We start from the raw sequence: 72089 nt of genomic DNA on the forward strand, positions 1-72089 counted from the left end.
TAAAGAAAGGGGAGACAAAGATCTTACTGTCTTGAATTTGCCAGCTTATCCTTTGCCCTGCTAGGGTTCCCAGCAGCAATTTTTTATTCAGAATGGAGGTAATTCAAGGAAATTCCATGGTTGACCAGTAATTAAGGCTGCAACCAAAGATGGCAGAACATATGCCATTTGCAGAAGTGAGCCACCCAGGTATTAATTATCCATGCAAGGGGAATCTTTATGAAACTGCTGACAATTTGAATCTCACTGTCATTATAAATGAAATCTCAGCTTGTTGTGGATGATTCCTTGGGCTTGTTCCACTTCAAAGAGCTCCTTTAGAGTCACCTTTATGGTGTATTTGGTAGTTTCTATGCTTTTTTCTGGCATTGTGCCAGGAAAACAAGAGTTAGGAGCGGAAAAAACCTTTTCACTAGCACCTCAAGAAACCTAGAGCAGCCTTTAGGTGGCCATCTCTAGCTGGCTTAAGGAGAATGGATTAATTCTGACCTGTGCAACTACGAAGGTAGTTCACAAGGCAGATTTATGCCTTGTTTTTTAACATTGCTTTGTATTCTCACTAGCTTCACCCTGAGAGTAAGAGGAGGAGTAGAGTAGTACAGCAATGTGATCCTTCATGACCCTGGTTCATAATCCTAACATAGGGACTCACAGCTTCTCTCTATGAGAGTTTTGTAAAACAAAACAGGTTCCTGTCTTGAGGCTGACAGTAACATATACCAGCATGTTATATGGGGTGTGTAACAGCTTGCTCACTCTGATCCCCATGATGCTATATATCAGTTCTTTCATTACAAACAGCTAAACCACTAAGAATATTTAGGGTATGTGTATATGGAAGTGTTAGCTCAAACTCGTACTTGGGACTTTGTCCACCCGCTCCCTCTATTAGCTCATTAGGAAAGCTATGTTCTCAAGATGAGTCCTAAATCTTGCCTGGCAACTGAAGGAGACTGGGGCCCCCTGTGGGCCGGGAGCTTTGGGGAGTCCCTAGGTCTGTCAGGGCAGGGCCTGACAGCCAGCGCCCATCCCACTGCCCCAGTCAGGAGCAGGGTAGTCATGGGGCACCAAGGCAGCACCAGCCCCGGGCATCAGGGGCAGGGATGGACTGAGGCTGGGCTGGAACTTGGGCCCACATGTCCTGCTCAGCAAGGACCATGGCTGGACACTGCAATGTGGTGACAGTGGTAGCTCTGGTAGGGGCCAATTGGCAAAAGCTTATGTGGAAGGAACTCTTATGGGCCCTGGTTGTGGTCCCCCTGCAGCACCTCAGGAAGCCTGTTCTCACATCACCAGTGGGACAGGGCTGCCCTCATCCCCATGACCACTAAGGTGGCCCCAAATCCCAGCAACCAGCCCTCTGAGATGAGATGGGTGAGATGCTCTCTGGGCTCCTGGAGTGTTTTGGAGGGTCTTTGCAATGAAAAACATTCAGAGCAGAAGGTCTGGCTTCTCAGGAGAGATGTGGGGGTAACTGTTGATCTCGGACAGGAAGTGTGATGGAGAGAGACCAGCAAGCATTTGCTGGAAACTGTACAAAGGACAAAGACCATTTCTACAGCTGCACAAGCCAACCCAGCCAACTGCCTGAATCATGGCAGGGAGGACTTAGACCACCACAACCTTGGGCAACATGTGGAGTGCACAGAGGCAGGACAGGGAGGCAACTGAGGTCCTCAGCTGCCACAGCTGCTTGCAGCATGAACATCTGCCTGCCACTGCGTTTACTATGCACAATATACTTCAAGCTCTAGAGGAAAAAAGACATTTCCCTATATCCAAGCCAAATGAGCTAACCCTGAAGCAGATCAGTGCATTTCACCAACAGCATAGTGACGTCCAGTGCATTCAGACTACCACTTGATTTTTTACACCAGGTCACTCATTTGGGTTGCTTTATTTCTTTCTGAGTAGAAAACCTGCAGCAGACTAAAGAATACATATGGGTTTCTCAACTCTTTGCATAACTCAATCTTTACAAATTGAAAAAGACCATTTCACTGACTCCTCCTTGAAAATATATCAGCAAGCAGTCATCCACACAGCTCCACTGATTTCATTCTCGAAGATCTGGTCCCTTTTATTTCATTTATGAAATAAAAATCATCATGAGGCTCCAGGTGTCTTGCAAATTTGCCAAGTGCTTGTGAAGCTCACAGAACTTCAAATTTCTCTGGATTTCCTAACTTATTAATGTTTGTTTCAGATGTGAAGAAAAATCATTGCTATTTTGTTTGGCTTATGCAAGGCTAGCTTTGTTCAATATTAAAAAAAAAAATTGGAAAATATCCAGAGAGTGAATTGTTGTTTGAGATTTTAATATAAACTGGATTAGTTATGGGACTAATAAATATAAGTATTTTGTGGCTGTATTGAATTTTAAGTAGGTAATTCTAAGTCCTCTGAGAATTATTCTGAAAATAGAGAATTATTTGTTAAGACTTATGTTGAAGTTGGAGAGGTTTGGGGCTAAAATGAATTTAGAGATTGATTATGCAAGCCATGGCTGCTACAAAACTTTAATCTTGATGGCAGTACCAGTGAGTCTCATTAAACTGTCTTCCACCATTTCCAATGCTCTCTGCTTTTGTTGAATTCCACTCTTACTCAGTATCACAGAATTTCAGCAGGAGCTGGCATAGTGTTTTAGAAATGGTAAATTTTAGAATCCCAGAGGTATTCAGAAATTCACCAGAAATGCATGAACTAAAGAGACCCAAGCCTTCATCTGTAATCAGAAAACAAGGTTAAACATAGAATATAATGAGCTATAAAGCATGGTGGTGTGTGAATATGTTGATAATTGCTCATGCTTTAAGGAAAATCTTCACCCTGAACTTGGTTTGGGGAAATAGTCTGGTATCTGTGAGAGAAGCAGGGTGAAGAAAACTTCAGCTTCTTCTCTTTACTTCAGCAGTAAACGTCCTTCACAGAAGACACAAGGCTGACCTACTCTTTCAAACCCATGGCTTTGTATCTTTTGGGCTGCATTGCTTCTACCTGCACCTGCTTTCAAGGTGATACTTACCCTGTGCTATATCCTGAGCCTATCCCTGGAGATCCAGTACCTTTCTTTGTGTAACAGATCACCATAGCTCTGTCCCATTTAAAACTGCTGCTGCTGTGGAGATGGGGTTTGAAAATGTCCCTTGGTATGTATAGGAAAAGTCACCATATAGTAACTGCTGGGAATATGAAGAGCAAGGACCTCCTTTCTAGTCAAAATTGCTGTTTGCCCTTCTAAAATTCATTAGAAATTCTGACCATATATGCAAATTTTTCTCACTGTTTGTGCATGGTTAAACAAAAAAGAGGCCTGAAATTAAAGCAACACCTCCACCACCACCTGAGAACAGCTGCTACCACTCTTATGGACCAGCCCTGCTCATCGCTTCCATCCCTTGCAAATGGTGAATGGATATTTCTTTGGGTTCTCTTGGCTTCCATCACACCACTTTCCACTCAAGCTTGAGATGAGATGGTTATTTGCAGTGCTGCACAGAGAAAGAAGCAGGATTATGGCCAATTTACTTACCCCTGGATACTCAGACCTGCTGTCGGTTCAGAGAATAAAACCCCTAAAATCTTACATAGGTAACCTAGTTTTGCAGTAGCAGGTCTGACTTTTTAATCTCCATTTGCTAGTCTGTAGTCTCACATGAGCTGCTAATATAAAAATAATTAAATTTATGGAGCACAGGCAGAGAAGGCCAGATTTCTGTCCAATATTCAAGGGTACTTTGCATGCAGTTCCCACTCCCAAAGCATCATAGACCTCTTCCTTGTATAATAGTTTTAAAACTTTCTGGTAAAGTAAATGCAGCTTGTCCTTAACTGTCATGTGAAGCTCCCTTCTCAAGGTAAAATGACAAGTAGTATTCTGTATATTTTCCTCTGATGAGAAGCACACATGTGTGGAGAATCTATTTGAAATAAATGGTCCTACTCCTGTAAGAGCTACTCAGCATGAGCAAGACTGGTGAAACCTGCTACGTTCAGAGTCCAAATGAACAAGCCTGTACACAATATATTCCTATGAGAAGCCCTGAAGACTTGTTTATTTTTTTCCATAAGGTTTATAATTTTTCCCAGCTTCACATGGAAGTGGACAGAATGTTCAAGTGCTCTACAGTTTGCATTCTGTATTGTAATGCTATTTGGTTCTGCCACCTGCAGGATGATCCCTGAGGTCCCTTCCAACCTGTGATTCTGTGATTCTGTGACTTCACATTTAACCAGAAAATCTATGCCTTAATGGAGAAAAAAAGGGGTAGAGGGACATGTCTCCTCTCTTTCAGCAACAATCTAAGCTAATATCCTCAACTGCCTCCATTGAGCAATGTACTGGATCATTGTATGCATGCATTCAGTTCCCTGTGGAGTTAATATGTCCACATGCATAGAGGACTCAAGGTTAATGTAAAATAAAAATGAAATGTGTGACATAAAGTCGTCTTGTAACAAAAACAAAAAGAAAGGCCAGAATTGTGTTGGTGACATTTTACAGTCATAAAAGAAGCACACTGCTCAGACCATGAAGATCACAGATGAGAGTTCAGAATACTCACAAGCCCCTGGTGTTTTTCCATGGTTCAGATATGAGCATTATCAGTTATAAAATAGTAATGAGTTGGAAGAGGATCATAATTCAGAGGATTTCAGTAAGAGCGCACCTTGAAATACCAGATACAGTTTATTTCTTTAAGCCAAGTAGCAGAGTGAAGTGAATTAAAGTAACTACCTTTTAAATCTTTAATTATGACATCAACAATGAAAGTGCTAAAGCAAAAGCAAGGCTCAAGATAAGCTTGAGCCCACAACAAAGAGTGGTTGAAGTTGATTTAAACCTGATAAGGAAAGTGAAAGTCCATCTGGATCAAAATCCAGTGAAGAATGTAAAGGGCAACAAGAAAGGCTGCTCTAGGTGCATCACCAGCAAAAGGAAAACTACAGAAAATGTGGGTTTGCTGCTGAATGGGGCAGACCCCTGGAAAAAGTGGACCAAGGCCAAGTTATTCAATGCCTTTTCACCTTGGTCTTCATTAGTAAGGCCAGCCTTCAGGAACCTCAGGCTCCTGAGGCTAGTGGGAAAGTCCAAAGCAAGCTAGACTTACTGTCAGTGGAAGATGATTAGCTTAGGGAACACTTAAGCAAACTGGATACATGCAAGTACATTGGATCTACTGAGATGCAGCACAAGTGCTGAGAGAGCTGACTGATGTTGTGAGGCCATTCTCTACTATATCTGAAAGGTCATGGAGATGAAGGTAGGCTCCTGATGACTAGAAGAAAGCAATGTCTGTCCCTTTTTCAAGGACAAGGAGGAAGATCAAAGGATCTACAAGCTGGTTGGCTTTACCTCAAGCCTTGAGAAAGTGGTGGACCAAATAATCCTGAAACTCATTTTCAAACCTATGAAGGACAAGGTTATTGGGAGCAATCAGCACGGATTTACAAAGGGGAGATCATACCTGACCAATCTTATACCCTTCTGTGAGGAGGTGATTGACTACGTAGATTAGAGGGGAACAGTGGATGTTGTTTATCTTGACTTTAGGTAGGGCTTTCTACATTGTCTCCCATAACATGCTCATAGGGAAACTGATGAAGTATGGGTTAGACAGGTAGAGAGTGAGGTGGACTGAAAACTGGCTGAACTGCTGGGCTCAGAGGGTTGTGATCAGCAGCATGAAAGCTAGCTGGAGGCCAGTCACTAGTGGTGTATCCCAGGGATCAATACTGGAGCCACTACTGTTCAACTACTTCATTAATGACCTAATGCATCAGAGGTGCACCCTCAGCAAACTTGCAGACAATATAAAACTGGGAGGAGTTGCTGATACACCAGATGATGTGATGCCATTCAGAAGGACCTGAACAGGATGAAAAAAAAAAATGGACAAGCAGGAATCTTGTGAAGTTTGACAAAGGGAAATGTCAAGTTCTTCCCTTGGGAAGAAATAAGCCCAGGCACCAGTATAGGCTGGGGGTCAACAAGCTGGAAAGGAGCTGAGCAAAAAAGGACCTGGGATCTTAGTAGGCAACAAGGTGGACAACATAAGCCAAAACATGGTTTTGTGGCATGGAAAACTAATGTCATTCTGGGCTGCATTAGGGGGAGTGTTGCCAGCAAGTCAAGGGAGGTGGTCCTTCCTCTCTATTCAGCACTGGTGATTCACATCTAGAGAGCTGGGTCCTGTTCTGGGCTCGCCAGTACAGAATAGACATGGACTTACTGTTGTGGGTCCAATGAAGGTCTGTGAAGATGATTAAGGACTGTATCATTTTAGATACAAGGAAAGGCTGAGAGAGCTGGGACTGTTCAGCCTGAAGAAGAGAAGGCTCAAGGGGATCTTATCAATGTGTATAAGTACCTGATGGGGAGGTAAAGAAGACAGAACCAGGTTCTTCTCAACAGTACCCAGCAACAGGACAAGAGACAATGGGCATGAATTGAAATACAGGAAATTCCATTTAAACATAAGAAAAAAAATCTTTTATTGTAAGAGTGACTGAGCACTGGCATAGGTTGTTGAGAGTTTGTGGAGTCTCCATCCTTGGAGATATTCAAAACCCAGCTGGACACAGTCCTGAGCAACCTGTTCTAAATAACCCTGCTTTGAGCAGAGAAGTCAGTCTCCAGACGTACCTTCCAACCTCAATCATTCGGTGATTCCATGGTATGTGGACAGAAAAAAATAATGCTTCAGGAATTAAGCAGGTTCCAAAGGTGTGAAACCAAGTAAGGACGTTAAAAAAGTACAGAAAAAAAAAGAAGTTCACTATGAGGCAATATTCTGCTTAACATTCAGACAAGAGTTATAAGTTGACAATCTTCAGTGGAGCCAAAGTTGCACATTTCTCATATTATAGGCAAGTGGGAAAATAGGCATTGGCATGTATGGGTGCAAGCCTTCTGGAAGTAAAATTTGGTCTAGTAAAAGATCAAGACCAAAATGCCTCTGAGGGTGAAGGGAGAAGAGAATAAGATTCAAGGTAAGAAAAGTCCAGTAAGAGGAGTTTAAGACCATATAATTTAGCTTGCAACTGCCTAATTTTCTGCTGCTGAATACTTATACTCACATATTACCTGTTTAAAATTCCTTTGGTACTTCAGCACAGTGTTATGTTCATTTCATTTACATTATTTCTATCTTGCTAATTTTCACATATTCATCTTTTTTTCTGCTTCCCTCAACAAAGATTATGTCTATCTACTGCCAGTGGAGATGCCTCAGGGAAGTAAACTCACTATAGGTTCAATGTTCCATGTTTGTGGCAGACTACTTCAGGATTTAAGATATTCACTTCCGGTAGAATAAGGATTTTCAGTTTCTAAGAGTACTGTAATCCTAAAGGAATTCAGGTACAACAAAACCCCTAAACATTAAGCATCTTTGCCATATTCATTGTATTTATTTCTATCTTTCACTCATCTACTAAACTAAAATCAGCCTTCACTCAGGGGGCGGGGTCCCAAGTGGCAATGCTAATGCCATCACATCCAACAGGCCAATAAAACAGGCCAACCAGAGCTGTGACAAAGGTGCCTTAGTTGCCTCACAAGATGACAATCAGAAGAACAACCACCTCAAGCATGCGCATAGCTACAGCGGGTCCTCATGCATCCCTCCAGGGAAACCTGCGTGCTTAATTACCTCTCTGAAATGCCTGTACTCCAACACATGCAGCATGAGGAATAAACAGGAGGAAGTAGACATGTGTGTGCGGTCGCAGGGCCATGATCTCATTGCAATCACAGAGACATGGTAGGATAGCTCGCGTGACTGGAGCACTGTCATGGACGGCTACAGGCTTTTTAGGAAAGACAGGCCAGCAAGGCGAGGTGGGGGAGGTGCTCTTTATGTGATGGAGCAACTGGAATGCATCGAGCTCTGCCCTGGAGTGGAGGAAGAACAACTCTAGCACTTACGGGTAAAAATTATGGGGCAGGCAAATATGGGTGACACTGCTGTGGGCACTTGCTACAGGCCATCTGGTCAGGAGAGGAAGTCAATGAGGCCTTCTACAGACACCTGGAAGTAGCCTCGCAAGCACAGTCCCTGGTTCTCATGGGGGACTTCAACCACCCTGATATTTGTTGAAAAAGCAACACGGCAAGCCATGCACAATCCAGGAGGTTCCTGCAGAGCATCAAGGACAACTTTTTGACACAGGTGGTGGAGGAGCCAATGAGTCAAGATGTGCTGCTGGACCTTAAGGTCTGGTTGAGTATGTGAGAGTTGGGGGTAGCCTTGGCTGCAGCGACCATGAGACTGTGGAGTTCAGGATCCTGCATGGTAGAAGCAAGGTGACAAGTCGTATTACAACTCTGTACTTAAGAAGAGCTAACTTTGGCCTCTTCAAACAGCTGCTTGGAGGTATCCCATGAGTTAGGGCTCTAGAAGGTAGGGGGTGTCCAAGACAGCTCATCAATATTCAAGTACGACTTCCTCCAAGCTCAAGATTGGTGCATCCCTTTGAGGAAGAAGTCAAGCAAAGGAGCCAGGAGACCCACACCGGTGAGCAAAGAGCTTCTAGAAAAACTCAGATGGAAGAAGGAGGTTTGCAGTATGTGGGAAAAGGAACTGGCCACTTGGGAGGAACATAGGAATGTTGTCAGGGTATGCAGAGATGCAACAAGGAAGACCAAGGCCCACTTGGAACTAAATATGGCAAGGCATGTCGAGGATAACAAGAAGGGCTTCTTCAAATATATCAGTGGTAAAAGAAAGACTGGGGAAAATGTGAGCCCCCTCCTGAATGGGCTTTGTGCGCTTGGCAGTTGATTAGATGTGCACTGATACATAACCAGGCTCATTATCCATCCAAGTAACCGCATATATATATAACCACATACTTATAGCAGTGTAAGAAATCGTCATGAGGCTTTACACATTGCACAGCTCAACTTTGCTCAGGATCTCCCAGGAAAAGGAGCCACCCTGAATGTTGACAGACTCCAGCCAAACAAGGAAACTACTCCCAAGAGGATGTTAGTATGAATTTGCTGTAGTGTTAAGCCATTGACTAATCAGCTAGAAAGTAAATGAAGATGAAGCAGAATAATTATTTCTGCTAAAGATGATACATTATTTAAATTACTTATCAGCCTCTTAAGATTGAAATCACTAAAGTGCTTAAAATTTAAAAAGAACCCTTCTGAATCCTTAACCAACACTGAAGGAAAACAGTACTTGAATTCTGCCAAGTCACTGACCCAAGTTTTTATCTAAGAAAACATTGATTCGGGTTTTTTTTGTACCTAACAGCCTCTGATATGTACAAAATTTTAAAGCTAAGAACATTTCAAAAGGTGGCTGCAGGGGACAAATCCTACATTTCCTTGTAGAACAGAGTCTTTCCCCATCCAACCCCCCCCTTGCAGCTGTGTCATTTCCTTTACTGTTAATGAAAGCAGCTGCACACACCAGAGAATACAGTCATGAAAGCCTACCAAAGCCTCATGGAAATGTTTCTTTTTTGCCAACATCATTATTGCTGAGAGGAAGAAATGCTTTCCCCTCTTTTTTTAATATCTGTTATCAACAGAGACACTTGCATGTAAACAGGATCTTTGTTTCATGAGAGATTATCTGCTCCTACTGCTTGTACTTGATACTCACGATCCTTTCTCTGTGGCCTCCAACTCATAGCTACAGTCAGTTATTTTAATGTCAACAGCAAATAGCTACTTCACTGAAGGAAGAAGCAGCAGGAGGGAGACTACCCTTAGAAACAAGATGGTTTTTTTATTGATGGTCTTCAATTCCTGGTATAATGTACCTAACTTCATTGAAAAGTTGACCTCATTGAGTCTGAAATGTCCAGCATCTAAGTTTCATCAGTGCTTTATATGGTCACATTTTAAAAGCAATTTCTGTTAACACCTCAACCCCCTGCACCCTGTTCAATCCTGTGAGTCCTCCCACACATTGCCATCCTCTTGTACCTTCCTGTCTGCCCCTCCACAGTGGGGCTCAGGCTTTGACCCAGAGATGAGAATGTGGCACTGCCCCGACTGGTGCCACACCAGCATCTGAAATGAGTCATTTCAGTTTTGAAGAGCCACACTATGTGGAACAACAGTGGAGCCATAAGGCTGTTTTAGAGGAGCTTTTCAAGACGCACATGTTGTTGTCACAGCAAGTGAACTGAAAAATTAATATTTTTACATTTTTAGTGCAGCTTGGTGATTTTGATTAATTTATATGTTATGCAGTTGCCAATGGCTAATTTTTCAGTATTTATTGTAATTTTTTAAAGTATTAGTGTATTTATAAAGGTGCTTCTTGCTTTACACTTCTAGAGAAATAAGTGCACTCAAGATTTATGTTACACGTCATCTTATATTATAAAACCACAGATTCTTCAAGAAAGTGATCCTGTCACCAACATCCCTTTCACCATTACATTATCATCTGGCTGTCAACACATTTGCATCCTCTTCTTCCACTTTCATGATGCTCCACACTGTTTTGCCACATGAACTGCAGCAATAACCTCTTTCTTTTGCATCTTAATAGAGGAATAAATCCAAAGCATAAAAAGGCAGTTTGAGGTCTGGCCTAGCCCAGACAATTTAATCAAAGTCATGAATTAGCATTTTCTAGTTGCTAGGAAATGGCACCTCAGAACATCTGACAGGCGGATGCACTTAGGTTTGCTCTCCACGACAGGAGAGGTTAATTTAATTCCAACCACTTTCCAATAAAAGGTGAATCTATTTGTACTCCTATGGCCAGCAACAGCAACACAGACTTTTCTTATGGCATTTCTTCTCAGACGCAGGGCTTTATTTTCATGAATTGTCTGTTGAATGTATGTTATGTTTAGTATCTGAAATGCACGTATTACTATCCAAAATGCACAGCCACTGTCTTTAAAATGAAGGGGCATCCTCAAATTAGATTACCATTAATCTTTGTCAAAGGGAATAGCTGTACTACACCTACAAGTACTGATCAGCTTTCCTTGGTATTTACTTCAAATGAAATTTTTGGAATGCCTTAAAAATAGTTACAAGACCAATCAGGGTGAATTTTTCCCGTTAAATTGTATTTAATAATTGTTAGACTGTTATGAAACTGCTTTGGAATATATATTTCCTTTTATCAGAATATTAAAGTAAATAAAGTTTGAGGCTTTTGAGAAACGAAAGCCTGTCTAGGAGTATCTAATGAATTTACCTGAGGCAGTACAACTTCCCAAGGAATTATTAGTCTTATTTTTAAAAAATGAGTCTAGGTGTTATTAAATCAAGAATTGATGTAATAAAGTCACCTGCTATATTTCCTCTAGGGGAAAACTGTATATAACCTGTGTGAAAAACATTCTAAGAGATGGCTAGATGCGTGCTGAATATGTTTGCTGAAATCCAAAAAATTCCAATACTTTCCTATACAAAATGATCTAGTCATAGAGGGATAGCACTAAAAACATCTCAGAAAAAATAATTAAAATTCATGAAGTAAATTGTTCAGAGCTCAAGCTAACAGGATGACTATGGAAAAAATGGTGTATTTCAGACCTAAAGGATGAAATGCAGATTCACAAATATCAGATGGAATGCTTTTAAGGCAAAGATGTATTGGTAGTATGATTGGATTTTGTCTTTCTACATGTCTGCTTGAAAATAACCTTTTTTATAAATGAGGGGTGACCTATAAATAATGTCCTTTGGCTGCATTTTAATGTCCTTTTCATAGTTTAGTTATACTGGCTGCCCTTCACCAATTACACATCAGTACCAAAACACTACTTCCTCATAAAAACAAAGTTTTTACAAGTGTGACTTCAGATGAAAAAAACCAACTCAAAATTCAGCTAGCTTTTGCCAGTGAATTAGTTTATTATCTGAAACTCAGGAGCAGGTGGGGTCCAGTCCTGCTTTAGTTACTCAACATCTTTAACTGTTTAATAAATGTCAGTTTTGCCCATTAATTAATTTTTCAGCTTCTGGGGGAAAAATGCCAGGTTTTGTTTCCTTTGACGAGAAAGAAACAGAGGAAAAGATAGGGAGCAAGATAACAGGAGAGAGGAAGGGATAGGGGGAGGGAAAAGAGCTGGAATGGACTTCTGGTGGCATCTAAAGTAGCCTCCTGCTGAGAGCAGGGCCAACTGCTAGTCCAGACAGGGTTGCTCATGGCCTTGTCCCACTGAGTTTTGACTATCTGCCTCCAGCAATGTGAATCCCACAGCTTGATACCTGCCACAGTGCTTGACTACTCTTAACCATCCCCAGGGAGAAGCACCCCATGGCTCCTCAGATGGGGAGACCGTATGCAGGGTGAATGTGAGTTTCTCCATGTGTTCCCTCCCATGCAGGCTCTACTGGTGTCAGAGCATGCACCAGTGCCCCATGCATTCATAGCAACCTGTACCCCTGGTAAAAGCAGATGCAAGTGCAAGGAACTGCTTTGGCAAAAGGTTAAGAGATTACTTTAGAGGTAATAAAGAATACAGAAGAGAATAACAAAACTTAGATTTAAGGGGGAAATTGCAATATATCTAGAGGAAAACAATGTGGCAGGGTTTATGCCAGTGCCTAAGAAGCAGAGCGCAGCCTCATCCAGCTGATTCACCAGTAGAGGAAAAAGGAGCTCATTCAGCTGCAGTGGTCACACCATCCCAGGTCCTGGGATCTCTTTTAAGTTAGAGCTTAATTTTAAAGCATCACTTGGCCAGAATTCATGACCAAAATCCTGTCAAACTACAGGGGCGTGATCTCAACCAATATAACCTGGTGTAATTCCACTGAGGCCAGTGAACAGGGGAGGAACCAAAATCATGGTTAAAAATGACCTGGTGGAGATCATTCAAACCCAGTGTAAATGAGCCTTTGCATATTTCACTAACATAAAATGACACAAAAAGCCCTAGAAGAAGAAAATGCTTTGAACTAGCTGGTCTGCCCCATTCAGAAAAACATATCATATAGGACACTGTAAAGATCTTTATTAGTTTTAAATGTCATTTTTTTCTGTCCAGGATAGTTGCTCAATAGGGACAAAGAGTGTCTAGTATGAATTGGCTTTGCCATCCAGGGAAAATTTCATTTTATCTTTTAGCATGACAATCTGATTATACCCAAGAGGTTTTGGAGAAAGATATGTTTTGCACATTTTCCTAAGGAATGGCTGGTTTATGGTCCTGTGAAATAGTTCCCTGCTGTCTGTCAGCCTAGTGAAGACTTTCTGAGCCTATTAAGGCAGGTGGTGAATGGGCATCCTGAATGTCTATTACAAATAATTGAAGCAATTTTTTAAATACCTGCAGGTTCTCTAGCATTAATCATTTTCAGTGCCAATCTATTTCTCTGAAAAATTATTCCTAAAGTAATCATCTGCCATAAATCAGCAGTCTCTTCAGCAGATGTCACAAAAGCCTAATGGTCATATTACACAAGCAGAGGCATGCTAACACAAGAGGGAGCAGGGCAAATATGAACAGAGAAAGTAATGTCTGCAAGTCCTGTAGACTCTTGGAAACCCCAAATTTAATGTTAAAAGCAATGGACATTTGCTGATCTGCAAAGCATAACTGGACCAAATTTAAAATTCTGATGGGAAGAAATATCAAATGCATTATCTAATGCTGCAGTAAACAGAGGTGGTGAAACAAAGACAAAATGTAAAACAAGTGTTACATCCAAAATGAAATCTGCAAAAGACAAGAGGAGTGCCTTTGCCCCATGCATATGGCCTGGAAATAAACTGGGAAGTGAGCAGCATTTAGCCTTTGTTTCCTCCTCCATTTTCAGGAAATAGAATGGTTTTATGAGAACAGACAGATGAAAGTTAATAAACTTGTTTAAAGGAGTAAAGTTTTTATACTCTTCTCTAGATAACACTGCAGCAGCAAGGAAGAGAATTTTAGCAACCCACCTGTCAGGAAAAAATTCAAATTCTATCCAGAGACTGGAACGGCAGGCTGAACACTGAGGCACTTACTAATTATCAGCTAGACATGGGCCGTGTAACTGTGATACTCAAAGTTACAGTGCGAAAGAGAAAAGCTGAATTGAGAAAAGCTCAAAGAGAAAAGCTGAATGCAATGAGCTAAACTTTAAATGAGGCACTGAAAAAACATTATGCGGTGTATACGTGGATGAGAGACAGCGGTCAAGAAAAATATTAAAAGGTACAGTTTGCCATTTTTACAAGGAACTGAGTATCTACCAATGGAATGAAAATATGCCATACAAAACTGAGCAAAAGGAAGCTATAGAAAGAGCAGGGGGGAAAAAGTACGAATTCTGGCAATTAAAAATTAGTAGCAATGTCTAAACTTATTTGCAAAGACAAACCACACGATAAAGTAATGCTTACTAAAACAAGAACCAAGACCACAACCTGATATTGTTGATGCAAATAGTCTTGAGAAAACTTAAGATAACTAATGAAAATTTATCAGTTGTTTTATTTTCTGGGAAAAAAAGTATATTGGTTCTAACTGTTACAGAAACAACATTGTTAGAGAGTATAACTGCATTCATATTTATAATTTTTATATATATAGCCATAAGTTCCAGCACAGAACCTAGAAATAAGCATTTACAAGTAATACAATATTTGTGACATTCTCCATGTGTAGAACAGTATAACACGCCAACTCTAAACTTCATTTTTGATAGAACAGGCAAATTTTCTACAATTGCTGGTTGATGAAAACAATAAAAATGGTAGTTTAGCTCATGTGGTCACCACTCAACCTATTGGTGTGTTTCAGTTAGCTGCTGGCAGCTCCCTATTCGCTGGTGTGGGAGTGGTGTGGCTGCAATCACCAGGGCAGTACTTCGCTTGCAGATCAGACCTCTTCACGGAACTGCTGAGGGCTGTGCTGGCACTGCTTATGACACACTGTTACTTTATTAATTAGATCAAGTGATTTAGTTACACAACAAATCACACCACAAATGAGCTCATTTCAAGCAGAAATCTTTACAACAGGAAGATTAAATTTTTTCTGACATACAGTCCTTGAAGGTACCTTGGTTTAATTTTTTTGAGCTACACCCCTAATTGGCCACCACCTAGATTCAGCTTTTTGGACACTCAGAGATGCCAGCAGGAGTTTTGTAGTTAAAAGGACTCTGATAATTTATTGACACCTGGAAACCAGCAGATTCATGTGCTGGGCTCAGCACACTGCCTCAGCACACTTTCCCAGATCCAGACAGAAAGCACTGACATCTTGGAAGGACTTTTATCATTGTTTCTTGTCATGGTTTTAGCTGGGATAGAGTTAATTTTCTTCACTGTAGCTGGCATAGCGCTGTGCTTTGGATTTAGTATGAAAACAATGTTGGTAACACACAGATGTTTTGGTTGTTGCTGGGCAGTGCTTGCACTAGACAAGGACTTTTCCAGCCTCCCATGCTCTGCTGGGGGCACAAGAAGCCGGGAGGGGAGGGGGCACAGCTAAGAGACTGAATTCAAACTGACCAAAGGGATATTCCATATCATGTAACGTCATGCCCAGTATGTTTACTGGGAGGAGCTGGCCGGGGGAGGGAAGCAGCAATCGTGGCTCAGGGATAGGCAGCGTCAGTTGGCGAGTGGTGAGCGGTTGTATCGTTTGTGTTTCTGGTTTTTTTCCTTTTTCCCTTTTCCTTTTTATTATATTATCATTATTGTTATTACTATAGTAATTATCATTATTATAATTATTAATTTATTTTAATTATTAAACTGTTCTTATCTCAGTCCACAAGTTGGTTTTTTTTGCTTTTGCTCTTCCAATTCTCTCCCCCCCATCCCACAGGGGTGGGGGGAGTGAGTGAGCAGCTGTGTGGTGTTTAGTTGCTGACTGGGGCTGAACCACGACATTTCTACTAACCTGCTAAAGACCCTGTATAGGGTCTCTGCAGAAGGTTGTGTTGGAGCATCCTAAAATAAAATTCAAGAAACAGCACTTTTTTTCATTCATTACTCTGAAACACCATGAACTGTCAGATCTGTACGCCTGTTCTTCCCTCTCTTATGAAACAGAAAAATTTTAATTTCTTACAAAAACACCTTTTGTAACTTCTCCTTTTTCTGCTGAGGAAATTGAAGCTTTTTCTTTTATTTTTACCTAACTTTTGGAGTTCATATTCCATGATCCCATTCAATCTCCCTCACTGACTTCTTTTCAAATTACTTTACCTTGCTATGTAGAGTATATATTACTAGCTTGTTTCTATCTAATAGATTACTATTTCTATGGGTTACTATGTCTATAGATTATTAACTTCAGTACTACCAAACTAAATGGATCAAATTAAGTATTGTTGGCAGGTGTTTTTTTGTTCTCACAAGCAAGTTATTTTCTCATTTGTTGCTAGTAAAGCTCTGTAATTCAAAACTGTAACTGCTTTTAGGATGTTCCTCAGTCACAAAAGGAAAGTGCAGATTCCTTCACATTTCAGTCCCTGCCACAAGCCACACTGGCACAGTCGCCTCTGGGAGCTGGGGCACTGCCTTTCCGCAGAGGGTGAAGTTGTATTCCCAGCTTGCCACCCATAAGTGTGGGATTTCTTCCCGTATAAATAACATGGGATTCCTCCAAACTCCATGAACTTCCCCCTCTGTCCATCTCTCTGCCATCCCTCTGCCATTCCTCTGGAGGCTAATAAGACAATGACATCGCTAGATTTTCACAACAGCTGTCACCCACAGTGGCATCCCTCCCAAATAAAGCCAATAGAAAATGTCTATCACAGTGGTGTCTTAAAAATAATTGAGAGATTAACTTATATATGCAACCAAAACTGTGTGCAGCCCCGTGTCCACCTGTTACAAAGGAGACACGAGCTTAGGAAACATGTTTCTGTTTTTTAGTGCAGTTTGCTCAAGTGAGCATTGACATTCAGGAAGCCCAAATGCCAATGTCGTCACCTCAGCTTCTGATGCCTTTCCTCATTTCCCGCACAGACTCCCTCCAAGTTTATCAGTCCAGCCTGAGACAGAATGAGGACCTGTAGTGAGGCCAACTCAAATCTAACTTAATTAGCTGCACTAAAGCCACCTCAAATCTCCTGCCTTGCAGCCTTTGGCCTGGGCTCTGGAAAGCAGATAAGCAAAGAAAACAGGAAAAGAAGTGAAAACATTTATCCTTAAAAATCGAACCCAGGAGGTTTGCCCCCACGAGAGTGTCTTCCTCTAAGCTGTGCTCCTTCTTCTGCCATTCCTCATTAGCACAGTTACTAGGGGACAGACTCACGCTGGTAAAAGCAAGGGCTTCTGCTCAGTGGTCTAGAGGAGCCCACCAGGAGGTAAGGCATCAAAATCAATGTTCACTCAGACATATACAGCAGCGGAAAGTCCTGTTCTGTCAATATATGCTGGGGGAGACAAGGTTCCCAGAGTTTAACTCCTGGCTTTTCTTATTCGTGTCTGCTCCTGAACATCTGGGATTTAAGAGATATATGTGGAAGCACAGCACTGACATATAGAAGAAGAAAACAATCAATATTGTGCTTAACCCGATCTGAAGAAGATATGGTTTATTCCCTTTTAGCCTCTTGGTTTAGCTCACACTGTAAGAAAAAGTAGTATTTCATGCTAATCTAACACCAGATCAACATTGCTGAGAACCAAAACAGTTCCAATCAGAGCTTTTGAGGTAGAGTAGGTGGGGTAGTACCTCTGTTACAGATGAAAAACATATGCTTTCCCCTGTTCCAATAGGAAGCACAATGCCAGAAATCTAGCAATGTGTTTGTAACATACATCTTGCTAAGTTAATAAAAAACAAATGTTAAATCTTTAGTTTAGAGAGAAATCGAATTAAGTGGAACTCTGTATTTGCACATGGGACCATGGGGAATTGGGCCTCTTTATGTGTATCTGTGTTCTTTACAGTCTAACAACAAGACAGTCTATGGTATTAATAATACTTCCAAAAAATGGAAATATTTAGATCAACAGCAAACTTCTCTCTTACATCTGGAATACTCATCGTTATCAGTGAGGAAATGAGAAGGATTAAAGGAAGCGTCCCAAGTCAGTAACAATCCAGTTACATTAAACAGCACATTTCTCCTGATTGTAAGCAAATCCTGAAAGTTTCTATTGCATATGATCGCAAATTCTCAGTGCAACAGCCATACCTTTTGGACTACGAAATGACCTGCATGTATTCAAAAGAAATGTAGGATTTAAAGTCAGATAAAAAGCCTTGAACGAAGGGTAAAATGCAGCTGTGCCACCAACCAATAGCATGGTCCAAAATTATGGAGTGAAATGGTTTTCCTCATAAAATAAATTTTAATTTTTAAACTAGGGGGAAAAGGTGGTTTCTCCCTTTCTTTTGCCCATTGATGTGGAATGGGATAAAGGAGGAGTAAGCTGAAAATAAGGAATTCTTCTAACTGGAGTGGAATTAAAATTTTCAAACAGAAACAAGTTTAAATTTATTCAAAACATTTAAAAAATTGGAAAATCAGGTTGACAATATATGAAACATTTTTCCTCCCAGTTCCCTGAAAGAAAGAATTTTATTTGGGTGGTTCGCATAAGATTGTTTCACATAATAAAAAATTAGCCATAACTGAAATCCCAAATTTTCAATAAAGCAGTGGTGTACCGGTAATTTTCACTCAGCACCACTTGTATGTTAAACAAGGGTTGCTTTAATCTTAAAGTCAGCAGAGCTAACTTCAAGTATTTTAACTGCATGTATACTGGTGCAAATAATGCATTTAACTTCTATAGGAACATAATGACTGACTGACTGATGAAAGACTCAGTGTCTTATTAATGACTCCAGTCCCACGAGTATGTCCAATCAATTTTCTAAGTATTTCAAAGCTAGATATTTTGTTGGTTTCTTCATTACTTTTCAAGGTCCCTGACTGCTATTGATCATGCCAGGTACTTCCTAAGATTTCAACCAGACAATTTCCACAAAGCCAAAGCAATGAAAAGTCAGGAATGACAGAGATTTTTTAAATTATTTAAATTCTTCCCCACTCCATCATGTCAGCAGGCAAATCTTATTTACATAACATCCTTTGAAGAAATTCAATTATGTCATTAATCACAAGCAAACCTTGAAGGCAAAACAGCTCAGTAAAATATCCTTTTTTATCCTTCATATTTATAGCTCTCAAGAGAGAGCATGTTGCCTAGGAATATAGTGGACTGATTAAAAAAAAAGTCAAAGAGCAAGTTATCATATTGCCATGGGACTGTGGTTCATTTTACTGTATAGGACATTCCCTTTACAATATATACTCCTGCAATGAATCTGTTTTCTAGGATATTCTCTTCTCCTCCATTTCTTTGTGCAGTGACTGTGCCTGACACACAGTGAGTAATTTGAGGTCTGTTCCACTTCTGGGTTGTAGGGTACGCCTCTGTTATTAATGTTGCAATTAAGGAGGCCATACGATAATTTAGTAACTATGTGATATAATTCTGCTTCTGTCATATTTGGGTTTAACTGCTGCTAGAAAAAAAAATACTGTGGAGATTGTTTTTTGTACCATTCACATAGTAAAATCTCCCCAAATCTTCACATATCACCTTATTTTGATTATTTAGAAACAAGTCTATCACAAAGGCTCCAGGTGTATAAACTGTTCCTGCAGAAAGACAAGCAACAAAAGATAACAAAAGATTCCTCATTGAGGCTGTACAGCAAATAAAAGCACTTGGATTGTTTTTTAGGAGCCGAAGGATGTGAAAGATACACTTATATTCATTGCTATGGTAACTAATTTTAGTAAAGCTGCTTTACTTTTGCTTTCTTCATCAAGCCATCAACAGTAAAATATTGCACCAAAGTTAACAGTCTTCAGCAACATTATTTTTATTGAATACTACAGGAGCAGCAAGAACAGTTTTAGCGAAGTTTGCCTAGAATGGATATATATAGTCTACAGAAATTCCAGTTTTCCACACAAATGTTCCCCACAGTCCTCCTCTTTTCCTGCTTTTTAATGGGTTCATAACAATGAAGTCATATGAAATACAATATGAGAATCATTAATTCAACCAACTTTTTTTCTTATTAAAACAGTATTTTTCAATAATTTTTACAGCCTAAACGCGAGCTGGCTGAAAGCAGGCATGAAGAAAGCGTTTACTAAAATGGACATTGACTCTTCCAGTGCAAGTTAATTTGTTTCCAGCAAACCTTTGGAAAAAATGTAGGACAAGAGATGCATTGGTTTTGGCTCAGCTTTGCACTGTGCTTGTAACAAGTTTCAGTTCTTTAGATAGGAATCTGCTTTAGTCTGGTGCTTTTAATAGCAAACAGCACAACACCATACTGCTCTACAAAATGAGGCTCATAAACAGGATGTTAATAATAATGTGCCCCATCTGCAGAGGTCTAGCACAGAGCTGATGCAACACTTCTGAACTCCATTCCCTGGTAGTGCTTCCAGGGGAAAGGGAATTTCGAGGTTACCCCAGATTAAATTTTTGTGATCCTAATGTTTGCTGGATGCCATTTCTTGGAGATTTCAAGAAGCAGCTGCAAGGAAAAGCAATTCTCCACTCTGCTTCTTGAGACCCTGAGGGTAATACACAAGTACAAAGCTGATATGAGCAGATAGTTATTGAAATTTTCCAGGTTTTAAACACCTTGATGATCAAAAAACCAACTTTGCACCATTTCCACAAGAATGTCAATCCCTCTTTACCTGCTACACACTACAAGGTGGGTGGCAAGAAAGGTCGATAAAGTTCTTCTCCATATCTGCCTATGAAAGTTATTTGGGCTAAGCACACAACTCCTCCTCCCCCCACAGCTGCAAATGCAGGGGAATTTGTGTATGCATGTACGTGTGTGATGATGATGATGATGAAGATGATGATGAAGACCATAGTTCCCCAACACAGACTGCCCCCATGGAAAAGCTCACTTGCGTTGAGGGTCCCTATTGAGCACGCAGCAGTAATCTGCAGAGTGCTTCAGGACCTCTGCATTGTGGGTAATTCAATTTCTCATCGTATAGCTCTGCCGGCTCAATGTGTCCCCTGTAGAGTGATAATGAGACCTGACAGTGTCCAAGAGGGCACGCGACTTTCAGCTGTATCATCAGAGCTGAATGCAGGCGTTTCGACAAGAACAGCTAGTCCTGGCCTTTCACACAGTTGCCGCTCCCTGCTGTGCTGGCTTTAAGAAGGGCACAACAAAAAGAGGCAACTGAGGGCTATTAGCCTTCTCAATCTTTTTTTTTTAATATCAGGCTGCATTTACAGATAGCTGCTGGGTCTTTTTGAGTAGATATTATGTTCTTCACCAGCATACCCAGTATTTGACAGAGCTATTGAAATTGAAACCACAGGATTTTTGTTGTTTTTCAGATCTGAAGCATGTTTGTAATACACAGTCCACCTCTGTCAAGGTAAGAGCTTGGAAAGGCAATAAAAATGCGTGATTCTTCCAGACTGCCTTTCTGTGGATTTCTGTCTCTCATGGATGTTCACAAGAGGCATCTCAATAGACTGTAGGTGACAAGAGTGTGGTGTCTCTCACAAAATCAAAATGACAAGTATGCACTTTGAACTCAGCCACTGAGAGACAGCTGTTGCTAAAGAAAGACACTGTGCTTAGGCTTGGCTATCATGAGTGCATCTTCACCACCCAGTTTCTTCTTCCAGTGATATTTCATTTCCTCATTTTCATGCCATTCAAAGTAGTGTGTAGCTGCACAGCACCGTCATGTCCTTCAGGCATCCTACACTCCCACCTCACTCTGTGCCAGGAAGGCAAATCACTGTGAGAAACCAAAAGGGAAATCAGAAGACCAGGTTTATAATGTGCTGAGACTGCTTTGACGATGAACAATGTTCAGATGCTCTTCTAGCAATACTTACCTCTGACAGCAATGCTTTGCTTTGAACTGAGGCTGAACAGCCTTAACTGTGCACTCAGTTTCTCAGATAGTGCTGTCAATGAAGGTACCCAACATTCACATCCTAAGTTAACACTGGAAGTTCCTATAAGATAACTTTTAGATTGCAGGGAATTTTTAAATCTGTTTTTACCAGATCCTCATCCCTATTATAAAACCTATTCATCACCTTTAGATATGTAACAGAATCCTGTTGTTTTCACCAAATCCACATTTTGGTTTTGACTCTTTGCTCCTACAACTTTTTTTCTCTTTGATGCTCATCTGTTTTTGACAGTGATGTTGCCAGTTGCTTAGCAAAAAAATCCTTGTGCACCATTCGAGGCTATACTAAGTGATACAGGTAGCAGTGATGATCCCCTCTCTCTCAGGAGGAACCTTTGCGGCTTGGATAAGGCTGCCTGTACGCCGTATACATCTTCCTTGGTTAAGTTCAGACACTGTTCTTTTAATGTTAATCTCTACTGACTTCATTTGACCTTTTTTTGGTGCTGCACGAACTCAAAACTATGGTCTCTGTTCCTCAGACGTTCCATTTTTCATTTTCTCGGTAGCTGTGACGTCCACACCCAGCACAGGCCACCAGGCAGAACAGACCAATACCTCCAGCTTGGGAATTCTTTAGTCTGCCACAAGGGAAGAAAACAAATCGGGAGAGTTCTGATAAGTACATTCACAGCACCTTCAAAGGACTCTTACTGGCAAGCAGTGCCGTGTCTAAGAGAAGGGAAGTGGGATGTGGGAAGACATTGGTTGCCTTCATTAAAATGTAGAGGGAGAAAGTCCTTTTTGCTGGCAGATTGCCAGTGTTTGCAAGGCTGAGCTGCATGGAAGATATTTCACCTACAGGTCTTATGTATAAAGAAACAGAGCATATGTAGTGCAAGACAGTTATGTTCAGCTTTAGTGCTTTGGAAGCACATTTATCAGGAACACTTGTCTGTTTGACAAGAGAAGTGCTCCAGTGAACAAAGCACCAGCCAAAACAAACAAAAAACCCCAGGTTAGAAACCTAAAGTAAAAAATATCATTAGTGAAGTGTTTAAGGGATGAACAATGACTATGAAACTGGAGTAACTGCTAATGCCCCTCTGGTCCAATGAGAAATACAGACAAAATATGAGAATATTTTTGTATGAATGAGTACTACTGGATTAGAAAATGTCTTCTAAAAGGCAAAGTATGGTGTGAATAAACATATAATTATATTGGCAAGGGAAGCAAAGACTAAATAGCTCTATGTAGAAGGAGAAATAGAGTAAAATAAGCACCATTGACCTATTGTCTTGTTACACATTCATATATCTTCTTACCTTTCCTTCTGAAAATAATTTTGAATCGTATTGCATGCCTTCCAAGAATCTGTTATGAAACCACTCTCATTCTGTGAACTGAACTTGCAGTTTTATCCAAAAACTAACAGCAGCAACAGGTTTGTCAAAGAAGGCTACTTTCCTGAAAAGCACATTGACCTGCTTTCATCAAACTGCTGTCCTTTAGTTAGCTGCTACTGGGCTGGCCACACCTGTACCCCCTCCTTTATGCTTTTGCATGAGATCTGTGTGAGCCTGCCCTGTATATCCTACCTACTAGTTTTGACTATGCTGGCTGGGGGAGACCTTCTGTTAAAAGCTAGCTCATCCCGCAAAATTCAGGGACCTGAGTAGAGAGAGGGCAGCCAAGGAAGCTGCTGTAGGTTCAGATGCTACGTTCAGAAGAGCAATAAGGTGTTAGCTCCCAGGACTCTTTCTCCATGCTAGTGCAATGAATCATTAGTGCAAAAGGTATCAAGACTGATGGGAAAAGGTTATCAGTGCACCAGCAAGGTCATCTTGTTAAGTACATTACAGAATTTCTTGGTGTCTAGAGCTCTGTTTGGACCTAGGTGTGCACCTGAATTTGTTCTTTCCAGGGAGCAGCATTTACGGCAGAAGCAAATGGTGTGGCAGGAGGAAAAAAGTAACTAGGTCACTAGGATGTTTCTTAATCTGCTTTAGAAAACAACCCAAGAAAGCGGGTGCTGATCATACTACACAGTTTCAGCTGTGATTTGTGCTGTGAAAGGACTCCTTTTCAGAATAAACTGTGCTTGGGTAATAATGTATAAAATTTGCAACAGCAGACAGCACTAAATAGTATGGATAAAATTCTGAATTTGCTGCAGGCCAGTAAAAAAAAAGCTCTTGACTTTAATGAATCCGGATTTCTGTGCCAATTTCAGAATATTGGGGGTGAAAAAAGTATTCCAGTGAATGGTGTTGGTCTTTCTTGAAAATTTCTCTAATTATTATGTCCCACCAAGAACTGTGAAGCTTGGAATTCAATCAGCTGCTTTAAAAGGGAATAAAATGGAGCATGAAACAACCATGTAGAGTTAGCTGGTGATTTCAGCTTGGAAGAAAATGACAGGGGCAGTAATTTGTATAAAGAAAGCTTCTGCTACAGCTGGAATTTAGCAGTCAGGAGCCACAGGCGACCCAAGCAGCCTGAGGGCACGGAGCTTTAGGGAACACATTCTTTGGAGCAAAAATTATCACTTTGTAATTATTTTCTGGAGCTCTGTTCTCAGATAGCCATGTTCTCAGATATGTTGTAAAATAAGCAATATTCACATCCATGCTTGTCTTTGTACCTGTTTATAGGTACATATGGGCTGCAGCAGCTAAAAGTCTTTCTTTTTGAATATTACATTAGCTTTTTGCCTGAGAATGTAAAATGGTCTTGTTTTCCTTAAATTCAACCTGTCTTTCATTGAATTTGTGTATTACATTTAAAGTTAGTTTTATGGTGTTGTGTAATTTATTGTGGTACCAAGTAAAATGAAATATCAAAGATACGTGACTGTGTATTTATTGATCTGTCTACTGTTCAGGTCTCAAATAGGATTAAGTCCCATGGCATTTCTAAATATTAGGCAAACCATCACATTTAGATTTTTAGAACATTCTTAAAATACTGTAATATGTTTACCAGCTCAAAGACCTCAATTCTTCCAGTAAGGCCACACAAACATAATAATAAATTCTGAAGAAAAAAGGCAAGAATATATTCTTCATGCTAATGAAATATAAAAGTGATAAATGTAACCTTTTTGAGGCACTGAAAATTTTTCAGTGAAAGAAAAATGATCTATAGATTTTAAATATCCACATTTTTGAACTATCTGCTTTCTTACAAAAATAGTGCTTATACCATAATAGGGAGAGGCCATTATTGGTCAACATTATAATAAGCTGTTAGGTTAACATTGTCACTGCGTAGTGACATCACTAATTCATCTTCACACTTTTTAGTCTTGCCACAGGTTCAGTTTTTACTAAATAAAAATATGGAGAAATACAGTGTTGTATGAAGACAGAAACAGGAATAACCAAGCCAAAACAAAGGAAGTCCAAAATCAATGCCCAAGAGGGAAATGAATGAAATCCATTCATTTCAGGACCAGGAACATTCATCCTGGTCATTACGTGACCAGGAACAGGTCTGTAACATAGCAATATACAAATTCTCTTTAGGGTGGGGAAAGGGAAAGAGATATAAAGAAAATATTCATGAGCTCAATCACCCAGAGACAGCTTAAAAAATATAGACTTCTCCTGAAAAATTTAATTAACAAGGCACTGACATTTTACCTTCAAATTAACAAGCTTCAGTTTTCATACTGGAGCCTGACAACCCCTTTATATTTTCTCCCTGCTATGCTCATAAAAGAATCTACCCTTTCTTCAAATAGTTCATGGAGGTGGGGAAAAGGACTATAATGTAAAGGGGGGAAAACACCTTATTAAACTTCCTACTTTGCAAACTAAGCTAATAAATATCCCACGGAATGAGAAGTCTCTTCTGGATTTTGGGTTAGGCAGGTTTGCAGTGTCAGATTTTTGAAATGGAGACCCCCAGTGTAGGAGCCACAACAGGTCACTACACTAGCACATTCACGGCTAGAGGATGCTTCAGTCAAGCGCAAGCCCAAATGACTAAAGGGAAAAATCTAAATTGATAGTCCTAAAGGTCATGAGAAATAAATTCAGGTTGGGAAGGAAATTAATCAAAAAGGCTCAGTACAGAAACATTGTCATTCCTCAGCTTAATGAGTCCTCTACAAGAGTAAATAAGGGGAGAAGGTTGAAAGTAATTGCTAGTTATGTGTTGAGCTAGCTGTGGTTTTGGTGCCTCCTAGGCTGGCAGTTGGTAGAATGGCTAGCTGTGATTTGGAGGAAGTTGTTATTGATTTTCATTTTGAGTCATCCTTCCCTGGCTTCAGCTACAGAACATGGCTTCTTTGCGGATGTATAATATCAGTATAAATAGTTTTGCACAAGTCAAAAAGAGGAACAGTAACCTTTTTTCCTCCCCCCCCAACTTTTCTTTTTTCTTGGATATCTGTATGCCTTAAAAAGGGTAGAAAATACAAAAGAGATTGGAAATAACCTCATTCAGATGAATAGCAGTGACTTGCTATATTTCTTGGGTTTAGCCCTGTTCTCTTTAGAAAAAAGAGATTACTTGTCCCTACATATAAATAAATACCTTCTGGCCCTTCTCATTTGGTTTGATATTACGCTGTTCTTACTCTGTCAGACATCCTGTTCAAGACTGGGAATAAAATGAGCCAAAAAAAACACAAAATATTTTAGCTTCCTGAGAAAAGTGGAGATATCAAACACTGAGGTGCATGGGTATTTCTTTCTCTCATGCTTCCATTGACAGAAAATATTTATTTTGTTTAGCTATTTTGGTTTATTCAGAGGAATGCCTAATGTGGAAAGCAACTACTGAGAAATGCTTGACAGCATTGAAGTGCTTGGTTAGAGGTAAATCTTCAGCTGGTATAAGCTGGCAATGCATTAACAAGATTATTGAGCAAGACCAGCTTTTGCCAGTGGAAAGGCCACAATTTCTACAGATAGGAAAGCTTTAAAGTCAGGTGATTCAGGTTTTCCTGCCTGAAGGTGGTACCAACTCTCTAGGCTCTGTAGTATATTGTAGTGTATGGTGTGGGTTAATCACTTCAGAGGGCTGCAGCTTTATCTGCAGAAAGTACAGAAAAGTTGCTCTACTGGGTTTGTGTGGCAAGGTTTTGGTAGCAGGGGGGGCTACAAGGGTGGCTTCTGTGAGAGGCTGCTAGAAGATTCCTCTATGTCCAATAGAGCCCATGCTAACCGGCTCCAAGACGGACCCACCACTGGCCAAGGCTGAACCCATCAGTGACACTGCTAGTACCTCTGGGGTGACAGATTTAAGACAGGGAAAATTAAAAAAAAAAAAAAAAAAAAAAAAAAAACCACCACTGAGCAAAATTGCAGCCTGAGCAAGGAGTGAGAACACGTGATAGAAACAACTCTGCAGGGACCAAGGTCAGTGAAGGAGAAGGTGCTCCAGGCCCAGGGGATGAGATTCCCCTGCAGCCCATGGAGGCCCATGGAGGTGAGCAGCCTGTTCCTGAAGGACTGCACCCTGTGGGAGGGACCCCCACTGGAGCAGTTCATGAAGGACTGTCTTCCATGGGAGGGACCCTGCACTGGAGCAGGGGAAGAGTGTGAGGAATGCCCCTCCCTGAGGAGGAAGGAGCCACAGAGACAGTGTGTGATGAACTGACGGCAACCCCCATTCCCTGTCCACCTGCGCCGCTGGAGGGGAGGAGGTAGAGAAATCAGGAGTGAAGTTAAGCCCAGGAAGAAGGGAGGGATATGGGAAGGTGTCTTAAGATTTAGTTCTTATTTCTCATTGTCCTACGCTTATTCGATTGGTAATAAAATAAATTAGTTTTCCCCAGTCATGTCTGTTTTGCCTGCAACAGTAACTGGTGAGTGATCTCTCCCCAACCTTATCTTGACCCACAAGCCTTTTGTTACATTTTCTCTCCCCTGCCCAGCTGCGGAGAGCAGTGATGGAGAGGCTTTGGTGGGCACCTGGCACCCAGCCAGGGTCAACACACCACATTTGCCTGGAAGTAACTGCAAGTCCCTCATGAACTGTTTTGAGTGGACACTGTATCAGCTTTCCAATCCAAGGGACAAAAATTACAATTTAAATAATGGAAAGTGCCTACAATGAGGGGCATATCTGCCCTGTTTCTGCATTATACTCTGGTGGAGAGCAATATAGTATTTCTTCTGCATTAATTACAAGTTGCACCATCTCCTTGCTAAGCAGGTACAAACAGATGAACCCTCTACAATGGCATCATAAATTTTTTGACATGTTACAATGACCTTTAAAAGTGAAGAAAAGAGAAATCTGACAAGCCCTGCAAGCTGCACACCATTTACACAAGAGCTCGCTAGAATTTACTCTACCTGTGCCATCTGCTTATGCTAGTATCTAGAGGGCTATGTTCATCAGAGAAAGGGCAGAGTTGACAGAAAATGGTTTTCTTCATTTCAGAAGAAGATTCATAGAAAATAGCTGGGACTTTTTCAATCTGGTGTCACACACCTTCTCTTCTTGGATAAGGTCAGTGTGAGACTTAATGGATAAAAGATGTGACATTTCATAAGATTCCAACACTTGAAAAGTCCCTCTCCATGTCAATTTAGAATGAAAATTCAAACATGACTGTGAAGCCTGATTTCTGAAATATTTCAGGGCAAGCTCATCAAAAGAAATGTAGTTGACAATGCTTTTACTTATTGTTCTGAATTTCACTAAAAATACTCAGAGATGCTTGATTGCCATGACATAAGCATTGCCATAACAAAGTCCAAGTGGAAAAGGGGCAAAGCAACATTTTTAGGCATTACCAATTCAGATATTTTGACTATGTTGAAACAAAATATCAGAATGGTTTGATAATTCCCCATCATTAACGGACAAAATTGGTACATTCTTCCCAAATGGATCTGTTTCCTCAAACGCACTCTCCAGTAGAAATCTGCACCCTCAGAAGTGTTTCTAACCTGAACCTCCCATGGGATATCTGCAGTATACAGGACAGCAGTGAGTAGGCACTACTCGGGGTGCTTCTGAAACACGTAAGAATTGTGGCCATGAGAGCAGAGTACTCTGACTGGGTTGGTTAGCTCAAAGACAGGGTTAGTTAACCCAGGTAAAGCACCAGACTAGCCCAGAGTTAGGAGTCTGAACCTGCAAACTTTGAATTCATTAGAGAATTTCTAAGCAGAATTCCCTGGAAAGTAGCCATGAAGGAAATAGGTGCCTTGGAGATTTAGGTTGATTTTATAAAGACAACTTACTGACACCTCAGGAAAAAACTATCCTGTTGGACAGAAATACTGGGAATTTCAGTGAAATGTCCATTTGTCTGAGTGCAGAGCCCCTCAGTGAATTAAGAAGAAAAAAAAAAAAAAGAGCATACAAGAAGTGGAAATGAGGACAAGCAACAACGGAGGATGTAAAAGCATTGTACCAGCACTTAAGGACAACATCAGAAAGGCCAGTGCTCAGATGAAGCTAAAAATAGGTAGGGGCATATTGGGTGACAGGAAGAGATTTCATGGGAGTGCTCAGAACAAAGGTTTGGAGAAGATACTGGTTCACTGACAAATGGAAAAAAAACCAACTTCATGATGGCTGATACAGAAATGAATAAAACATTAAATGTGGGGGTTTTTTTGCCTCAGCATTCACAGCCAAAGCGTGCTCCCAAACATCTCATATACCAGTCCAGTCTGGGAAGCAGAGAGGTAGCTGGTACATAAGCTACATGAGGACAACATGGTTAGTGGCAGTGTAAGGAAGTTGGATGTATCCAAATCCATGGGGCAAAGTGGGATCCAACCAAGGGTGCTAAAAGAGACGATTGGTATTCTGTCTACCAGCTCTGAAAGAAATGGCTGTTGGGTGAGGTCTCTGATGATCAGAAAAAAGGTAACAGTATGCCCACCTTCAAGAAAAATGAGAATCCATAAAACTATAGACCGATCAGCCTTACACCCAGCCCTGCAAACACATAGAGGACAAAAGGTAATCAGAAACAGTCAAAGTGGGTTTACCAAAGGCAAATCATGGTTGGTCAGCCTGATTGCCTTCTACAATGGCATGGCTGGTTCTGTGGGCACAGGGAGAGTGGTGCATGTCATATGGCTCAACTTTCATAACACTTTTGACAATGTCTCTGACAGCCTTCTGAGCAGGAATCTGAGTAATCTTGGGCTGGACAGACTGCTAGATGAGCTGCAAATTTGGCCAGACCATCAAGTACAAAGAGGGCAACATCCATTTGCTGACTGGTGACAAGCAATCTACTTCAGACATCAAAACTGGGCCAGTGTTTTTCATTATATTTGTTGATGATGTATATGATGAGACAGAAAGGAGGTCCCAGAAAATGCCATCCTTCATGAGAGAGAGAGGCTGACGCCCCAAAACACAGAGTTTCAGTCAGGAGGGATCTTGCAAGGCAACAGAATCTCACAAAGCTGTGCTGTCATTTTGTGATTGGACTCACACCTTGATTTTTGTAATGTTAGAAATCTGATTCAGTGTTAGTATTATTTGAATTCTGAAATAATCTTACCAGCTGAAATATGTTACCAGCTTTAATATAAATGATTGTTTCGTTTATTGTTTGCTTTCTGTTTTAGCTTGCAATTTGGTTTTATCACAAATTTGTTACCCTTTAACCATTTTTTGGACCAAAATTAGATGTCCTTTCTGAGTTTTCATGTATTTGCTTTTGCACCAAAATGTGTTTCATGACCACGTCTTTTTCTTGGTTGTAGTACCATCGTGAAAAGTAGCATTTTTAGATTCTAAGCATCAGGCTTGCTCTTTTCAGAAACACGTAGTTCGGTCTGTCTTTTCATGTAGCTGTCTATTGCCACACATCTAATTGGCTCCCAGTTTGTCAAGGTGAACTTTTACAATGTCAAACTAATTTCTGAAAATGTGTATTGTTTCCTTTAACGCTCTCTGCAGCCTGAAGAGACTGGAGTGAATTCTATATCAACTGCCAGCATTTTTCTGCATAAAAGAATAATCAACAGGTCCAGTAGTTTGAATGGATTTGTTTCCTGACAACATTAACTTGCTTGTGGCTTGAAGCCAGTAGAGCATTTAAGCGTGTATATAAATTTAAACGTATAAGAGACTCATTCAGTAAAAGCTCTAATCACAAATGTTTCGCCTTTATGCATTTAATGCCTTTAAGTATGCTTTGTGAGCAAAGAAACAAATCTAGGACTAAAAGTAACTAAATACATGGGAGATAAAAACACTATCAAACAAATACTGTACAGAGTTTTTAAGAGTTTTGTTATCAGCTGTGGACAGAGTTCCTGAATTTTCTTTCAGCACATCTCTATCTAAGATGACTGAAATATTCCCTTTGAGTAGCATACCATGTCTGAAACATTAATTTCAGTGTCAACATCAATTACGGGATGTAACCCAGAGTGTTTTGCTATCACTATTATGCTCTAATTAGGTCTCTCAATCCTCCTTCTTGTTTTTATGTTATAAATTATAACAACCAACTCTTAATGGATTTTCAATGCTTATATCACAAATTTCTTGGAAAACATTAAATCCCAATCAAACTATTAAGGAATTTCTTTCATGTCAGTTTCAATCAATTCCTTTTCACCCTTGTTACGGGATCAAACCCACCTTGCCTGTACCTTATTTTACAACAGCTGTCACTGATGACATTTTTAGACTTCTGAGAGGAGCAGTCATTATTCCTCAGAGCTTTGTTTGTACTCTCAAAGAGTTTTCTCAGTTATGGTTTTTGTTATAAATGCCATTTCCACTTCCTCCTGGTGCTGGTTCAAATATTGTGAAATGAAGTTGCTCAAGAGGAGCCCAGCCTAAAATTTGCAGTCAAGAGGAATTCATCAGATCGTGAAATAAACTGGTATAAGGAAAAAAAATGTCATTGTGCTTGTATAATCATATTCTGTATTCTGGTAGAGGGACTAGCCTTTCTTTTTCATATTTGAAATGTTTAAATCATACGTGTGTCTGTGCATCTGCAGAGAAACACAGAGAAAGACTGTGAGATTTAAGGATGTAACATACTCTTCTCATGACACAAGCATTTATGTCACCACTGAAAGTCTTTTACTATTTCAAAATTTTAAGAAAACACTCCAGGGAAAATCATCACAGAAGCCAAAACTTTCTTTGGATCTAGCTAGCACCAGAATCTTATCTTAAGCATAAAATTATATTTTACATAAAATGTACAGAGAGCGTATCAACAGTAGCATTGACCCACTGGAACTACATACAGTTTAAAGACATCATGAAGGTCAAAGAAGATTAGGAGACAACATAGACAGCCTTGTAGGGCAAGCACTTTTCTCCCCTTCTGAACAGAATAAAACTAGGAAATTTCCCTAAAATAATCTTTCACTGCTCCCAGCATCAACTTTGGCAGCAATCCTCTGAAAATTATGTACTGTTATCAAAACGGTAATGGTGTCTCTTTAGAAGTTTGTATTTATAATGTCAAAATCCTTGTTGAGAATACAAAGCAGTATATTAAATATTCAGGAATATTGACTAACGGTGACAATGAATTTGGTTGCCTCCAGAAGAACCTAGGCTGTTTGGTACAGTAAGGTTTCCTCAGTGGGAGTTCATGCATATCTTGCAAATAGAGCTATATCTTTGAAATACCAACTTTCCAGTATTCAGCCTTAGCATAAGCAGCATAATGTGTATGAAACCTTCCTTGTGTCTGCAACATGTGCCTGTGACCTCTGCTTTTGCTGTTGCAGAAGTATGACACTGAGATATAGTAGGTGAACTCAGGGGAGAGGTGTCTCAAAAATACCTACCTAGGAAGTTTACTTCTGGGACACTACTAGGATTATAATTGGTATTATTACATACTTGAAGCAGCATAAGAATCAAGGGAGGTATATCTCCTGCCTTACACACCAAATAAACTTAGAAAGGCCCAGGGCTGTAGATACATCATGATGCCTTCACATCAGGATGCACTGCTTTACCTCTAGCCGTAAAGAAGAGCAGCTGGGAGGATGGAGGGTACCCTCCTGAGCCACAGCCTGCACCTCTAGGAAATTCTTAGGGATTATATAGCTAATAGTCAGGTGCAAGAAGCTCCCAGGGAGACTCTTTGGTTGAAAGACAGAAATCAGTAAACATTGGAATATAAAAGAGATTATATAAATTCTAACTAATGCATATGACATTACTGCAGCCCTTAAAGTTTCCACACTGTAAGAAGCATGCTGAAAAAAACAGATAGCATTCAGAGAACAGACCTGCCACTCAGTAACTCAAAAGTCCAAAATCCCACTTTATTCATCTTTTGAAGGGATTGATTCAGTTATGCCTCAGGCTCACCGAAAACGGCACGTTCAAAAGCAGAAGTTTCAAAGTAAAAGACCCAAGGTAGGATGTTTCCTGTTGTTACAAGCTGCTGGGTATCAGGAAATCTGGTAGATTTCCACTGCTCAGATGAGTAGGAACACACTTCAGTAGCCAAGCCAAATGGTAGTATTAATTGTAGCATTAAGATGGAGCCTTTCCTGTCAATCCAGTTTTCAGAATAGTACTGTATTGGATATCACATTCATCAACAGTTACAGGATGCATGCATTTCACCTGTCAGTTCAGCTAACAGGCTGTGAATATATGTTCTTTCCTCTTACATGCTCACTGCGTGCATGACATGATAATAGCAGTACCACAAAAGCACTGGGAGTTTATAAGTCTCATGACTTCTGTGTTTTCAGCAGTTTCTCATCTTCTGGAAGTCCGGACATGTATTTCTACCAGCTAGCAGTGCAGCCCTGCTTCTATAACTGTTGAACAACATGTGTTTGTCAACTGACTGCTAGCTCTGCAGGCAATTAAAACTTGGGCCTGAAAAATACTTCTAATATGATCACAAGCAGCTGGAGAGAAGCTAGAGGTCCATGAAGGCAGAACGTAGGAGAAAAAGATCTATTTAAGTTTTGCAGACACCTCATCTGAAAAGTATGTACACATGGGTGTTCACTTCAAGGCATGGATTGATCTGTTTTGCGGCAGCATAACAAACCAGCACCTCTCTCAAGCTGTTATCTTGTTGTCTGGTTTCTCAGCTTTTGATATTTTTTCTCTTTTCTCTTTTTTTTTTTTTTTTTAAACAACGTATAGCCCTAGTACTTATGGTGGTTAAAGAAAATGTTCAACATTTTTCCAGTGCAAAGATTCTATGTGAGTTTTCATGTATCTCAGAAAAATACTGACAAACAAAGCTTAAAGAGCCCAGGGGTACCAGAGGAGCCCATACCACGGTTCCTTCAGAGTTAGTCCCATCCGTTTCAAGGGATGCCTTACTGGATGAAAAAACAGCATGTATTCTGATTTGAGACTGAGACCATACCTGTGTTTGCTCTTCTTTGGCTCCTGATTCACTGTGGATCATATTCAAACCTGGCTGAAGCAAAAGGTAAAATTCTGTTCACTCCTGAGCTGGGGTCTTATTACTTGGAAACAGGGTAAATATTCTGCAGTTTAGTGGTTACTGAGTTCTCTGTCACCACTTCACAGACAGATGCAGATGCAGAGGCAGATGCAGATGTATTCATAACTTACTTGTAAGATGCTATAGCATTAGATATTTAAGTACTCTCCAGATTGCCTGTTATAGGGCCAAGCCTTGAAAAGCAACTGAATCTGGATTTCAGAGACACTCCAGATCCCTGGAAACTCCAGAGTTGCCCGACCTGGGACCATCATGCTGACAAAGCAACCTCAGAGCCATGGAAATGAGAAGCCTGGACAGGCCCGAGACAAAGCCAACCACAATTCTATCCAGGTTTGTCAAAACAGGTGAACTTCCTTGAAACACTCCCTTTTTCATAAATCAGCACTTACTATGGAAAATTCCTGACCAGCTCTCACCTCAGTCTTTTTTAGTGCTTTCAAGATCAGTTTTAATGCCGAAAAATCTGCTAGAAAAGGAATTTTCTCATGCCTGTTCTAGCAGATTGTCTACTCCCATGGCAATTATCATTTAACAAACCTAACACAACGCCCATCAGGCATGCATGAATCCAAGCCAGTAGGGCCCTTTCCGATTGCAAACTGCATTAGTTCCCACTGTGAGGTTATGTAGGGTATAGAACTTGAATGGGTGAAATATAAAAAGTATTATTCATTCTTCTTGACCAGAATTCAAGCTGTTAAAGAAACTAGCTGCACTCTTAACTTTATTCTAGCTGTAAATCATATTTGCCTATTTCCAAGCCTGTGCTTGTTCGAGGCACAGCCGATGCACACAAACACACCTTTTCTTTTATAATGCACATTGTGCTGAAACATGGCTGCATAGTACATTTTAATTAATGTTTTTTATTCTCTTTTTTTAACCCTTCATGACATGCTGAGTTCCAGCAACTGAGAAAACCAATTAAACTGAAGCTGAATTAATTTCCTCTTACTGAAGGTTGTCTTATTAAACTGTAGTCATGAAGTTGTTGAACAGGCTCCTGAATTTCCACATTGCAAGCGAAGGATAAATTATTATTCTGTTCAGATAATCAGGCGCATTTGGGGCACTGGTAACCAAGGTCAACAGTTTGTGCTCAGGATGAGAAAGACAAACATTAAAATTTCAGCATTGCCATTTAAAAAGGGATTTAAAAGAGATGCTTAATTTGCTATGCCTATTGTGTTTTAACTTGAATATTTGGAAAAACATGGAAATAACCAGAAAGACTAACTTCTGATTTGAGGGGAAGTTGGAAGAGCAGAATTCTGGCTAAATCTCTTCTCAGGCAGGATGTTGCTATCCCTGAGCTGCAGGTTAAAGAAGGAAAGTACTTAATGTAGCATTTCAAAACATGCCTTATATATAACCTGACATTCAGTGCAAACCAAAACTGATTGTCCACTGAGATTTTTTCCTTTTCTCACAACATAACAGTATGAAGCCATTCCCTAAAGTGAAAGGTAATAAATGTATATATTTCACAAAGAAATGCTCCCATTAAAATGTGTGACTGGACTGTCAAACTCATTTACCACAAAAGCTTACTTAGCTCAGGCGCGTCAGCCTTCTAAAAGATTTAGAATGCTCAGGCTTTTTTGGTGATGTGTAGACACATTGTTACAATGAAAGAATAACAGATAATATAATGGAAATAAACATTTTTATTTTCAGTGCATAAAATAAGGACTTTCAGGAAAGATCCCCTGAAAAATATTCCCTTATGATTCATCCTGCCACTCAGCACAGGTAGGAAGGAGCCACTGAATTAAAGACCACTCGTGTGCGTCAGGCTGGTGTTCCCTGCATTGCTGATATCTGCATTTTATCTTTCTTGTCAATTCATTCATCATTGTTTGTGGTATTTCTGTCTTAATTTGTGGATTTCAGCTTGTGGTAGGTGCATTCCTGGGGTCCACACACTGCTTCTGAGGGACCTCAGAAGTTACCCACTGCAATAGACTTATATTTGTGCCTCACGTGGCAAGTCCTTAGGAGGCTGAAAGTAATCACAAAGCTAAAAATTATTAAATGAAATTAATAGATAGATAGCTGTGATATGGTTTAAAATTCCTACATCTGTATGGATCAGCCAAGGGAGCAGCAACTCTGTGAAATAGTAATGCTTACATAGTGGCTAGGTTATTCAAAAACCTTATTATATTAAACATATTACAGTGGGGTTAAATTTTGTAGGGTTTTTTCTGTAAAATTTGTATGCCTGAAGCATAGGAATATCCACACATTTCTAGCAACACAGGTATTAACTGCACATTACCCAATTTAATTTACTCACTTTAAAAAATACCTAGGAGAAGTGCTTAACTACGTTTTATGAGCAAGAGGAAAAAAAGGATTGATGTTTACTTTTTTTTCTTGCTTGTTGCTTTTTGATTTATTTATGTTATTGCTGAAAATGCATGCATTTGACTACTTGACAGATGACAACCAGATCCAGAGCTGAGGAAGCCAGGAAACTGAAAGCACTCTGTATTTCAGGAAACAATATAGTAACAAGAAGCCCTGCAGCCTTGGAACAGTGTAGCTTGGAGAGGAACACCCTGGACAGATAAAATTGGCCTAAGCAAGTGTATTTAGCAAAGGGGAGGGAGTCTGGGGGGAAGCCTTGTGCATTTGGTTCTTGCCACTTGCTGTGTCTGTGAAAAACTGCTAGACTCTATGATCTTTGGTCGGAAGAATATAATTCATGTGAGGAAAATAAATAACTACTGTCAATGAAGAACTAGTGCAAGTGGACTAGAAAGACACTTCATCTGAATAACGACAGAATTGTAATTTTTAAACCAGTCACACCAGAGGCAGAGTGAATATTTACATCATCTGTGTGCAGGAGACTGCCTTAGATAGACTGGTAGCAGCTTTATCTGAGATTCAGAGCTTGCACTCTCTTCAACATGGGTGTTTTAATTTAGGCACTAGTGGCAGTTTAGGACTCAGAAAAAGCCACAGAGCCAGCAGAGAGGGGAAACAGAACATCATGCTGGAGTTCAACAGACCAACTGAAGGATTCAGGAACTACCCCTTTATCTTTTTTCGGTCTTCAGATTTTTTTTTTTTTTTGCCTTTTCTATATTTTTCCTCTGATTTCCTTATAGAAAAAGGTCACCAGTCTGCAAGTAATCACAATTATTGACAAGAAAATATATTTTTGCTTTTTCTTGAAAATGTGCAGGGCTATCAGTAAGCAGCCAAATTTATTTTCACCCCCTTTCACCATTGATCCTCTTATAACTGATTGATATTTCTCATTTGCACCAGTGGCTGTGAAAGCATAGTCAGGCCTATATGGTTCTCATGCCCTAAGTTATTTCAGTGGATCTGATGGTCTTATGAAAAATAATGACCATTGTAATAAAAGAATTCAGAGCTCTACTCAGTGTAACTCAGCAAGGCTGAAATGAAAAACGGAAAAGTAGCACGGCAAGGTGTAGGCAATCCAGGAGATTCCTAGAATTCATTGGGGATAACTTCTTGAGCCATGTAAAAGACAGCCCTACCTGAGGGGATGCAATACTGGACCTGATGGTCACCAATGCAAGTAAGATCATTGGCAATGGCAGGATTGGAGGTCGCCTAGGCTGAAGTGATCATGCATTGGTGGAGTTCACACTCCTAAGGGATATGGGAAAAGCAAGGAGTAGAGTCAGGACCCAAAATTTTAGGAAAGCAGACTCCCAGCTCTTCAAGGAGTTACTCAGCAGGACCCTCTGGGAAATCGTCCTCAGGGACAAGAGAACAGAACTGGCAGATTTTAAGGGCACATTCCAGGGAAAGCAAGAGCTCTCCGTTCCCAGGCGGAAGAAATCAGGCCAGGAAGGGAAGAGACCAGCATGGCTGAGTCGAGACATGCTGATCAAACTAAAGAGCAAGAGGGAACTACACAGGAAGTGGAAGCTGGGACAGGTATCCTGGGAAGAGTATAGTGACACTGCCCAGTTGTGTAGAGATGGGGTCAGGAGGGCCAAGGCATGGCTGGATCTGAATTTGGCAAGGGATGCAAAGAATAACAAGAAGGGCTTCTACAGGTACGTCAACCAGAAAAGGAAAGTTAAAGAAAGTGGACCCCCCCGATGAACAAGAATCATGGCCTAGTATCAGCAGATGTGGAGAAGGATGAGGTACTCAACAACATTTTTGCCTCAGTCTTCACTGGTAACCTCTCTTCTCACCCCTCCCGAATCGATGGACCACAGGATGGAGACCAGGGGGATAAAGCCCCTCCCACTGTAAGGGAAGATCAGGTTTGTGACCACCTGAGAAACCTGGATATACACAAGTCTATGGGACCTGATGTGATGCATTCGAGTCCTGAGGGAATTGGCTGATGTAGCTGCTAAGCCACTCTCCATGATATTTGAAAAGTCATGACAGTCAGGTGAAGTCCCTGGGGACTGGAAGAAGGGAAATATTGTGCTCATCTTTAAAGAGAGTAGAAGGGAGGACCCTGGGAACTACCATCCTGTCAGCATCACCTCTATGTCAGGGAAGATCATGGAGCAGATCCTCCTAGAAGCTATGCTAAGGCACATGGAGCACAGGGAGGTGATTCAAGGCAGCCAGCATGACTTCACCAAGGGCAAGTCCTGCCTGACCAAACTAGTGGCCTTCTATGACAGAATGACTATATCAGTGGACAAGGGAAAAGCAAAAGATGTCATCTATCTAGACTTCTGTAAAGCCTTTGACACAGTCCCCAACAGCTTCCTTCTCTCTAAACTGGGGACACGTAGATTTGATGGGTGGACAGTTTGGTGGATAAGGATGGTTGCATCCAGAGAGTAGTGGTCAACAGCTCAATGTCCAGATGAAGACTGGTGACAAATGGTGTACCTCAAGGGTCCGTACTGGGACCAGTACAGTTTAATATCTTCATCAATGACATAGTGGGATTGAAGGCACCCTCAGCAAGTTTGCAGATGACACCAAGCTGAGCGGTGCTGTTAACATGCCAGAAGGATGGGATGTTATCCAAAGAGACCTGGAAAAGCTGGAGAGGTGAGCCTGTGAGAACCTCATGAGGTTCAACAAGGCCAAGTGCAAGGTCCTGCACCTGGGTCAGGGCAGCCGCTGATATCAATACAGGCTGGGGGATGAAGGGATTAAGAGCAGCCCTGATATCCTAAAGGACTAGGGAGTACTGGTGGATGAAAAGGTGGACATGAGCCAACAACGTGCACTTGCAGCCCAGAAAGCCAATCATATCCTGGGCTGCATCAAAAGCAGCGTGGCCAGCAGGTCAAGGGAGGGGATTCTGCCCCTCTACTCGGCCCTAGTGGGACCCCACCTGGAGTGCTGCATCCAGCTCTGGAGTCCTCAGCACAGGATCTGTTGAAGCAGGTCCAAAGGAGGGTAACAAAAATGATCCAAGGACCGGAGCACCTCTCCTGTGAAGAAAGTCTGAGAGAGTTGGGGTTGTTCAGCTAGGAGAACAGAAGGCTGCAGGAAGATCTTACTGCAGCCTTTCAGTACTTAAAGTACCTAGGGGGGACTATATGAAGGATGGGGGCAATCTCTTTACCAAGGCCTATTGTGATAGGTCAAGGGGTAATGGCTTTAAACTATAGGAGGGTAGATTTAGACTGGATATAAGGAAAAAAAGTTTTTACAGTGAGGGTGGTGAAACACTGGCACAGGTTGCCTAGAGAGGTAGTAAGTACCCCATTCCTAGAAACATTCAAGGTCAGGTCGGACGGGGCTCTGAGCAACCAGATCTAGTTGAAGATGTCCCTGCTCACTGTAGGGGGGTTGGACTAGATGACCTCTAAAGGTTCCTTCCAACCTAAACCATTCTATGATTCTATGAAATCATTGCAACCATATGTATTTACTCTAGGGGATTTGGTGCAAGATTATAGTTCTAACAGGTTAGTACCAAGTGTTTAGGGCTTTTTGTCTAATCTGATCTTTATTCTAAACTAAATAAGGAAATCATACACAGATTAAATGGCACTGTGCACGGCATTGCTGTCTCTCTCTAAGGATTCTCGGTTCTACCCCCAGCTGCAGAGAGTCAGATCCTTTGCAATCAAGGAGACAATATGGTGAAACTCCAAACGGCTTTCTCCTTTACCAGCAATAGTGAGATACAGCACTGAAAATTAATGGCAATTAAATATATCTGTCTCTCTAGACACTGAGGATGTTAGGAAGAGGAAAATGAGAATTTACACAGAATTTGGAGGGTAAAAAAGTTTTCCATTTGGAAGGGAAATTATATGGCCGTGTTGCTCCTGGTGACTGGATTTAATTAAAAGGCCAGAGAAATTTTGTTTTTCTGGAGCATCCTTTTTTCCTAGGCAATGAGTACCTATGTGTCCTTCACAGACATGTCCCTTAGCTTGAGACTTGTTTTTACTTTCTTCACCTTTGATGGATCTTCAGTGGCTATAATAATGTATGAATATGTATTCTATGTATATAAACATAGGTTGAAAAATGTTAATCTTATTACAGGCTCAGAAAACCTTATCATATTCAGTCTGCTGTCAAAAAGGAAAGAAGTGCACACAAGTATAAATATTTTATTCTTCTGGTGTACCTGTAATCAAAACAAAATAGAGAATGCTAATGTGTGCTTTAAATTACCGTCATTATGAAAACATGAGCTAGAGTTCTGGGGAGGTTGTTTTGTTTGATTGTTGTTGTTTTACATGAAGGTATTCAATTTGTTGGACTAAAAAGGAAGACATTAGATTATTAAGTAAATGAGATACTTTCCTGCCAGGCTGTGACTTCAAATGCAAAGGATCATGAACTCATAGAAGCAGCTCTAAACACAAGAAACAGTTGAGGGGTGGGGGGGTGGGGGGTGGGGAAGAGAGAGAGTAAATAAGCTTGTTAGTTAGGGATCTCACTAATGAGGTCCTCACATGAAGCTAGTGATGACAGCCTCAGGTTCAAGCGGCTGGCCTGAATCAGGTCCAGTGATGAACTGGCTGCTTTACCTGAGAGGTTTTTTCCCAAAAGCAAACTATTGTGTCGAGATGATCTAGAGAACTTTACACTGTAGGATATCAGTGGACTTCTACTCACTACCAGTGAGGTATTCCCAGCCAATACAAGTGCCTGCAGAGTGTCGTGGGGCTTACAGAGGGGTCTGGGCAGAGTGCTGGGAGTGTTATATCGGGATACGCAGCAGAGATTCACAGGATTCATGCCACAAGTTGTGATGATGTGCCCAAAGCAGAAGTTAATTGTACCTGCACTGTGCAGTGGGGAGGTCATGATTTATTTTTTCTCAAAAGGATCTTTAGCTTGCTTTCCAGCCAGTCCCCCCTAGACACTCAGAGACCTTCCATGAAAGAAATGCCCCTGAGGATTTGTTCCTAAGCTGCTTCAGAGGAAGGTTTCTAAGGCTACCGTAGCTCAGTATGGCACCCTGACGAACTGAGGCTCAGGGCCTGCATGTGCTAAATAGAGTCAAACCAACCAGCTGCCAAGGAGACAAATCCTCCATGCAACATGTTGCAAGGAGCAGCACCAGCATCTCTGGCAGTGACAGTGACAGTGCCATGCTCATGCCTGCACAAGTCTCTTCCTTCCTGCACCATAGAAGAAATAAATGGCTATGAGCCAAGTCAGACCTCTGCAAGCCAGAGAAGACCTATGACATTCCCAGCATGGGAGCAGGACCCAGCGGGGACAAAACTGGCAGAAAGCATTCCAGAGAGTCACCCTGGATGTAGTTTGATATGCTCTCCATGCTGGCAACCAGATTAAGCAGAAACCTTTGTCACATATGCATCTTCTGCTCATGCATCCTGTGGAGCTACACAGTTTCTGTGCCTTATAACACCAGGAAGAATCAGCTGGCAGAAGGCTGTGCCAAAATTACAAAAGCAGAGCTAAAATACATACTTTGAGTAACTGCTAGATCAGCTGTGACATGTTCATATTTCCTTCCTCCACAAGAGAAAAGCCATCGGGCTCCGTCCCTTACAGCAGGCCTGATGTGTAGAAAATGTTCAGAAATGCCACTTAGGTAATGGTCATTGAAGTCACAGGCTGGAACAAGCCTAGGACTCAGCGTGAGCTCTCGGTGCTCACATATTCATCATTTTCTTGTCTTACGTAAGTGCCCAGGCTGGTCTCTCCAAATGCCCCAAGACTGACCCTTCAAAAATTCCTTATTTAGCCTTGCTGAAGTCTTTGCCTGCCTGTAAAATGTTATAGCCTGTTTCATTAATGCCCATGAGATGCATTTTGATGGAAGGGATAATGGAACTATATAAGGGTTTGTCAGAAGTTGACCGGTACATAACCTCCAGTAAGGACTTTTTTTCCCAATTACTGTATCAAAAAATATGAGTGTGGTGAGATAGGATTTCTCCTTACACTCTCAGTCTGCATGGCTATCAGGGTCACAGACAAATTGCTTGTACTATGGTTCATCTTAAGTGAGGGTAGGAAAGGGAAAGGTTTGCTACACCACAATATCCTGCCATGCATGTAAGGCTGGTTGTGCACTTAATATGACTGAGCACCTTCTTCAGCTCGGACTGCAACAGAGTCTGCCACTGAGTGAAGACTCACGTGTAGCAAGGACATGCATTTCAGGTTCAGCCAAGACAAGATGGTTTTTATCATCTTGTGCAATAATATTTTATCAAGACTGTTGTTACCCCTCCCTGTCTAGAGGCTTTTTAGCAGTGTTTCCTCCTGGACATGCTGGAGACAAGGCTGGAGCAGCCATCAATTCCTGCCTGACCTCGGCCTCACTGGGACATCAGCACTGCTGAGGTAGTGGCTGTCATGCCTTGTGAGTTAAATTCAGATTTCCCGCCACATCACTCTTCTTGACAAAGAGGATGACCCTTGTCCCCACAAAACATTATAAAAATTCACTGCAGCTTCACAGTGTGTTTGAACTCAGAGCTAAATTGGCAGAGCAAAAGCACGGACAAGAAGCAAGATCACAGTGATAATTTCTCCAGACCATGGAAATTGCTGGCCCCATTGCAACAGCATCAAAACCCAGGGATGTTTCCAGGCATGGCAAAAGTCCTGAATGACATAGAGAAATCTCCTCTGCCGTACGCTTTCCCCTTGAAGCACCCACCAGAGTGATTTGCAAACAGGCAGGAACTGCTTCCAGAGAGCTTCTTCAGTTCTCACAGTTCTCTGCCACCATAACCAGACAGCCTAAGACGGAAGAGGCCTGATACCTATCAAGGAACTAGAGCAAATTCATGTCAGACATAGAAGACCAGACACAATGTAGAAGAAGATATAGCACGGCACTTCTATGGTTTCTACAGTGTTTCAGGAAGGGTAACGTCCCCAGAGTAGATCACACCAGGAAGTCCCAAAAGGGAGTACAAGTGCTCCCCACTGCAAAGCCTCACCAATGAGTATCTGCACTGCCTGTGTAATGGGCCAGTGGGTCTGGTCACGCAGCACGGGATATCAGCCTACACTACAGTCTGCATGCTTGTCACCCAAAACCTTGACTAAGACCATCAAATTAATTCCAGATGAACCATCAAACTGCGCTTCAGCCTTGTCAGACCTCAGCCCCTGCCTTGCCATGGATTTCAGTGGGCTTTGGAACTGGACCAAGAGGAGTAATTAGAGGTTGGGCTGGATTTGAATTAACAGCCCAGCAGCAAAACAAATCTCCAGAGCAGTTTTTGCTCCATTTCTGTATGTCAGGCTACCAAGGGATGTATTTTTCTTTGTTTTATGTCTTTGTACTAAAATTTTAGACTTATACCAACAAGGAAAGACCATTAAGGAACACATGAAAGTAGTGTGAATGAAAGCAGCAGAAGGAGGAAACAACTTCCAGAGAATAACACAAGACTGCTTTAGTCCTTTTTCTTCAGAGTTTTTATGAAACTATAATTTCATTATTTACCTTGTATTATAGAGTGACATTTTATGCTAGCATATTGTGTCCTTTTAATGGCCTCAGTATGACTTGCTGTGACTTTTGCATGGAGATTTTGCTGCTAGGAATTTGTTACTCACAACTCAGCAACAGTGACTTTAGTCATCTGCCGTAACGTGTTCTGATTCACAGCTAAATGCTTCTAAAAGGAGAGCTAAGACAGATGCATCCATCTTGTGCAGCAGCACTTGAGACAGAAAGGTGAAAGACCGCAGCAGCCCAAGCAGCTTGGCCACAGCCAAGCAACACAATACCCCGGGCAGAACCCCGTTGGTGCAACTGGAACGTGCTCAGGTACAAGCCAGCAGTTCTATGGGGTGCTGCGCTGTGCCATGGGGCACTACAGCCTGGATGAATGGGGGCAGTGCTGGCTGGGATCGCAGCTGTCATTGCATGGCCAAGCCATGCCCAGTGGCTGCTGGAACTTGCTTCCTGCTGTTGTACAAACCCTTCCAAGAGCTGCCTTCCTGAAACTGCCTTAACAAGCAGGTGTATGCCTCTTGGAACTGTTATTTTTAATAAAGGCTTCTACAACATTAACATTGACTTTGACATTGTCAAAACATGTTCATTTCTTATTCCAACACTTTGGAGGACTCACAGGAACAGCACAGAAAGCTGTGTAGAAAAGTGGCTGTCGGTCTTTTTCATAGTCTAAACTCAAGTTTCATCAGAAAGCTGTTGACTAGATTACATTTAGCTATATTGACAGGTGGCTGCCACTTTCCTGGCCAGTAGTTGCAACCCACCATGTTGTCACACCTGTGACCCAGAACAATAAGAAACTTTTACATAACGACCATGGCGCACACCACCCACATCAGCTCTGCTGCTCGGGGTCATGGGCAAGATGAGGTTCACTGTTATACACAATAAAAAAGAAATGTAAGCCCACTACCCTTCCAAAACTGTTTGTATAAATCCCAGCAGCAGGAGGTGCTTTTCTTGCAGTGGAAATAAATACTAGTAGTGTCAAAGGACAGACCAGCCAAGTGGCTCCTGGAGAGGAACCACTGGTCCCCAGCACCTAGTTCCTCAGCAAACTTCACATTTTGCTGGTGTCTTTTGGGAGCTGAGTCTTTTAAGGCTCAACTCTTCCAGGCTAACCTGGAGTGTCAGAGGGAATAATAGTTAATGTTATAGTGCAGACTAGCCTTAGGAAGATGAAATATGCCGTCCTTTTCTGCAGGCATTCACATATGGATTAGCTAAAGGTAGAATCTTCCTTTCTCACCTTTCTTGCCTGTGGCTGACTGAATTTGATATTATTTCATTGTTAGCAAAGTTATACATATTTTATGTGGGCAGAAAGACCAAGATGATGGAAAACATGGGGTTTACAGTATTTGTAGTCTGATAGCACACAGGCATCGAAACATGAGTCATAAAAAACAGTTGCCCAAGGCAAGCTCCTGTACCACTTGAGCTCTTTGCATTTCTATTTCTCTTTTTTAAACAGCAATGCTACAACTATTTCCCAGGGCACTAGCCATGTTACTGTCATTATTTAGCGGAAACCATGAAGGCACTTGAAAAAGACCTGTGCTCAAAAAAGAAAAAAGCTTCTTTTTCCTTGTCTGGTTCTTTGTTCCACATGATGTAGAGCAAATATGGAGGAGAGAGTAAGTTAACTCCATTCGTCCTCAGTCCCAGACAGTATCTCTCACTCATCCATACTTTCTTGAGTCTATGGCACCATGTGGTATTTCCCAACAAACACAGTTTTTTGTCAACAGGATAAATACCAGCCTTAAAAACTTTACATCAGAGGGATTTTGCATCCTGTTTGGTTCAAAATGCACAGATGTATGAAACATTCAGGCACAAGCTCGGCCTCATTGGCAGGGGTAAAATTGAGCCAGCACCAAGTTCAAACAATGTCGATGTTTGAGTCACGTACACCATACAAAGCTGCTCTTAATCAGAGGCTTCCTGCCCTTATGTTTGTCCCCTTGTGCTTAATAATGTAGCAGTAGGAATATTTTAAACAGCTGCAGCTCTTTCTTTTATTTGCATTTTGGGGATCGTTAAGTACTACCGAAAGCAGAAACATGGTTGTCTCCCTAATTAACTCTTCAGGTGAGCACTGGAAATGGAAGAGGCTTTTATAGAAACCTGCAACAACGCACAGAGGGAACCTGCCTGCCCCCACTGCAAGGGGAGCAGCCCGGCCCCCAGCTGACTCACTAATGGCTCGCCCCCGATTAAAGGCTGCCAGAAGGGAAAAAATGCCTCTCCTGGTTTCGCTTCATCCTCCCGGTGGGTGAACACAGACCCTGCTTCCAGGAACATGGCTTTTCGGCATCATGTGAAAGAGCCCTTACTCATACCAGCCCACCCAAAGTGGACAGGCCACCCCCTCTCTCCATCCCACCCTCCACATGCAGTGACAAACAATCAGGCCATTGCTACTGTCAGCACAGGTCCCACCGACCCCAGGAGTTGAGCCTCAATGCAGAACTCAGGTGCCACCTGCAAATTGTGTGTATTTGTCACTGAAATTGGTTCCACAAGGTCTTTTTACTTCCTTCCCCTCCCCTCCCCTCCCTTCCCCTCCTCTCCTCTCCTCTCCTCTCCTCTCCTCTCCTCTCCTCTCCTCTCCTCTCCTCTCCTCTCCTCTCCTCTCCTCTCCTCTCCTCTCCTCTCCTCTCCTCTCCTCTCCTCTCCTCTCCTCTCCTCTCCTCTCCTCTCCTCTCCTCTCCTCTCCTCTCCTCTCCTCTCCTCTCCTCTCCTCTCCTCTCCTCTCCTCTCCTCTCCTCTCCTCTCCTCTCCCCTCCCCTCCCCTTCCCTTCCCTTCTCTTCCATTCTCCATGGCTCTGCATTTTTGTATTGATGATGGCTTGAAAAAAACCTAGCAGAAAAATCCAGAAAACACAAAAGCAAAAAAAAAAAAAAGGAAATCCCTTAAGTTGTCAGAGTTACTTTTAAATTTGTGTGATACAGCATCCTTGAGGGCATTTCCTCACAACAATGACAAACCCAAAATCTCTGCGCTTGTAAAAGATTGATCCATTACCTATAGATTACTTCACTGTTAAAGATTATTTTTGTGAGGATTATGTTATAGCCTTTATATTAGGGTAGAAGCAACCCTTAAGGCTTACCTTACTACCACTTTCCTTTTTTGTATTTCTTCACCTCCTCTATAACTGTAACATCTGCTGTTACAAAAGAAGAATTTTGCTTCTTACTTTTGAGCTGAGGTCAAATTATCTTGGGTTGTTTGGTTCTGTGTCTTTGTGTGGCTATTTTTGGTTTTGTTTTTGTTTTTTAAGTAGGCTACCTACCTGCCTCAGTATCCACAGCAACAAATCCCTGGTTAATGATTCTCTAGAAATTCACTGCAGAAGGTTTATTAGTTTTATTAGTTTTTCCAAGAACTTGTGAAAGAAACTTCCTTAAAATAAAAAAGATCCGCCCAAAACTTATGAGCCAAGCAACCCAAGGAAAGCCAACAGCTAAACTTTTTGAAGTGGGCGTTCAGTGAGGTTTGGTTTGGACTTTGTTTCTGATTTGTGGGAAGGAGGAGTACCCAAAACTGAACGTCAGAAAAAGAAATATCATTACCCACTGGAATTGCTTTAGAATTTGACCAGCTGGCAGAAAATAAAGACTAAGAAAAAATAGACAACTCATCATAAGAAGTGTGTCTTAAGATTTTGTATTAATATTGGTTTTATTTAATATATTTCCAGTGCTCCAGAAAAAGAGGAGTATAGTCGTCACAGCAGCACTACAATCTTACAAGATTATTTAGGTTAACCTTGCCAAAGAAGCTCTATCTATATTTTCACCCCAGCATGGATGACTCCCCTCTACAGGGCCGGAGTGAGCAGAAAGGCCAGATCCTAACAAGACCAGACAGTCTGTTCTCTGCAACAATTAGTATTCACATCTTTACCCTCAGAGAGCTATAATTCATCCCAAATTGAGCAATGCTGGACCAAACAGAACCACCCCCAAGACGACTTGTAATTACCGGTGCCAAAGCACAGGGCTTCTAGAACTTTTCAGGAAAGAGGATACTAAAAATTAGAGTAGAGAAAGGAGGTATTTTTTCCTCATCTCTTCCCTCAGCAAAAAACATTACAGCTCAAATTTTCCAGAATGATGTTACCTCAGGCACATAACCAGCATGAAGTTATTCAGTTCAGACAGGTAGAGTTTAGCTAAGATAAAAACAGCTGTACATATAATTTGATAATTCAAAGCATGATAACTGCAAGTATTGCAAGCAATTACAGGACAGGTGTAATAAATTTCCCCAGTGCAAAAGGGATGCGATGCAATTATACCAGAGGAAGCGAAAAAGCTCCTTTAGCTGATACAAGTTGTTTCTCTTCTGGTTAGTGTTGACTCTATAAACCTTGCTTTAGTTTCTCCCCAAAAGTTCCCTTAAATTTCAACAATTCAGTAGAGGTACTTAATCCAGAAGGAAAATTTTACATCTCACCTTATGCATAATTAGCATCATTAATGACCTCTTATGAAAGCCTTTGCCCAAGGATTTTTGAAAACTTAATTGTTCGTTATTCATTATTTTGCTGAGCAAACCAAAGAATTAAAAGAGGTTAACTGGGCATAAATTTCTACTGTAGAAATCCTACTGATATCCTCCAAGATGTCATGCACTTTAGTTGTTTTAGTCTTAATTATAATTTCTTCTTATTTACTTGGAACTAATGTAAGACTCACCAACAAATTATTCCTAGTATATTTTGAAAGGAAATATGACATTTGATTCCCTTGCACTTCCTGCTACTATTAGCTCATTTAATGACCATTTCCTTGGTCACTAAGACAGCTGCACAGTCTGACATAGCTCAACCTTCACAAAATAAATAATCCTTTGCATTTAAGTCAAAATTTCAACTGTGGCTTATTCCAGATTTAATTACTCCTTCAGTTTCAGAAGCTAGGGAGATATTGTTCTACGTTTATTATAATTCATCAGAACTAATTACAGAAGGCTACTTTCCCCCATCACCAAACTACCCCTCAGCTTGGACTTCCCTCTGCTCACTTTCAAAGCCTTTTCTTTTAAAGCCTCTCTCATCTCAATTGCTGCAAAACCCGTTGTCACTATTATCGTCACTGGAGTTTATTCCACTCATGTCTGGGGGCAGGCGAAGAATGAACACTAACATGATAGGCACTGATCTATCACTAATGTGACCAAATTAGTGCTCAGACAGCTTAAAACTGATATAGACTTGATGAACATAGGTTAGGTGAAAAGGAAAACGCGACCAGAGGGAAGTCTATCCGATGGCAGCAAATGGGGGTAATGAGCACCGCCTGGTGCCAGCACGAGGGCTCTCAAAGGCAACCTGCTCTTGTGGATCAGGTTCAAGCACTTACCACCTCCTGCTGCTGGTTGCAGCTCCTCCTGGAAGCTGCTCCTCCATGCTGGTATAGGTCAATTCGGTGCAGGGAAATTTAAACCACTGCTCAATAACACCATTCTCATTATTCACAGCAGTACATCTGCAGTTCAGACCTCTTCCTGGTTTTGTTTTTTTAAATCTTGTTTACTGTGAATTGAAGTGGGATGTTAGGAGCTTTGTTTTCATATCTACATGACATTCTCCTTGTCACCGCTCTTTAGGTGTGCACGCACCTTGATTATATTTTTTTCTTGGCAACAACAAGCCTTGCACAGATGCCTACAAATTAAAAATTAGCTTGACTATTTTTTCTGTTACAACACCATACATATTCAGGACAGTGTGACTTTGTCTTCTCCCTGACTCTGGTTTTGGTACGACATCTTTCAGCTCTACTGAGAATATTGCTATGTCTGTAAAGATGCTCAAAACAGTAAACAAACCATTTCCCTGAAATTTTTGTTTGTGCAATGAATATTACCTAGCTCATAGTTCCTTTACTTCATGTAATCAACCAACTGAAGAAACTGTTAAAAAAAATTGCCATTAGTGTCTGCAGGGATAATAAAGGCTGTCACTATCAATTTACACTTTCAATGTTCATAGTTTTCTCTCTTACTTTGTTTTTTAATATTTCTACTGCTTGATGTGGTGAAAAACCTTTCTGCTAATCAGCAATGATCACTGTAACAGCCATTATTCACTTACCAGCAAAGCCAGACATATATTATGTGGTGAAGGGAATAAAGCAGCCCAAAAGCTCTGGCCAGATACCCAAGCCCAGGCAGATCATCCCACTCCAACGCTGTCAAAGAAACCAAACCCATGGGGGTTTGATGGGGTGCAATGCAGCCCTGAGAAAACAGAGGTGTTTGCTTCCCAGCGCTGTCACAGCTCCATGGAGTCACTGCTGGATCTGAAAACACCAGAGGATGACAGAGACAGCTCTTCTACACTTAAACTTTCCACACCTCTGGTTTAGCACAGGGAAGTTGCAGCACCCTCCCCATCGCACTGGGACGTGGTGTATGTTCATAATCATAAAGCAAGTTGAGGCTGCTGAAAAATTCTGATGGCTCCACTTTTCTAGAGATTTGTTAGTATAATATATTAAAATAATGCTTATTTCTGTAGATAGTTTTTTCTGCAGCAGAACACAGGCATCCACTTCCCTACCTATAAAACACAGGTATAAAACACAGGTTTTCTTTGAGACAAAAGAACTAGGCAACACAGAGCAGTTTCACCACCTGCAGCCATGCCCATAGCTGGTTTGGGATCAGTTAGGCCAGAGTGGAACTAATATAATTTCTCTGGACTTGGATGCAAAGCACTACCAGCCCAACCAGCAGCAATTTCCACCCAGGTTGCCCAGACACGGGTGGTTTCTCAAGGCAGGACACAACAGGGATCCACAAGATTTTCTGTCTGCCCGCATCATGACCAAATCCCTCCAGCTGGAAGGATTGCCAAAGAAATTTCATTGCCAAAGAAATACCAGCCAATAAAGTTTTCACCTTGCGTTTCACAACACTCTTGATTCAGCAATGCTATCGCCTTATAAAGTAGTAGGAACTATAACATTGCGAGTAACATAATTCACAACAAGCACAGATAGCTGAGCTTCATTTGAAATTATCTCATTTCTAGACAATCAGATTTTTTATTATAGCTATGCCTGAAGCTGTCTATGCTCTTTTCCCTGGATGCTTGTCCACCCAAACCAATCGTTCGCTCTTGATCATGTTTCAGTTGCTAAACAAACACCAGTCTGGTGTTTAATTTATGAGCAAGAATGCTGCAGGAGGTGAAGATGCGTGAAAAGAAACATGATAATCAACAAAGTATAATTTCCCAGATAATTTGTAGTGCTGCAGGTAAAAACTTGCATCAGTTAGGCCCAAAATTCAGCTGCACCAACTTGTCTCTCAGCACCATTTCATAATTCTGCACTGCAAAAAATTAACAGGAAAACTGGTTTCATTGGTGTCTCCCATTCATAATTAAAGCATATTTTTCCATTCTTTATGTTCCAGAACATTAACAGTCTTTCAGCAGGTTATACAAAAATTTTTTACAAGTCCTTGGAAAAAAAATTAGATCTTCTAAAAAGTTATGAAATTGTAGCTCCTCCATTCTTCCCGTAAAAACCCTGTATATCATCTAGTCAAGCCCTTAGTAAAACATGCAATAATTATTGAACACACATAAGGAGAAGTGCTCAAAATCTTTGAAAAATAGCAAAAGGAAAAATTTCTGGGAATTCATGAGATTGAATGGGACACCTCAAGTGTAATTAAATTTGAGAGTTGTGTTGGATTTTTATCCTAAAGTTTGCATTTGTATCTTGGAAGTGGAAGGAATGGATACAAAGGAAGTTAAACTCAGCTAAGGGCCCCAGGGTATATGTTGTTCCATTTGCAGCAGCCTAGCTCTAGGAGCTCCACTACACAAAAACATTTCTCCTGCGAAAGGAAAGGTTAAAACAAAAGGCAGAGACTTTGTCTCTTCATTTCCCAAATGCCAGTTCCTGACTTTAAAAAAACAATACCAGTCAGACAGCAGTTAGTCCATTAGATGTTCTTCCCACCTGTGCAACTTTCTAACTTTAGACATGGTGGCTCTTGTTTCTCCATATTACGGCTGCAAATACTGGCTCAACCAAAGCACCCACACTAGACCCCTCCGAAGAAATACTGTGTAAAAAACAGTAAAGATTGGAGTTTCAGAAGGGAAATAATAGGATTTCAGACAGAAGTTTCCCAGATCAGACCTGGGCATGGTGGGAACAGGAAAAGCAGTACCCGTTTTTATTTTTATGTTTTAAGAATAAAAAGGAAGTGCTGGTAAGTTAGCTCATGATATGCTGAAATTCTGTGTCAGTTATTTTCTCCTCTGAACCATTCATCCTTCCCCCAGTCAGCACACATGTTTTTTTGTCTGCCGCCATTGTCATTTAAAATAATATACTGTAAAAGTTTGTTTCTTGTTCTTTATTACCTCTGCTTTCAAATGACCTGGCCTAAGCAAGTCTTTTAAAGCCTTTGCCTCGTGCACTGAGATTTCCTTCTTTTTCTTTCCTTTAAGATATTATCCTACATACAGTTTCAATTTTGTATTCAAGCCTCCTTTATCAGATCAGTCAAAGAGATTTGCCCCTTAAATTAAATAGTAAAATATATTAACACTTGGGCAATACAGTGCCATTTTATCTGATATGTAACCTTGCTCAGATTGATTTCCCAAGTTAAAAAAACAGATGTTCAGAAATTAATAATAGCAAAAACTGAGAGTCACCAAGGCACAAGCACAGCTGCAAAGACCCACCAGCTGGGGACCTCACAGCAAGTGGCAAAGTAGTGAGCTGCTAAAGTGATCTACAAGTCCACTCCGTGCAGCCCAAACTGTGGGCAAATGCAGCCCCACTGCACCACGGCAAAGTCCAGAGTGGGACAGGGCAGGGGCTGGGAAAGAGAGGAGATGTGAAAAACAAGCAAGAGCAAGTCCATGGAAGATTTTAAAACTGGTGATCTGTGTTGGATTTGCACAGTAAGCAGCATGGGAAGCTTTTGTGACACTAAATGTGTGTAAACACATACCTGAAGTTCTCAGAAGGTTAGTTTCCCTACATCTCTCTACGAAAGGAGAAAAGGCTTCTCCAGAGAAGAAGGGACCCAAGGTAGGTACACAAGTCTCTGGGTTGCCCTAAGGGAGATCTCATTTCCCTCCCTCTATTGCTTTCAGTGCCCGTAGACACTTCCCTCCAAAACGGACCACCCGGGTGAGAGGCTCCAAGTTAGTACAGATGCATAGTCCCCAAAACAGCCATACCTGTGAGAAGATATAGGAAGTCTCCTTTCTTGTGATTAGGACAGAAAAAGTAACCTTTGGGGAGTCCCTTTCTTCTGTTTTCAAACTAGTATTTACTGTGATATTTCCCCATCAGAAAGCTCTAAAAATCCAGATCTTCAATCAAGGTCTCTTATTTTAAACCATGCAAAATAACTTAGAAGCACAAGTATAAAAAGGCACTCCATAAAGGTCATGTTGGTCACTTAGTGAAGTGTCCACTACCACCCCAGCCCTTTACCCCAGCTTAAATGAATGGGTATGACGTGTGTGAATGACAAAAGTAGTTGTGAACGACTCATTTCCAGTAGCACTGACGGTATCTATACACACACACACAGAAACAGCTTCTCATACTGGTAATGCCCTTTTGTGTTTAATTACACTTTCAAAATACATTTAAGTGTATTTGAGAAGGCTTTATACAATCAGCTGTGCTTGAAGCTGATATAATATTAACACTGGAAGCCAGCTTGTTCTGGATGCTGAGGTTTTGCAAGTATGGGTCTACACCTTTGCCTGATGGTTTGACTTCAGATCGCAGAGCAATTCTCAGCAAATACAAGTTACTTACACGGTCCTAGCCAAAGAGAAATTCCCTGTCCCAAAACAGGTCACATCTAAAGAGCTGGGTCTCGCAGACTACTGCAGCGGGGAGCATCTTAAATGGGAAACTTAAATCTTATAATGCGGAAACATCATGTTGGCTCCAAATCTATCTTGTTTTGACTCTATTTACTTCAGTAGTCTTCAGTCCGTGGCTCAAAGGTAATGTCCACTGCCAGATCACCTGGCATGGCTCAGACCGAAGACCCCACACAGCTGCACGCAAGCGGACATGCGGCCAGAAGTATGACACCGCCACAAGCAGAGTCCTCCAGGGGACAGCAAAGCTCAGGAACCGCACAACAGGGTATGTAGACGGCTGCAATTGCTCTAATAGCTAAATAGCTGACAGCAATAATGCTGCATGTCTAATGGTAACAGTGTAAAACTGATTCAATTGAAAAAATACATATTAAAAAAAATATATATCAGTTTCAAATTACTTAGCCTGCAGAAATGTGAGCAAAGAACTCTAGAGGACACTGTGTCTGGTTTGTGGATTGCTTCCTGTGTCCTTAAACAGATGCATCTCTGATGAAAAGATAAGAAAGAAGTCTTCTTTCTCTTTCAGTTTTCTACAGGAACTTCCATTTTCCTTCACTATCCCTTTCTGTTGGACAGCCTTAATTTTCTTTAAAATTGCAGGACAGTTAAATCAACTTTTTCTTGCTTCAATGCATGTTGCTACCAGGTTTTTTCCACAAGAGGTTTTTTCTATTTTTGGATTAATTTCATGATGAAGAGTAAATTTTTCTGAAACCTTGACAATAAGAAGCTTCTCATTAAAAAACTCCATTTCAAATTTCTGAGTGTTAATCGATTTCCTTCATTGAATATTTCAGGTGTTCCTACTTTATTTTTCACAATCATAAGAGTATTTTTTCTTTCAGTCAAAGATAAGGACATCTAGTTTGGTATCTTTTTGCACCCCATTTTCTCTTACAGTTTGTAGGCTTTGCAAGGGAAATAAATGAGAAACAATCCTGCTTTTACTCTAACTTTCAGCAATATGTCCTTTTCTTTGACTGATGGGAAATATGCGGTGTTGGGAAATAAGTGAGGGTGAGATTGGAAGAAGAAAATAGCACGAGGTTGATCCCTTTAGCAGGAACCACTGGTGACAGGAGCAAATTCCTCTACCTCTTATTTTGCTATCCCCCTCCCTGAGCAGCTACAGAGATGATGCTTCTTCAGTCCCAGATCATCCTCTGTGTTACTTTTTTTCTGAGTTTATACCATTATTAATTCCCACTCTGGAGCCAGCACTGGGCTGGCCTGCATGAGGAGCTATTAGACAATTCCCCCTTGACATGACACTACGTATGACTGATTGAAAGCTCACTGAGATCAATGAGACTTCTTCAAATAAAGTCAACAGACTTTGCATCAAGCCCAAAAGGTTCCAGTCTAGAAAATGACTGAAAATAGCCCCAAGAGCTTCTGTGTTTATTGTTTCTCAATGATTTCCACATGAAATATGTCCAAATTGTAAGTAAAACAATATAGCTTTTCTTTCCCTCCTGATTTAAAAATCTCTGCCTGGTGTCTTAAGTCATCTTATGTATTTTCTATAACCATTCTGAAAGTTCAGGAGGTTAAATTGGGTCATGCTGGTAAAAATGTGAAATTTCATCATCAGTGTGGTATTTCTGCAATATTTGGCTCCTGAAGGAAAGAAAGAAGTACGCATTACAGTCCTCCTTGTCATCTGTTGTCATGAGTTCTCCACATGAATGACTGAACAGACAATTCTGAGTGTCTTATGTGCCATGAAGAAATCAGGAAAGTGTGTTATCAACAGAGCCGAGCAGGTCTCCGGTGGGTGCAGCAAAGAGTGCCAGACAAACCGTTTCCTCACCTATGAGCAACAGCATATGATATACGATGGCCCGTTCTGTCACCGTGTTTGTGCTTGCAAAATGAAGCCCCTGAAAACTGCAGCATGAATCTGTGAGGCACTGTGCATATGCTCCTTTCAGCAAAGATTTATTGAAATGCCATAAATCAAGTGACTTGGGAAAATTAGAAGAGGTGGTGGTAAAAGAAAATTAAAGAAAAGAAAGGAGTTGGAAAGAAATATGATAAAAGAGGGGCAAAGTTCAGAGAAGAAACTAATCTGGGAGAAATAAGTACCACTGGTACAAGTTGCCTGGTCATACTGCACGAAAATTTGCCATTAGCAAAGAATTATGAGCAATTTTAACTGAAGTAATGTTGTCTTTGACAGGCTGACGGTCTTGGTGCAGTGCTCCCCTACTGAATCGAATATAGAAGAGAATTTTTTTAGCAAGGCCCAAGAGTGACGTTTTTTCCCCTCCTGTGGTTTAGCTTGACACTTCCAAAGCTTTTTGCAGGACTGTAAATTTCATCTTAACAGAGCTATATAAAGAAATTGTACCAGCCCACTTTCACTTGTGGTCAGCCTTTGTTGTCTAGAGGTTACACAGAAAGTGCTGGTGAAAAATCTCTGTAAAGATAGTGTCAATTATGTTACAATGATCGATTTCCACTTGCCTTTGATCCACACGCAAGTAGCTTACACTTATTCACATGAGTTTCTTTGAAAGAAAAGCCAAGTGCTACTACCTCTTCCTCTGCATGATTATTGTTATCCTAGAGATTTCACATTGCAAGTAGTCGGTGTTACTAATATTCCCTGTTTTGCCAAGCAGAGAGCTGGTGCATTTTACCTCCCCCAGGGCTGAGCAGCAGGTTCCTAACCTGGTGCTGCTGAAGGATATACTAAAACAAAATACTTTTCTGTCTTTACTGACTTTACTGTATTGCAAATATCTCGCTGGAGGAAAGAAAACAGTGATATGGAATTAAGCATATAGGCTGAACAGACCGCAGTTTTGGTATCTGATAAACCTTAATCTTTGATAAATGCAGGTATTTTTAATCCTGGAGCTCAAAACAGACCTAGAACTCCCATAGATTAAAGCATGCAATTGAAATGAATATGCAGTATGTCATGTATTTCCCTTTGCCCCAGACGAAAGGTCTCAGTCTATCCTTTGTACAATGCTCAGGGTACTTCAGGTTCTTTGAAAGTTCTCCATCAATCTTCTCTGACAGGTCCCATGGCTGCTGGTGAATCATCCTTGTTAGATAAGACCAGAATCTTCATATGAATTTGAATTACTTCTTTTGGCATTTAGGCACTGCACAAATTCCTAAAACAGGAACACACTCAGGCTATCTACATGCTGGAGTACCAAACTCATTCTGTTAGGTCACAGATGTTTTCATTTAAACTTCAAGGAATCTGGGGGTTTCCATTTAAATTATATTTCTATACCCTCTCTCCAGATACTTCCTGATCATTCACCCATCCCTCCCCTCTACTCCCTGCTTCACTGTCAAGGCTTCACTGTCAAGGCTTCACTGAAGTTCACCCAGGCAGAAGTAGAGTGGCAAGTGCTACACTGGTAAGAGAGGTAGTTTCCTCAGTAGTTTACACTGTGATCACACACAGTGCAAAGGTGTAATTTGTGGCAGGTCAAAAGCAAATTATCAACTTCATTGTAAACTAATGCACTACTTACTCTGGCTTGAACTATCTGTTTCTTTCTTTTGTTATTTTTCTGTCTGCATAAGAATACCATAAAAATAGAGAGAGGTTTTCATAGTTGTTCAGTTTGATTAATAGCTCTAGGGGCGGGAAAAAGGAATCATTTGTCTCACTTTATATTATTTTCAGACTGACTTCCTATGAGAGGGAGGCTTAAGCAGTCACACTTACTGTCCATCTGCCTGTTCATCTGTTGAGCTGTCTGTCAGTCCCTCCTCCTCAATAGTTTTTTGAGCCCACTTAGACACTTTCAGTCAAATTTGACAAATGGCATCATAAAATCAGTAGTGGGTACCAAATTAGAGCACCCACTGAGTGGATGGCAGCAGCCAGCTGGCCAAACAGCATGTGAACACTGCCTGGCCACACAATGTGCTCCAAACTAGCCAGACAGCAAGGCATCCTTTGCACAGGCCACCAGGTAAGAGAGGCTGGGAACGTTGCACAGATGATGCGTCAGCACGCATGGAATACCTGCTAGTGCAACATGTCAAACCTGTAAATGATTGTTTAGTTGATACATAGTGGTTCACCAACATCTGTGTTGCTATGAGCATGAGATACTTGCTGTTGGATAGGATGAACAGAGTCTGCTCTAGGTCCTACACTCAGTTAAGCTTAGGAGAGCATTTGCTCTGCATTCATTCTGCCAAAATGCCATGCACAGGCAGCAGGGAGGAAAGCTGCCTTTGCCTTGCCAGAGATTCCTCTTTTCCAGAAAGCAACTGAGCTCCCTTTGGTGCAGAAACCACCCACTGTCAAGCAAGGAAGAGGCAGGCAGGGAAAGTGAGCAGGAGAGGAAGAGGCAGGTACTGGAAGACTCCAAGGCAGAGCAGAGAGATGGCACGCATGCTGGTATTGGGTATGGAAGGAAAGGCTTATCCTCATGAGCCAGAGCAAGAGTTCTGTGGCATCTGTAGCATCTAACAGCTGCTGCATTGCAGACAGTCATGCAGTCACCAGCCTGGGAACAAGCTGGAGGTAAGGCTCTATCTCACAAAGGTGGAGTGGTAGTTTTCTGTGCAGCCCCCTTGTATTAATTCTGATTCAGCCTGAGTTTTATCTGGTTTAAAATGTTCAGTGTTCCAGTGTGTGATCCAGTAAAACCATTTTCCTGTTGTTCAAAGGCCATCTGGTGCTGCTAACATGCTTGTTTTAAATTGTTTGGGCAGAGTCACCTCAAGGCTCTGGCTGGCTCTGGGTCCCATGACATTTGCCAACTTTTCCTGATGTTAGTTCCTACCTTCTGTATGCATCAACTTACCTGCTGGTTAGGGACTGAAAAATCAGATAAGGTCCCTGCTTGCTCTTGGATATAGTGGGAGGTACAGAAGGAGGAATGAGTGGAAGGAGTAGTATTTTAAGGATTGCTGGCATTGGTTTCTCCCAGTTTTCGTGCCATCTACCCCTTTGCATCCCTCTTGAGTCCCAACTGCCTTCCAAGTCCAAAATCCAACTCAAAATGCCAGTCTCCACAGTGAGTCCAGGTATTCCAACCTGGTCATCAAAACCCCCAGAAATATCTGGAAACATCTACAAAATACATGCATACTGTCAGCAGAGACCCTTGTAGCACACAGAATTTGGAAGATGAAAGGAAAGAAAGTAAAATTTCAGGACAGAAATGACCAGGGTCAAAACCACACACAGATTTTAGGTGTGGGATTTTCTAATAGGCTAGTATGGTTCTTCCTGGAGGAAGAAGAACTTGTTTCTGTTGATGCTACTGTTTTGACACAATAATTATTGACAAGCTGTTGTAAGCAGCTGGACAGGGGGACCAGGTTGCTTTCTATCAAAAGGCTAAATATGGGAAGAAGCCAGAATAGGAAACTAAAATAATGGGCTTCCAAAAACTTCACCAACTTCGTGGCCCTTCTCTGGACACTCTCTAGTAGCTTTATATTCTTCATGTCCTGTGGCACCCAACACTGCACACAGCACTCGAGGTGAGGCCGCACCAGCACAGAGCAGGGCGGGACAATCCCCTCCCTCGACCGGCTGCAATGCAGGGCTTGATGCACCCCAGGACTCATTTGTCCCTCTTGGCTGCCAGGGCACACTGTTGGCTCATGTTCAATTTGTCATCGACCAGAACCCCCAGGTCCCTCCCTGCAGAGCTGCTCTCCAGCCTCTCATGCCCTGGTCTGTATGTACATCCAGGGTTGCCGTGCCCCAGGTGTAAAATCCGGCACTTGCTCTTGTTCAGCTTCATACAGTTCGTGATTGCCCAGCTCTCCAGTCTGTCCAGATCTCTCTGCAGGGCCTCTCTGCCCTCAAGAGCATCAACAGCAAATCATTTCAATGTGGACTAAAGATGGAAATCACCATAGAAGACCAAAATGGCTGTATCATAACATTTCCAAGCACCTGCAGACCTTAATAGACTCATACAAAGGAGGAAACAAGAGTATATCACTTGGTGAAGACCTTAAAGAAGCATAGATCATGTCTTTTTCGCTTCTGTATTCACAATGAATATAAATTGTGAGTGCGCTTATTTTGATAAGGGTTTAGTCGTACAGACTAAGACAGGTTTTGAAATAGTTTTAAAGTATTAAAAAAAAAAGACATGGTCAACATGGCACAGGCTGTTCAAATTCACTCCTGTTTAAAACGTTACCCAAACTGACATTAGCAAATATCATTAGGAGCATGATTAGAACAGGGACTGATCAGAGACCTGGAGACAGGCAAGCAGAACGTGGCTGTAAAAAGAGAGGAAAAGAAACAATATGCTAGTCAGCCTAACTCCAAGTTACTAGATACAAGATACTAGAAATTGTGAGGCCTGAAAACCTCAAGACAGTAATAGAGTTAAAGAAATCCACCAGTCAGGGGTTATCAAGAAACAAATGGGTCAGGCTGACTCAGTTTCATCCTGAGACCAATTGCCCACGAGCAGAGCATGGTATGGCCAGGCAGGCAGCAGATCTGCAGAAGGTGTGGGAGCTGCAGTGAGTCTCTCCTTCCACACCACAATGGTCCTGTCAAAGCATCAAATGCCCTGTTGTATTAACAGGGCTGGCACACCTGAAACGTGGTGGAAGTCATCATTTTGCTCTAGTTGGTGCTATTTGTGACCCATTTCTAGGGTGTGTTATCTAGGAGAAAAGGAAGAATTATAACAGACTTGAAAAATACAGCTTGGGAGAAAAAGCTGAAGGAGCTGGGCTTGCTCAGCCTAGGAATGGGAAGGGGAAGGAAAGCACACTAATTTCCTTCCAATGTTCCAAAAGCCTGCGTGAAAAAAATTCTTACAGATTTTTCAAATTTACTGGGTATGTGACAGAAAGAAGCTAATCGGATTTAAAACAAAAGAGATTTCGGTTAACTGCTGCAAAACAGTCTTTAATGATAAATACATTTACATACCTCAGTACACCCACACACATATATATATAAATATGCAACAGGATTGAGGAATTTTCTCTTTTGGAGATTTTAAGAACAATTAGACTGACATTTGTCAGGGACATTCTCTGTATTTTTAATCATCTTTCTACAGGGGCATGGACTAAGTCACCTCTTGAAGACTTTCAGCCCCATGATCTTTTTATTTCCATTCAACAATTAGGCACAGAATTTTTCTTGATAATCAGTGGCGTTTTCACTGAGTTTATTTAAACTGGGATTGATTTATACACTGTATGACAACCACACTTCAAGGACACTCTCATCAGGTGAAATTAAGCAGGCTATGCTAACAAAACATCATTCTGCATCTCTGAGATTTTTTCTTTTAACGGAGAACCAGCCTACAAGGTCTTGACATCTGACAATACTCAGCAGAAAGAAAAGAAAAACTTTGAAAAAGACTGGCTTTAAGGTGAGGTTCAGCTACTGAGAATTACTTTGTTCCTTGATTTAGGCATACATCCCCTTGGAAATGAGACTTTGGACTCAATTCACAAATTATAATTTTTATAGTAGGAGAAGGCCCACAGCACTCCTTTATAGTGTTGCTGTGACTATTAGTTCTGTGAGAGAGTTCATTTATTCATTATTCTTGATATTATGCTGGCCAGGTAAAGAAAATTTAAAGCTGATTGTTTCTGAGGCAAAAACAAAAAAAAAAAAACCTTGGATGCAGAGAGTTAGCTCTAATGCCTTCTCTACTAACAGCTAAATAGAGTAACTGGTTCTTCAGATTCAGGGCTCTTAATTTCCCAGGCTGCAGCACACCATGTCTAATTGTATTAGTCACAAGGTTTCCTGGTAGAATGTAACTCAATGTGACTGATGTAAGCAACTTTGATGTGGGCATGCATCCCTCAAACATGCCTTGCTATTGTACACGTCAACCGTTTCAAACCAAAGCTTCCTTCCATTTTACATAGTCCTGATATCATCTTCTGTTCAACCCTAGGAATTGAATTAGTGACCACTGGAGGCTCAGGTTACAACAACAATTATACTCACAAAAGCAACAAACCTCACTATACTATGATAGCTCCTTTGCTATATTTCCTCTCTAATATTCCCTAGCAAGCTTTTGGTCTTGTCGTAGGTTGATGGATACACAATACAGATCATGTCAGTGTCAGAAATAAACCTGAAGTGCAACGCTTATCTTTGTATATCAAACAAGGAATCTGGTTGTGAAAGGGAGGAAATGGGGGACTTCATGAAAAAAATGTGAGCAGTAAGGTTGGGATCTGGGATTCCTAAAATACTGAAGTAGTTCTTAAATATTGCTCTGGCACAATCTCCAGATGCAATAAAACACTGAAGAACTCAGAGACAGGTTAAATTAAAGAGGCTGTGTTCTCAGAAATATACAACCAATTCATTTCAATGTGCCAGGACAAAAGGAATGAGCAGACAGAACACATTTCTAAACTGAAGGACATGCTCCACTTTTGTATATTTTCTTGTGGATTTTTTCATTGTCTTATATTACTTACATTGTTATATTTTACAATGTTATTTTAAAAAAAAAAAAAAAACCAAACATAAATTAGACTTGAAAGTGCATTTTCTTCAACTTTTATTTTGGTACATTAACCACTGCAACTCTTTCAATGTCTTCTAATCTTCACAGTTAAATACAGTAAAGCCATGCACAGCAGTCCATAAAATATTGGATTGCATTCTCAACACAGTGAAGCATAAACCACAGTCCCCAAAAGGATGGAATGAGTGATACAAGCAAGAGAAAAATAGTCCCTTATAAAGCACAAACTGCATGTTGCAGTAGTGTAGAGAAAACTATGAAACACGCTTCCATCATCAGCGTCACTGCGTCTTCAGTCAGCCATGTCTTTTGTGGGCTCAGTGTTCTCTGAATATTTAAAAGTTATGCTAAAACATTTAATAAATAATGTAATAAACATCTGATGATCTGTCAACTCCAGCTACACTGGAAAATGTTAAAAAACAGGCAAGTGCTTTTATCACAGATTGTGCTCTCCACCAGTTTGTTATTTGCATTGCATTGCATGAATAATTTGTGATTCTAAAAGTAATATTAAAATCCATTTCCCAATGGTATCTACATATATTGCACCGTACTGCTAGGTCCTACAACATAAAAAATTTAAATAATTTGAATATTTTTTGTGAAGCAGTAGAAGAGGCATTAGCAGTGGGGGAGAGGAAAGTAGAGGCTGTGTAAAATATTTCATAGTACAAGCTTTCTAAGACTGTAGAAAGTACAGCAAATAAAACCATGTAATATTAATAGAGAGGGAGAAAGGAAACTTACTGAAAGGCCATTTTCTTGTGCTTTCAGTGGATTTGTTTTTTTTTTCTTTCTCAAGTTTTGTTCTCGTTTTATTCTTCTAGATTCTTTCTGTCTACAGATGAAATTCTTTCGGATAACAGGCTGCACTCCTCAAGACAAAAATGCACGCAGTCAGCAGACAAGTCACCACTGTTTTTGGTGGAGATGCCATCTTTCACCTACTCTGCACAAAGATTTACAAGGCTAATTATCTTCCAGCAGCACTGATTTTCCCTAAACAACCAGCACTAAGGAAGGGCATTGCTGCATGGAACAGGGATCTGATAGAGCAATGGTGGTGTTTCCTGACCTTCTTGGAAATCAAATGGCTTTTTGCATATTTCTGTGTGAAAATTCCCATAAATTTAAAAACATCTTTTCCTTAAATACTTTGGCTCCAAAAGTCCTGGACCAGGATAAATCTTGGCCTGGTCGACTGAAAATTGGCAATGTCACAAGGTCCCTTTAGCAGTTTGGATTGCTTTACACCAAAGGGTCAACACACCACACAAGGTGCTACTGTGCATGATCTAGGTACATTTTCCCAGGTGCTTCTTAGTCACCAAAATCTGGTCCAGTCTAGTGAAGGACTTCTGTCTTCCAATGATCAGAACCCAACCTACTGACTATTTTTTCCAAGCGTTGAACGACAGTTCACCACATTGTAATAGGATATTTGCTCATATTTGCAGAAGAACAATTACAGAAAGAATTCATGTGGGAAATGAGAAAGACTGAGAAATTCATTAACAACTCGGATAAAAGGCTTAGGTAGGAGAAATTTTGAAATATAGCTGTTGCCAAAGTCCTGTAATGGGAGTCAGATTCTAAGATTTCTCCCTTTGCTCCAGTTTGCATTTCTGCTTTTCTTTTTGAACACTGCATTTCCCTTCTGCAACCCTTTGTTTGGCTCTGTAGGCAGTAAAGTCCTCAGGGCAGAGCAGCAATTGCCTTTTATGATACATGTTTACAATGCTTCACACAATGGGACCTTAATCTCCTAATAAATGACACTTAAATAGTAAATCTGTCACCTTTCTAAAAATACTTTGTTGATTAAAAGTAATAGAGAAAATAAAATCATTACACATGTTACACACATATTTTTAATATCTGCATGAGATGAGGGTTCTTCTATTTCTCCCTTCTGTTCCCTCCCTCATGAAAACAGACATATTCTGATTATGGGCATAGTTTCCCTCCTAGGCCTGCATTTGGTGCTTTATCTCATATTCTTTTCTGATTTTATGAATAAGTGGTTGGGGGACACTTACAAAAACTGTAAGTATGTCTGCGCATGTGTGTGTATGCATATGCTCAGCTATGCATTAAAAACAGTGGCTCTGCTGAGTGATTTGTTCTGACAGCTGTGTTGTCAAGCCATTGCAGAAATGAGAAAGACGTAAGCTGCACTGAATGAATGAGATCCTGTTGGAAAACATCTCCAGCAGCTTTTAAAGAACACAGCTGGCAGAACACATCAAAAGGTCTGATGAACTAAAAAAAAAAAGGGAGAGCAAGGCTATACGAAGCAGCAGCAGTCCCCAAGGATGGAGGCCCTTGTGAGAGGCACTTCCCACCCTGTTTAGACAGAAAAACCCCTAGAAACGCTGCTCTGCCCGTGAGGCTGTATGTTCAAGGACAGCTCTTCCACCCTTCCCTTCTGCCCAGTGAGCTTTCCCATTGAAATTGCATTGATCCAGTGATCATCTTTTACTTTGTATAAGGTCGTGTACGGAGTCTTGCACTCCTCTTATGCTTTTCAGCCAGTTTTTCTCCTTGCATATCTTTATCAGTGACAGTAGTAATAGGACAAAAGATACTTAAACTCAAAGAGTGGAGAATGGAAGGAAAGCAGGAGATTAACTCTTTTATAATATACAAACATTTCAGGAGAAAAATCTGGGGTCATTATAGGAAAAACAAAAGCTCCAATCTACATATTTTAAGGTTTCCAAATGGACAAAAATACAGCACCTCTTAGGGAACAGGGAGGTTAAACAGCTGGCAGCTGACACGGCACCTAAGGAAACCCATGGGCATTTTAAAGGGCCAAGAGGACCCAGGGAGGTGCCTCTACCCTATGAGAGATGGATGTGACAGGAGAGGCAGCTGAAGCACTGGGCTCATCAGTCCCCATGACAGATGAGCCCTGGGGCTCCTGTTACTGACATGCAGCCACAAGTTTCCAATGCAGATCAGCTTTGCTCCAGTCCAGCCATTTTCTTTTCTGGAAGCGAGGGAGAAAAGCAGAAGTTTTGCAGCCAAAATTGCTGCAAACAGTCTTTGGGGAGGCAGCACCCCCATCACAGCAGGGTGAGCAACGGCATTTTGGAGCAGTGACATTTAAGAGCAGCAAAGAGACCATGGCAACAACAGCAAGTATAGGTAGACTATTAAAGGAACATTGTCAGATTAAATATCATACTTCCTAACAAATTAGTTTGCCTGTGTTATAAAGAGATTATTAAAATCAGAAGAGTTTAAAGAATCTAATTTACTCTTCCCTGTCTAAGGTGTGTACTTTCTGCATTGCTCCCAGCTTGCACTTTTAAACTAGACTAGTCCGTTTCACTTTCATGGATAGTTTCTGGTTGATTTTATTTTTGGACTCTAATTCTATCTTATTACAAATTGCAATAAAGCCTTGAGGCTTCCCAACAGGTCATGGCAGTCTTGTGCAGAGCACTATACAGACATAATAAACAGCAAACCACAAGTGGACAAAACAGGCTTTTATGGATGAAACAAAGGGTTCAGAAAGAGATTGGGACTGCAAGAAGTCAATTATGGTAACAACATATATAGATAATACTGTATAACATATACATAACATACATATAAATGATCTAAATATAATATATATTGTATTTACTTTATATTGTGTATTCACTAAATATATATATTATGTATATCACAGCTGGCCTACTATTAGTTATAATCACAATCTGCTGTTTCCTTCATTCAGCTGTCAGTCACAAGACTCTACCACCACGTAAGTTATATTGGGTCTTAGAATATAGGAACACCAAGGAGAAGATTGCCTTGCTCTAGGGGTAGCCTTCTTATACCAGGTGCTACTCCAGAGTAAATAATATGTTATGAAAAATGCTTTACAACTTGCACTGAATAGAGCTTTTTTTTTTTTTTTGCTTCTCTTTTCAAAACAATTTATGTTTTATTTTTACAAGACCTAGAGCCTTAGTGTACAAAAACTCTTCTCTACCATTGACTCTGATCCTCTCAGTGGTACCTGCTTGCCCAGTACACAACTACGGCATTCTCCCTTTGGCCACTGCAATTCAAGCATGTGCTTCCTACCACACTCCTTAAAGCCTTTAATGCTTCGAAATTGGTGTAAGAGGACTCTGATTCAACTGACCTGTGTGTTGTCAGCTCCCCTCCAGTGGGGACCTACTCTGCTGCCTCTTGACTTCAGAGGTGGACGTGCCTAGGAGCCAGTTGTTTCAGGGACCCAGTTACAGTCTCACCACTGCATTGGGTGAAGCAAGCGTTGCTTTTATACTTCAAATCACATTTTACTCAATCCACATTGAGATAAAGATAGAGATAAAGGTAAAGATAGAGATAAAGATAACTACATATAAAGACAAAGATAAAGGTAAAGGTAAAGATAAAGATAAAAACCATCAGATAAAGATATAAAGGAAACCATTTACAGGAATGACTAACACATGCTTATAAAAGACACAGAAGAGGAAATAAAAGAATTGCACTGAATCTGCCTGTCCTGGCCGGGTAAGAAAGATTTCTTTCCCTCAGTCAGCTGACTTAGTGTTTCTCTTCTGGCAAGGTGGTAGCTGGGTTTCTGCTGCTGCACTGCCCCTTCCCCTATCATTAAATCTGTTACCAGTTTCCCCTTTTGAGACTTCTGGGAAGGGTTGGACCAGATCATTTTTTATCCTAAAACTCTTTTCTGTTCTTTTGAACAAAAAACCCCAGTTGAGCCATCATCTTAATTGAAAGGTTTTCTTTTACTTACGAATGTGAAAGTCTCAGTTGGACTTGGAGCCATTTTCCATACTTACCTTGTTCATGAAAGATTGCTGTGCTTCAGTAAGATGTAAAAGTCCCCTGTTAGCTTTTGGTGACTACTTTGCATTCTTCAGTGTAAGAATCATCGCCACTGGAGTTTATATCAACTTACAGATCAAAATAATACAGGATAAAAACAACAAAAAACACTTACATGTTGCTTATTATTGGCTGTTGATTGAAGCCAGACATAACAGTGGTAACAATTTGGGACTACTGATCCCCAACTTCTACCTCCAAGGCATATTCCAAATTTATGTTTTTATAATATCAAGAATGTTAATGAATCTGTTCAGAAAGATTAAGGCATAGATGTGAAAGGCAGGTAAGATAAGGGGGGATGAATACTTACAGGAAAACAGGAAAAATCCTGAAACAACTTAGGTATCAAATATTATAGTACTGCTTTTACACCAATATATTTAAAGCCACACAAGAATAATCTTAGTAAGTATATGGTAAGTAATCCAGAACAGCAAAAAGTTTTCACAGACCTCACCATAGAACAATTAGTGAATTACCATTTCTGAGATTACCATATTGATGTGGTTCACAGTTTTTACCTTTTTAACATCAGGAGATTATGCTTTAGTAACCTGGAAATATTGACCAAGGTTCAAATCTTCTTTCCTTCCTCTCCACATAGTTAAGAACAAGTTAGGAAACACAAATTTAATTATTCTACTGCATGAAAGAATAAGCCTAGAAACAATTTACTGAAAATATGAGCTCTAGATGTAGCTTCAAAGAATAAAAAGCAACTAAATACCATCACAAATTGCCTATTTTCCTAAGGCACCCACTAATTTCTGTCTCTCCAGTTTTCAATCATCAGTATTAATTAAAGTAGTTCCTCAGTGATGCTTCTTTGCTTTTCCATCTTCATGAATAGGTTAGCTTGACAGGGAGTGGAGCAAGAGGTGACTAGTTTCTGTTCACCAAAAGTTAGAAGAAGGGCAGATATTTCAGAAAATATACTTTAGCTGAGTGCCTATGCTAATACTGTTATGGTACTAAACTAGTAACTGAAGTAGCGAAAAAGGCTGAGGGCTCTACTGATGTAAGGAGCAAAGAAGTCCCTCAGCAGAACTCTATTGAAAAACAGAGGTAATAGAAAACAAAGTGAGATGGAAGGCTTGGGAGAATTCACAACTGTAAAATTAGTGCAATTTTCTTTCTGTTTGCCACCTGCCAAATAGATTTAACAATGTTGCTATGAGGAGGATAGCTCATAATATGCATTGGTGTATGCAGTGAGAGCACAGAAAAGGCTTCAATGTGCCATATTACTAGGTTTAGAGAGTTTAGCAGAAACTACAATGAGAAGAAATCCTTTGATTATGCATGAACTCCTTCCAGTGCCGGGAAACACTGAAAAATACTAAGTACTAATAAAATGTTTAGTAAGGAGCAAATATATTACTGGCAATAGAAATGTAAGCTTATTCACTTAAGCCAATAGTGATATGTATGATTAGGGCAGGTTTGCTTGGCTAAGTCCACAAAGTCTGGCATAACATAAAAGTAATGAGGTTACAGTTGCTCTCACAAGTAGATGAGAAAATTTTGGGGTCAACACAGGGAGGTTGCTTAGCTGTTACCAACAAAGACAAATATTAAAACATTAAACCAACATCTTTCATTCCCCCTTTCTCAGGCTTAACTTCACTCCTCCACTCCTAGCCCATGTCCCCTGTCAAGCAGTACAAGGGGATGGGGAATGGGGGTTGTGGCCAGTCCAGAGGTCAGTCCTCTCTGCTACTCCTTCCTCCTCACATTTTCCCCTGCTCTGGCAGGGGCTCTCCACAGGCTGCAGCTTTCTTCAGGAAACACCCACCTGTTCCAGCCTGGGGTCCTCCATGGGCTGTAGTGTGGATACCTGCTTCACCATGGTCCTCCTCATGGGCTGCAGGGGAATCTCTCTTCCAGCACCTGGAGCACCTCCTCTCCCTTCTTATTCTCTGGCCTTGGTGTCTGCAGGGCTGTTTCTTACACTTTTTTCCTCTTCTTTCTGTCCATGGCCACATCTGACAGCGTTCGTGTTCAGCACCTTTTGCCCTTTCTTAATTATGTTTCCTGAGAGGCACCACCAGGTTGGCTGAAGGGCCCAGCTGCACCCTGTGGCAGGTCAGCTGAAGCCATCTGGAACTGGCTGTGTCCAGCATGGGGCAGCCTCAGGTGCTCCTCACAGGGGCCACCCCTGCATCCCCTGCTGCCAGCACCTTGCAATGGACAGTCAATACACTGTGGTATTGCAGTTTCTGTAGAAAGAATATCAGGGATCTCCAGTGTCTCCAACAATCAGTAAAACCAAAACTATTGCCAGTATATTTTTTCCAAGAAGCTCAATTATCTTTTGGATATTCATAATTTAGATATTTAATGCAAATCATCTAAGATGGATGCAAAATTGGTTAAAGAGGTCATCTCAGATCCTCTGGTTCTTACCAGCTTTTCTTCACAGTAACAAGTATTTGTCTTTCCACAGCTCACCTCTGCACCTCTGTTTAGTTCATTCCCCCTCTTTCTCAATACTCTAAGGAAAACAAATTATCCCCCTCTAGTCCAAGATATGTAGAGGGAATAGCATCATTTCCCCAGTCACGCCTTTCCAAACCTGCAAAGGATGAGTCAGTAATTTCTTGAATAACAATGGAAATAAAACCCATGCTCAAAAGTTCACTTCTTGAAGGTGTCATTTAAAGTAGATACACCAGATTGATCTATAACGTAATACAAGGCAGTCTCCTGCTGCCCTTAGCATCTTTTTTATTCTTTGTTCTGTATCAGGAGTCACATCTCCAAATACTGATCATGGGATTTGGCAGCTATTGGCAAGGCACTGGAAGAGCTGCAATTTTATCAGGCCTGTTCTAGATATCATTCTTGCACCCATACAACAAATTCAATGAAATGCTTGATTTCATCAATACTGGTATATCATTGTTATTACTGGCATTAAATATATTACATGAAATGTGTCAATAATGGATAGGTTCTATCCTGTAACTCCACTAAAATTAAAGCTTATCAATGTTTGTGTGTTGCAGAATGCCCCTAGTGTATAATACACACATATCAGCCAATAACATTTTGAAAATATTATTGCACCAGGAAGACAACTGATCATGTGCTACTTCTCTCAATAAAAAGATAATGAGTCAGTTATTCTAATAATGAAGTAGATATGAAACAAAGCCAAGGAGGCTGTAGAAAAACAAGTTCTCTCTCTCCCACTGGCACTACTACTTGTTCTTACTACCTGCAGTGCCTTTTCCAACTTCTGTATGTGTCAGAAGAGCACAAAGAGGGGATTGTGCTTTTGCAGCTGTTCTCTTAAGCATAACTGGCACTGAAATGGGCTAAATTCAGTGGCCAAAGGGTTTCCTCTTAAACTCATAACATCATCTCATACTCCCACCCATAAACCTAGGCAAATGAAATATGCCTCTGAAGAATCAACCTATAATAGCCCAACCTTACTCTCAGGTACTGACTTTACTCAGGAAATGAAGCAAGATTTCAGTATTAACAAGAGATGTGAATTTGGAAAGCCATAGCAATGCTTTTCTAGCCTCCATATTCAGTCATACATATCAACACTATCACTCAAAACCTTCAAGCCTTGGTTTCATAGGTGAAAAACAGCTTAAATTGTGAATGCTGACAGGCAGCAGATTATTGGGTGTATGTGTGTGGACGGGTGAATATCCACAGCTGAACTTCCGCATGATCAAGCCTGCTACTTGCTACTGAAACTGATATGGGCTGGTTGTAGATTTTTATAACACCTGGACTAAATAAGTGACACATCCCAAACCCTTCAATTAATAAAGACACATGAGACAGAACCATTAATAAGGGATCTTCTGCATACATAGTAATCAGATTGGGAAAGCCAGGGCCTAAGAAGAGGAGCTTGAAGAAGTGGTCTCAGAAAAAGAGGGAAGAAGAGGAAGCTCCTGACTGGAAGAGAGATCCTAGAAGCAAAGAATATTCTGGAGATGGTGGAGGTGTGTAGAGACAAATATAAGGATCTTCCCAAGGCCCTTGGCCAGTGATGCCCAAGACTGGTAGCTGTGAGCAGTGGTACAACTCAAACCAACATGACTCTCTGTCCAACCTTCCTGAACCAGCAGCAACCTCCCTGTAGGAAAGGGAAAATGAGGCCATGGGAGCATTAATGTTGGGCAGGAGAAGTGAGTGAGTGTGAGAGATAATCAAGAGGGGTAACAGCTCTAGTCTCATCAGTATTTAAATAAACCCAAGTATCAAGATCTGGTACAGGTTGTCCTTTTGCTCTGTTACTCCCCCGATGCCCACCTGCTGGTGTGAGCACCCAGTAGCTACAAGTCCCTTCAGCCTGCTGCCCTCTCCCTACCCCCATCCCAGCTACGGGGCAGGCAGAGCCCCAGAGTAGAAGAGCAGAACCAAGACTGCTGCCTGGTTTCCATATAGAAATATTTTCATTTTACTTTTCTACATCCTCTCCTGATAGAAGGCCAGTACCCACAGGCCTGTCTGGACCCTATAGCTCTCTCACTTCTTGTTAGTTTGGTGTCATATGCTACATCTTGCTCCAACACTCGATCAGCAGTACTACACCACCTTGTTTCATACTCTTCCCTGAGCCCAGGCTTTCAAGGCAGAGACACATTGCTGGGCCGCTCCTCTCACACCATCACCAGGCAGGAGCCTAAGTTAAATCTCTTTGCAT

This window comes from Phalacrocorax carbo, chromosome 2 (genome assembly GCF_963921805.1).
Source record: "Phalacrocorax carbo chromosome 2, bPhaCar2.1, whole genome shotgun sequence".
Classification (NCBI taxonomy): domain Eukaryota; kingdom Metazoa; phylum Chordata; class Aves; order Suliformes; family Phalacrocoracidae; genus Phalacrocorax; species Phalacrocorax carbo.